General features: G+C 42.5%; 8 protein-coding genes and 1 pseudogene across 8 annotated transcripts; all 9 read right to left on the bottom strand.

Moving 5' to 3' along the window:
* Positions 1 to 2,417: 2,417 nt before the first annotated feature.
* Positions 2,418 to 5,994, bottom strand: LOC139756853 (pseudohemocyanin-2-like). Its single transcript, XM_071676680.1, has 3 exons — positions 5,811 to 5,994; positions 3,434 to 4,957; positions 2,418 to 3,242 (listed from the first exon to the last, which is right to left on the bottom strand). The coding sequence occupies exons 1-3, from the start codon at positions 5,977 to 5,979 to the stop codon at positions 2,806 to 2,808; spliced, it is 2,130 nt and encodes a 709-aa protein (XP_071532781.1). The 5' UTR covers positions 5,980 to 5,994; the 3' UTR covers positions 2,418 to 2,805.
* Positions 5,995 to 11,036: 5,042 nt separating this feature from the next.
* LOC139756852 (pseudohemocyanin-2-like) lies at positions 11,037 to 14,243 on the bottom strand. Its single transcript, XM_071676679.1, has 3 exons — positions 14,046 to 14,243; positions 12,126 to 13,649; positions 11,037 to 11,937 (listed from the first exon to the last, which is right to left on the bottom strand). The coding sequence occupies exons 1-3, from the start codon at positions 14,215 to 14,217 to the stop codon at positions 11,501 to 11,503; spliced, it is 2,133 nt and encodes a 710-aa protein (XP_071532780.1). The 5' UTR covers positions 14,218 to 14,243; the 3' UTR covers positions 11,037 to 11,500.
* Positions 14,244 to 19,224: 4,981 nt separating this feature from the next.
* On the bottom strand, positions 19,225 to 22,080 carry LOC139756851 (pseudohemocyanin-2-like). Its single transcript, XM_071676678.1, has 3 exons — positions 21,891 to 22,080; positions 19,971 to 21,494; positions 19,225 to 19,782 (listed from the first exon to the last, which is right to left on the bottom strand). Exons 1-3 carry the CDS (start codon positions 22,060 to 22,062, stop codon positions 19,346 to 19,348), a joined length of 2,133 nt encoding a protein of 710 aa, XP_071532779.1. The 5' UTR covers positions 22,063 to 22,080; the 3' UTR covers positions 19,225 to 19,345.
* A 3,272-nt stretch (positions 22,081 to 25,352) lies between these two features.
* LOC139756850 (pseudohemocyanin-2-like) lies at positions 25,353 to 28,219 on the bottom strand. Its single transcript, XM_071676677.1, has 3 exons — positions 28,012 to 28,219; positions 26,092 to 27,615; positions 25,353 to 25,910 (listed from the first exon to the last, which is right to left on the bottom strand). The coding sequence occupies exons 1-3, from the start codon at positions 28,181 to 28,183 to the stop codon at positions 25,474 to 25,476; spliced, it is 2,133 nt and encodes a 710-aa protein (XP_071532778.1). The 5' UTR covers positions 28,184 to 28,219; the 3' UTR covers positions 25,353 to 25,473.
* Positions 28,220 to 31,483: 3,264 nt separating this feature from the next.
* LOC139756849 (pseudohemocyanin-2-like) lies at positions 31,484 to 34,345 on the bottom strand. The gene is made up of 3 exons (XM_071676675.1): positions 34,150 to 34,345; positions 32,230 to 33,753; positions 31,484 to 32,041 (listed from the first exon to the last, which is right to left on the bottom strand). The coding sequence occupies exons 1-3, from the start codon at positions 34,319 to 34,321 to the stop codon at positions 31,605 to 31,607; spliced, it is 2,133 nt and encodes a 710-aa protein (XP_071532776.1). The 5' UTR covers positions 34,322 to 34,345; the 3' UTR covers positions 31,484 to 31,604.
* A 5,013-nt stretch (positions 34,346 to 39,358) lies between these two features.
* LOC139756848 (pseudohemocyanin-2-like) lies at positions 39,359 to 42,213 on the bottom strand. Its single transcript, XM_071676674.1, has 3 exons — positions 42,025 to 42,213; positions 40,105 to 41,628; positions 39,359 to 39,916 (listed from the first exon to the last, which is right to left on the bottom strand). The coding sequence occupies exons 1-3, from the start codon at positions 42,194 to 42,196 to the stop codon at positions 39,480 to 39,482; spliced, it is 2,133 nt and encodes a 710-aa protein (XP_071532775.1). The 5' UTR covers positions 42,197 to 42,213; the 3' UTR covers positions 39,359 to 39,479.
* A 2,712-nt stretch (positions 42,214 to 44,925) lies between these two features.
* On the bottom strand, positions 44,926 to 48,192 carry LOC139756847 (pseudohemocyanin-2-like). The gene is made up of 3 exons (XM_071676673.1): positions 48,060 to 48,192; positions 45,998 to 47,521; positions 44,926 to 45,810 (listed from the first exon to the last, which is right to left on the bottom strand). The coding sequence occupies exons 1-3, from the start codon at positions 48,157 to 48,159 to the stop codon at positions 45,374 to 45,376; spliced, it is 2,061 nt and encodes a 686-aa protein (XP_071532774.1). The 5' UTR covers positions 48,160 to 48,192; the 3' UTR covers positions 44,926 to 45,373.
* Positions 48,193 to 49,697: 1,505 nt separating this feature from the next.
* On the bottom strand, positions 49,698 to 52,869 carry LOC139756845 (pseudohemocyanin-2-like). Its single transcript, XM_071676672.1, has 3 exons — positions 52,716 to 52,869; positions 50,491 to 52,014; positions 49,698 to 50,301 (listed from the first exon to the last, which is right to left on the bottom strand). The coding sequence occupies exons 1-3, from the start codon at positions 52,834 to 52,836 to the stop codon at positions 49,865 to 49,867; spliced, it is 2,082 nt and encodes a 693-aa protein (XP_071532773.1). The 5' UTR covers positions 52,837 to 52,869; the 3' UTR covers positions 49,698 to 49,864.
* An 8,765-nt stretch (positions 52,870 to 61,634) lies between these two features.
* LOC139756844 (pseudohemocyanin-1-like) lies at positions 61,635 to 64,647 on the bottom strand (annotated as a pseudogene).
* Positions 64,648 to 69,208: the final 4,561 nt, after the last annotated feature.

Here is a 69,208-nt window from a genome sequence, read left to right as displayed (position 1 = left end):
GTGTTCAGGTGAAAAAAAAATGAAGAGAAAAATATGCTGTTTGCAGTTTCATATTTTTCTGAGTGTGTCAGGCGAGAGGAGGAGGGAGGAGGGTGGGCCACCTCCCCCTATTCTGTGTTGACAGTCAACGTTCATTAGGTTGTCGCTACGGTTTAAACGCAGCGTCAGCTGATTAAGTAAATAAACACCCGTTTGGCGAATTACAGTAGACGGATACGTATTGTCTCTCCTGTAGAACGCCAGGCTTCGTTAACTATATGTTCTAAAGGATCTTAAACTTTAAGAATCGGGAATAATTAGATTGAGTATTTCATTCTGACAGAGAAGAGACTGCAACCCAAAAAGAGGTAAGGCCAAGGAGAGAAAATCTAAGAAATACGAGATATAAAGGACTTACCTCAGGTAGCTGGCCAAGTCCACCGATCGGAGCCAGAGAATCATTTCGATCGGGAATGTTGAATTGTCTTGCTCACGTCAATCATGCTAACAGGACTTGTTTCTTGCATTAGACTAACATTTTCGTGAACACAATGAAGGGAAGTACACCAAAAACCATTTAATATCCAGGTCAGAAAACAGACAATATGAGATATAGGAACTTTATTGTAGTTAACATAAAAATCGTCAGTGATCCTGGCATTTCCTTTCCGAGTTTGTGATCCCTGTACATTCTTGCCAGCTTAATGATCCTACTACACTTGCCAGCTTGGTAATCACTTATCAGCTTGGTAATCGTAGTCATAACTTGAAAGCTTCAGTTACTCTTGTCATACCACTCGGTGCCTTGTTCCCTCCACAGCCATCCTTCCATGATCCTTGAGAGGGAATAATCCACCAGGCTTCGTGGATGTGTCTCAGAGCGCCTCCCGCTGTGGTCTATCTCCATGTCTGCTGCAGTCCTTTGATGCTGGTGTGTGTGTGTGTGTGTGTGTGTGTGTGTGTGTGTGTGAGCGGCTCCCAGTGCGGTGGATGTCCATGCCTGGTTTGGCCAGAGCATCGTGTTGGCATCTCTCGTCATATCTGTGTCCTCGGCCGCGTTTAAAAGATTTTTCTCTGAGTAGGACAATATTGACTTTTTTACTCCCTCAGAGCATATCGCCTCGTTCATGTTTACAGAGCTTCGTATCCTGAAAGAGAAGAGAGCGATTCTTGTATCTCCGCCGCCCATGTTGAATGACACGAGGAAAAATATCTGTGAGGCAAGCGTGTATATCTGTGAGGCAAGCGTGTATATCTGTGAGGCAAGCGTGTATATCTAGCATGATTTTGTAAGCGAAGGGGCGGAAGGCTTGGGAGACGGCTTGGCAGAGTGGGGGGAACATTGCTGTGAATGAGCCGTTTGTAAAATTGAAAACATGCCGGACGAACTCGCCCAGGTCTATTCTTGTCGAAGGATGGATGCCTCTCGAATTAAAGCATGCAAAAACCACAGATGATATCATTGCTACAGTTTACTACTATTGTTATCTCTTTTTTCTAGAATCCAGCCGCAGATGATGTCGAACTGATAAGGCACTTCTTCCACTTCATACTTATTCTTATAAAATTTTCATGGCTGAATATTTCCTCATCCTGGGTCTCCCATATTATCTGTCCTTCCCATCTACTCTCAATGGTGATCTATGGAAACAAGTGTGCGTTCTAAAATACCCTTTTTAAAAGGACCTTATCTGAAAAATCATGAAATCATTCTTCCAATTCATACTTATTCTTATAAAAATTTTCATGGCTGAATATTTCCTCATCCTAGGTCTCCTAAACTATCAGTCCTTCCCATGTACTCTAAATGGTGATCTATGGAAACAAGTGTGCGTTCTAAAATACCCTTTTTAAAAGGACCTTATCTGAAAAGTCATGGAATCATTCTTCTAAGGTTTTTTCTGGAGCCATTTTTGAACTTCAAAGAAATCTCTGTTTTCATGAAGTACCATATGAGAATGGTTGATAAATTCTTTCTCTGAGCGCACACTCGAACGTGCACAGCACAACAATACCATAACGATAACATTACTGAATAAAAAGAGACTCAAAAAGTAAACATATCTATCGAGGGGAAGGTCAGACAAAGCTTTCATAGGTAATATGGATATATGAGCAAAGTTTTTTTTTCCCTTGCTTTGTCAACGCCACAAGTGTAGAAGTGTTATAACAAGTGCATTAAAAAAGGTTGATACGATTCTTCGTCTTCATAAGTTGTATAAACAGCGGACATGTAAGATGAAAAGTTACCTCATTCCTCAAAAACTTTATCTTTTACTTTTTAAGCTTTGGATGTACACTCGAACTTCCAGTTCTACTCGCTTTTCTTCTTGTTTTCCAGACTGTAGTCTCCGAGCTTTTAGATATTCATATATAGCTTAGCCTATGTAATTTGAATTGTTATAGAAGGCGAGCAGATAGGACACCGACACATGAAATAAAAAATGTATTATCTCTTTATTGTAAAGATGGTAAACTCTAAGATAATACAATATCGTGACCATTCTTGGTTATGATTGTTAGAAATCTAGTCCTGAAAAGCAAAATATGAACTAAATGTTCTGTTACAGTCTGAACTTGAAGTACAAACGCAAATAGATCTCTGGTATTTAGTTCATAGGTTGCAACATCACGTTCAGGGCTACATATCCTACAAGTGCCTCAGAGATTGAAAGACCTTAGGGAATAATGTTAGCCTAAGATGACAGACTGATATTCTTTGCTTGCATTACTATTGATGTGCATCAAAGCAACACTTTGTTGTGCTTTCATCCAGGTTATCTGAGGCACTCTTCGTATATTACTGTAGGTGTTGTAATGTGTGGTCTAGGCAAGACGGATGTGTTCGCCATGGTTGAAGACCTTGACGATGGCTTCCCTGAAGTTGGGGATCTCGCGGAAGACACGTTCATCAGGGACGCGACGGTCCAGTGGGTAGCCGAGGGGCTTCCTGTCAGGGAGGACACCCTTGACGCCCAAGTGGTGGTACTTGGTCATGGTGGGAAGGCCTTCAATGGCTGCGTCAGCAGCACCGTCGGTCACAGCTACAACCAGCTTGAACTCCACACCAGCTGCGTTGCCCTTGGGTATGAGCAACCTGTTAGGCAGACCAGTGGCGCTCTCGAACTGTTCAAGATGGATTTCGGAGCCAGCGGCGAGGGCTTCATCGGTCAATGTCATCAAGGTCTTGGCGCTGGGTACGTCAGGCACCGTCACAGCGGATTCGCTGCTTTGGCGGACGACGATGTTCTCACCAGGGACCACTGTGCAACAAATCAAAAGCAAAATCGTGAGCAAAAACATAAAGATAATGAATGCATAAACTGGGAATAATGTTGCGCTAGCATACAAGATTTAAATCTAGTCATTTTAGTTTGTGAAAATATGTACAGACATTACAAATGCAATTCTACAGGGTGTCAACATTCGATATAAAAGTATGTCTTATACTCACGAGATCTCCAGAACTTGTCAAGTTCAATGGCGTGCCAACGTCCTTCTTCGAAAGAGAGCTCGACGCCGTTGCTATCACGGAGTGGCCAGGCCATGATGCGGATTGTGGCCATAACCTCTGCTTCGTTGTTGTTGATTATATCAATATTGTAGGAGAAATCCTTGTGTCTCAGACGTGGGACAAAAGTGCCGACTTCCACAGCGTCAACCTCAGCTTTATCCTCGATCGTGTTGAGAAGGCTGACTGGATAATCTTCAAGGTATGTCTCCAGTGGGCCCTCAATAGCTACACTGTTAATGGCCACACCAGGTAAGATGAGTTCCTCCTTAGTATAAGGTGGAAGACTGTCCTTGTGTTTCCTGAAAACGTTGTCGATGCGCTTGTGTAACTTATAGAAGCTGGGGTCGCGAACAGCACCCATGTAGTGTTCCATGACACTGGGAGGCATGCCGTACTTTCCGTGGGGGTCAGCCTGACGGGCAATCACCTTGTGAGCCATGTTGTTGAGAGAGCCGTAGAATTCAGGGTTGGGGCTGTAGAGAGAGGACTCGATCACATCACCTAACAATGCAATGCCGCGTTCATTCTTGATGTCTATGATGGATCCATCCTTGGCAGTGAGATATCCATGGTCAATGGCATCTAAGATGCGCTTCTCCTTGAGTTCCAGCTCACGGATCAAAGGAAGACCATCCACATCTACAAGCATGACGTCGTCGGGGCGGGATGGGAATGCCACACCATTCTTGTATGAAATCTGAGGAGCGTATCCCTCTTTGAGAGGCTTGTCCACGCGAATTGGTTCAGAAATGCCCAGGTGGTTGCAGATGCGCTCTGCGTCGAAGCGGTTAGTCAGCTGGTGATGTATCCAGAAGAAAATCTCACCCTTGCGGGCTAAGTGAGGGCCATAGGTGTCTCTCCACCAGAAGGGATATTCCATATGCCAGTTGAGGTAGTGGGTACTAAGACCAATGTCCTCAGTGAAGTATGCAACTCTCTGCTCAGGGTTCCTCTTGGTACCTGTGAAGCCCATTTTGATCATGGCTGGTGTGGCAGTCATCTTGGCTTTGATCGCCTCCATGACTACTCTATTGTCTGCGTAAAAGTGTGGGGCAATCTCATAAACAGGTGGCAGCACAAGGTGCTCTCCGAGTGGGGAGTGCTTGACAGCTGCGACCACAGCGTAAAGGAACTGTCCCTCGTTTGCCCGTTCACGGAAGTAAGCGGCGTTGCTGATGGCTGTCTCCCAGTTTATACAGTTCATGAGAACCTCAAAGAGCATGATTGCTTGCTCACGATCGCGAGTGGTAAGAGCAGTGACAATCTCTCTCTTCTTCTCAAGCCTCTTACCCTTGAGTTCTGCCATGAGCTTCTGAATGGCCACTCCGCCATCAGCATAAAGGGTAAGGTCAGCCTCGGGGTCAAAGGTTTCAGCGAGAGTCCTCAACCTTTCATCACGAAGAGGCTCGAACAACTTGTGGACCAGGTAGTTCAAGTCTCGCTGCCTCTGTACTGCGGGAACATCTAAGACACAGAGGAAAACATCATCATTAGAATTTGAATCAGATTTTAGATGAATGTTTATGTATCTGTAAAATACAGAATTTTCGTACAGTATCTGGAGACGCATGGGAGTAACATGTGATGAATCATTAAGACGAGGTAAGAAAAAAAATTGTTGAATACTTATAGATTATTTCAGTGTCTTGAAACTGTATATTGTTATGTAATTGTAGCACCAATTTCATCTTTGTATAAAGCACTCGAGTTTCAGGGATGATGAAAACCATTTCCATTAAAGTATCTTAATTGCCTCATCAGGTTGTTTGAGTTGGTTGGTCCTATTTACTGCTTGGGTCATCAAGGCCGTCAATTTCGAGCTACTGGATGCACCAACCGAAACATATCTATTACGTTCCTCATGTGTTCAATATAGATCTAAGACCACATGCACTCTATGTGTATAAGGCCCACGCCTCCATTGACGCATCTGCAGCAATACAAAATACAAAGTTCGAGATATTCGGTCGTCTCGGAGCTACACATCTGAACCATCATTGTTGGAAGTCTTCCGATGCCTGAACGTCTCACTCATCATACACAAATGAATCTTAAAGGTCTTTTATGACAGCTATACACCACGGCTTCATGAATGGAAATAACAACACCCTTAAAGCAATGGATATGAACTGATGTAGGTGTGGAAACGTCACAATACGACCCTGACAGTCTACCTCAAAGGTAAGAGCTGTATGTAAAGGAGTATACGAGTGCAAAGGACGATAGTGCCTGGATTATGCAGAAGAACGTAAGACTCTCATGGACCGTACTAACCATAACCATCACGCTATGGATTATATCAATGTAGTTTACTCACCTACAGTTATCACTGGTTTTGCAGGCTCCACGGGAGCTGCTGGCTCCTCAGGGGCAGGTTCGTCGGCCTGGAAGCCGTCGAAACTTGGCCAGGCGGCGGCCGCAGCCACCAGAGCGAACAACACCAAGACCTTCATGCTGATGGTGCCGGATGAGACCTCGCGTCGCATTATATACCCCAAGCTGGTCCTCGCCGCCGATGTGGGGTCGTCTAGGGTCACCAGCGATAAGATTCTTTGAGGCGATACTCTCTTTGGCCCTCCCTCTCTGATACACTGCCCGACACTGATGACCTCCCCTTATTTTGTGATGATGTGATGTTCAGAGGTGAGTCATCGGTTATCACTGGATGACCTTATTGACTGTCTGTGAAGAGACATGTTGATCGATTCTCTGTAATGAGCGCTGATGGTTTATACCTGCGACTATCTTTTTTTTTTCTTTTTTTTTCAAAAGAAGGAACAGAGGGGGCCAGGTGAGGATATTCCAAAAAAGGCCCAGTCCTCTGTTCTTAACGCTACCTCGCTAACGCGGGAAATGGCGAATAGTTTAAAAGAAAGAAAAGAATATATATATATATATATATATATATATATATATATATATATATATATATATATATATATATATATATTTTTTTTTTTTTTTTTTTTTTTTTATACTTTGTCGCTGTCTCCCGCGTTTGCGAGGTAGCGCAAGGAAACAGACGAAAGAAATGGCCCAACCCCCCCCCCCCCCATACACATGTACATACACACGTCCACACACGCAAATATACATACCTACACAGCTTTCCATGGTTTACCCCAGACGCTTCACATGCCTTGATTCAATCCACTGACAGCACGTCAACCCCTGTATACCACATCGCTCCAATTCACTCTATTCCTTGCCCTCCTTTCACCCTCCTGCATGTTCAGGCCCCGATCACACAAAATCTTTTTCACTCCATCTTTCCACCTCCAATTTGGTCTCCCTCTTCTCCTCGTTCCCTCCACCTCCGACACATATATCCTCTTGGTCAATCTTTCCTCACTCATTCTCTCCATATATATATATATGAATTACCCTAGGGCTCCTTTGATGGGATTTCCTACAGCTCTATGGCTGGGCTACAATCAGTAGCAGGGAAATGAATGACTCCTTTGAAGAAAAAAGTTTATTGACGAGATTGTACTTCTTTGTATATTGACACTGATTATCGTCAATGACATCTCGCCGTAAGTGACTTATTCGTTGTGTAACCCCATTTATGAGGCGAGATGCGATCAATGAGCTTAAAAAAGTTTCGAACGAGGTGAAATTGTGTGAGGAGACAAAGAGGACAAATGGGTACAAAATAGAGGAGAGGTGAGTGAGGGAAATTGCAGCTAAGAGGATACGTCAAAAAGAAAAAAGAAATAGGGTGAGACTGCGAAGGACACTTGAATACGTTGAATGACAGTGATCTGTACAGTGGATTGTTTGTGATGACGCAAGGGAGGTAGCGACAGTAATGTAATGACTTTAATGCATTAAGAACCAATGAGTGTTCAGTTGGGTTTCTCAAAAAGGAAAAAAAAAAGATAAATGGATGACTGTGTTGATGATGAGTTAGTAAGATTGAAGTATATATGTCCCGAGATAAGATGCTTGGGGACTGGTGCCGTGCATATACCTGTATAAAGGTAAGAGGGACGATGGCGAATGTGTGAATCATGAAGGTATATTTCTTTTGAGTATACCTGACGCAGTGCATGGGAGAGTGTTGACTGAATGAATGGAATAGTGCACAGGGCAGCTGACCGGGAAAGGAAGAATATGGTTTAAGGAGCGGCAGATGTAGGGGGTACGATTAGGTGTCTGCTTTGAGAAATGAGTGGAGGAAGAGAGTGACATTTTTGTGGCTTTTATTGACGTAGAGCAAGCGTATATAATGCTGAGAGAGATGTTTTATAAAAGGTGCAACGAAAATATGGGATAAACGCAAAGTTACTAAATGCAGTGAAGTGTGCTGATATGTCTCGGGCGTATGGAGGGGATGACCGAAGTGAGATTGACAGAAAGTATCATATGTGTCAGAATCTTTGAAATCAAGAGACTGAGAAATATAACGATGGTGTGAAGGAGGACTACGAGATGTAGATACCTGAACGTTCAAGAGGGTGAGAGGCGTGCATGGGATAGAATTCATTGGATGAATGTGGTATACGTGGGGCGACGTACTCTCAACGGTAGAGAATGGGTGTATACAAGTGAGGCAACTATCAGTTTGTTTCTGGTGCTGTTTCGATTTAGAGCATGTGTGTGTGTGTGTGTGTGTGTGTGTGTGTGTGTGTGTGTGTGTGTGGTTATACGTTTGTGCGTAACGTTTATCGATGCCTTTATACTTATTCGTGTGCATGTGATTATTCGTATTAACACTTCCATGCACTGGTTCACACAAACAGACACATTTACATAAGTTAGATCATTTCATCTGCAGAATTGAGATTATTCATTTATTCCCCCTCACCCCGGATCAACCGGCCACTCCTCTCCCGTATGATTTACATAAGTTCAACAGTGAAGTCGTGTTGATAACTCGTAAGTCGCGCCACCAGAGATTCGCCTGAAGATATGGAGAGGTCATCTGGTGACCTAGATCAGCATGGGTACAGCGGCCTACGCAAGTAGTATGTGCTTAGCAACTGTTACTGAGTGTGTGTGTGAGTGTGTGTGTGTGTGTGTGTGTGTGTGTGTGTGTGTGTGTGTGTGTGTGTGTGTGTGTGTGTTAAGAAGGAATTGATGACTTATAACAATAATAATCTGGGTGGGAAGAAATTTGTTACATTTCTATAATGGTGTAAAGATAATATCAATACTGAATATCCTTTACCTGTAACTGCTTATTATGAGTGAAACCAGTGTAGTCCAGGCGAAATGGAATAGCGTCTGTGCTACAGATTTACTGTGTCTCAAATTTGGCAAAGATTAATTCGAATACGAAGACATTACTCGTATATTCCATGTAATCAGGCGTTCAACCATTGTACTGAGGTTATCATAAGAAAACTAAAACACCTGGAGGGGCTGAAGTGGTTTATCTCATCATCAGTGTGAGGTGGATACTCGTATTCTTGCTTCTGTATTGCTTGTGGTTGCGTCATTTTCATCAAGCACCAGCAGGCATTGTTCGGTGCTAATCAGTATGAAGGAATATATGTTGACAGAGTTATCAAATACGTTTTCATTATGTCCTGTTGCATTTGGATCACACTTCAAGACTTCCCTCCTCGAGGAAATACTTTAGGAACATTTTTTTTTTGATCGTATATCTGGGAGATGTGGTGTGATGAACCTTCTCGCCATTCTCTTAATATCATCGATTCACAACATTGTGGGGGCAACTACTGTAAACCTAAGCCAAGGAGCATTTCATATAATAATATCTTATTCATTCTAACATCACTCGATTGTTTCCTTTATAGTGGTTCGTAAAGTGGTGCGTTCTCCTTCTGTTTCCACCTGGTTGGAAATGTAAGGCGTTAAACTAGAAATGAACCTATACGTGAGCCGGCCATTCTGAACCAGGCTTGTGATGGTAATATATTGTATAGCTACTCACCATTACAGACTGGAGTCATTGGTTAGTGTCCTGTCACTGTTAATAACAGTGTGTGTGTGTGTGTGTGTGTGTGTGTTCCGTTACTACAGCAAGACAGACGTTCAAAGATCGATGTCTTACAGTGAAATATTCCCATACTACATCACCAGCTGAGCATTCATCAAGACCTACGAGAAGAAATATGAAAATAAGATAAAGAAAAGAAAGTAGATCAAACCCACACTCGTCCAGCGGTGTCCTAGTAATGTCCCTCTTCATCTCATGTCTAGTAAATTTAAAGAATGGGAACTAAATCGTATGTGTGACGTCATGGCGGGTTATCGTCAAAGGAGAGAGAGAGAGAGAGAGAGAGAGAGAGAGAGAGAGAGAGAGAGAGAGAGAGAGAGAGAGAGAGAGAGAGAGAGAGAGAGAGAGAGAGAGAGAGAGAGAGATCTGAACCACATCATTACCCATGTCTCACAAAAAAAGGGAAGAAAAGATTCTCAGTTTTATTAAGAATCTTGCCCATAGTTTAAGTATTTTTCGTCAGCTGTAAATAGTCAACATTACGTATATCGTCTGGAAAGCTTTTCATCTATAGTGATAAGGAGTTTTCGTCGTGGAACCTAAAGGTCCTTCTTCCTTTTCTGTGTTGCAAACGTAGCCTGGTAGAGTCATAGGGTTCGCCGCTCTGTCTATCGTCCGAAATAAGAACTCACACTTGAACCTTGAACATAATCCTGGTCACAGTATGAAATACGAAATTAAATACTCATTAGTTTTATACCGTTGTTTTATCCAGCAACTACATGACTGAGTGGCAAGAAGAATCATACCCCTGGTTTGGATTTGGCATCAGTTATGCTCCTGATTAAAAGAAAGTTTAATCTGAAACTTAACCAACCACATAACGAAAAAGTTTCACTTTTTGACAATTTGAAATTGGCTCATATGTTTTGTCATGTTTTCCAAATAATATATTTTATTCTTTTTCATCCACTCATATCTCACTGTCACTAACGGTGACTCATGTGTTGTATGGAACACCTCGGTAGATGGTACAATAACTGCTTTTCGTTTTGAGATTATGACTTACAGGTAAAGTTATCTGCCACACTAACTCCTATCGTTACAACCTCTTTGACCTAGCCATCATACACATGACTTTTAACTCAATCCTTCAACCGCCTTTAACATTTTGGTTGTTGTGCTATAGTTAAGGGTTATTATACAATATATAGTAAAGTATAGTATAGTATAGTATAGTATAGTATAGTATAGTATAGTATAGTATAGTATAGTATAGTATAGCATAGTATAGTAGAATAGTATGATATAGTATAGTACAGTATAGCATAGTATAGCACAGTATAGTAGTCTGGTTGAGGAGTTTCTCACTCCTAAGGAGTCCATCATTTCCCTGCTTCTGATTGCAGTGTTTTCTTCAGTCCCATGTAAAAGGGTTTTATATATAAAAGTACTACTGAAGAACTTTAAGATTTTCCATTCTTCTGGGCTCATTTTATTTCGTAATATGGAATCTTAAAAAGATTAAGGAAAATCATTTTGCCCGAAATGTAATTGGAATGGTTCCGTGATCGCTGCTGAATATTTCCATTTATTTTCGAAGTCTCCAGAAGGAAGAAATTGATTGAAAGGACATTTGTATAAGTTTGTTAGCAATATTATTGGTTGTCATGTATGGATAAAACATTTTGATGATACAACAGCCTTAAGTAGGGTAATACAAACACTAATGATGACCTATGACCTAAGTTAAAACCAATGTACATCTTCAGTAGCCATTAAAACTAAAAAGAGTTTCATGAAAATCTTTTAAGTCTTATTCATAGATCATAGCTTGGCTATGACCACTTCACATGGTTTAGAGAGAATGGAAAAGACGTCAAATACGTCATGTTAAATGGTGCATGTCTCACGCGTTCTCCATAAACTAACTCCAAAAAACCCTTAAAGGCTCCGCAACAAGCATTATAAAGGCGCTAGGTAGAAACTAGATGTTACTGACTAAATTAGAATCCTAAACGGAAGATATACTTAGAAATCAAGTCATCCAAGGGTCACCTTAAACATAACAGAGTACGTAGAATAGTTGTATGTGTCTATTAGTTCAGGTGGATATGTTCACCATAGTTGTAGACCTTGACGATGGTTTCCCTGAAGTTGGGGATCTCGCGGAAGACGCGTTCATCAGGGACGCGACGGTCCAGTGGATAGCCGAGGGGCTTCCTGTCAGGGAGGACACCCTTGACGCCCAAGTGGTGGAACTTGGTCATTGTGGGAAGGCCTTCAATGGCTGCGTCGGCAGCACCGTCGGTTGCAGCCACAACCAGCATGAACTCTACACCAGCTGCGTTGCCCTTGGGTATGAGCAACCTGTTGGGCAGACCAGTGGCGCTCTCGAACTGTTCAAGATGCAGCTCAGTGCCAGCGGCGATGGCCTCCTCAGTCATAGTGAACAGGGTCTTAGCGCTGGGAACGTCAGGCACCGTCACTGAGGCTTCAGTGCTCTTACGGATGACGTGGTTCTCCCCAGGGACCACTGTGGATATATAAAAGTAGAATCATAATATGAAACATAGAGATGATAAATGTATAATCTATGAACAGTGTCTCAAAAATTTACAATGAATAGCATCAGTCATGTTTGTTTGTCGAAAAAGGAACAAATGCAACAAATAGAAAATCTAAAGAGCATTAACATATGATAAAAGTATGTCTTATACTCACGAGATCTCCAGAACTTGTCAAGTTCAATGGCGTGCCAACGTCCTTCTTCGAAAGAGAGCTCGACGCCGTTGCTGTCACGGAGTGGCCAGGCCATGATGCGGATTGTGGCCATAACCTCTGCTTCATTGTTGTTGATTATATCAAGATTGTAGGAGAATTCCTTGTGTCTCAGACGTGGGACATAAGTGTCGATTTCTGCAGCGTCAACCTCAGCTCTGTCGTCGAATGTGTTGAGAAGGCTGACTGGATAATCTTCAAGGTATGTCTCCAATGCACCATCGATGGCTACATTGTTAATGGCCACACCAGGTAAGATGAGTTCTTCCCTAGTATAAGGTGGAAGACTGTCCTTGTGTTTCCTGAAAACGTTGTCGATGCGCTTGTGTAACTTATAGAAGCTGGGGTCGCGAACAGCACCCATGTAGTGTTCCATGACACTGGGAGGAATGCCGAACTTTCCGTGGGGGTCAGCCTGACGGGCAATCACCTTGTGAGCCATGTTGTTGAGAGAGCCGTAGAATTCAGGGTTGGGGCTGTACAGAGAGGACTCGATCACATCACCTAACAATGCAATGCCGCGTTCATTCCTGATGTTTATGGCTGATCCATCCTTGGCAGTGAGATATCCATGGTCAATGGCGTCGAGGATGCGCTTCTCTTTGAGCTCCAACTCATGAATCGTAGGAAGACCATCCACATCTACAAGGACGAAGTCGTCGGGGCGGGATGGGAATGGGACACCATTCTTGTATGCGATCTGGGGAGCGAAGCCCTCTTTGAGAGGCTTGTCGACGGCAAGTGGCTCGGAAATGCCCAGGTGGTTGCAGATGCGCTCTGCGTCAAAGCGGTTATTAAGCTGGTGATGTATCCAGAAGAAAATCTCACCCTTGCGGGCTAAGTGAGGACCATAGGTGTCTCTCCACCAGAAGGGATACTCCATATGCCAGTTGAGGTAGTGGGTACTAAGACCAATGTCCTCAGTGAAGTAAGCAACTTTCTGCTCAGGGTTCCTCTTGGTACCTGTGAAGCCCATTTTGATCAAGGCTGGTGTAGCAGCCATTCTGGCTTTATACGCCTCTATGATTACTCTGGTGTCTGCGTAAAAGTGTGGGGCAATCTCATAAACAGGTGGCAGCACAAGGTGCTCTCCGAGTGGGGAGTGCTTGACGGCTGCGACCACAGCGTAAAGGAACTGTCCCTCGTTTGCCCGTTCACGGAAGTAAGCGGCGTTGCTGATGGCTGTCTCCCAGTTGATACAGTTCATGAGAACCTCAAAGAGAATGATTGCTTGTTCACGATCGTGAGTGGTAAGAGCGGTGACGATTCTTCCCTTCTTCTCAAGTCTGTCAGCCTTGAGTTCTGCCATGAGCTTTTGAATGGCCACTCCGCCATCAGCATAAAGGGTAAGGTCAGCCTCAGGGTCAAAGGTTTCAGCGAGGGTCCTCAACCTTTCATCATGAAGAGGGTCGAACAACTTGTGGAGCAGATGGTTCAAGTCTCGCTGCCTTTGTGCTGCAGGAACATCTGATACACGGAAGAAAATATCATCATTAAAATGGAAATCAGATTTTAAAAGAACATAGGTATATTTTTATGATGTTCCGGAAAGTTTTCGACATCCGAACGTCTAACTGATCAGAAAGAGAATCTTAAAGGCCTCCATGATAGATAATATACCACGGTTTCATGACTGGAAATTCTTACAGCTTTAAGGAACTGACAATGAAGTGATAGTTATAGGTATGGAAATAACAAAATGCGTCTCAGACCGTCTGCCTCAAAGATTAGAAGTAAACGTGATGGAGAATATGAGTCTAAAGTACGGTAAATGTTTTGTTTATGCAAAAGAATTTGAGTCTCTGTTGGACCGTGCTAACTTTAACCATCATGCTATGGACTGCATCAATAATGTTTACTTACCTACAATTATTGCTGGTTTTGCAGGCTGCTCAGGGGCTGCAGGCTCCGCAGGGGCTTCAGGCGCTGGAGGAGCAGCAGGTGCCTCAGGGGCAGGTTCGTCGGCCTGGAAGCCGTCGAAACTTGGCCAGGCGGCGGCCGCAGCCACCAATGCGAACAACACCAAGACCTTCATGCTGATGGTGCCGAAACAGCCGCCGCTCCTCCTTATATACCCCAGATGATCTTCTCGGCCTTAGGACCATTTGGCGTCATCAATGATAACAGTATCTAGGTTCATCCTATTAGAGGCCTCCGTGTCTCTTGAGTTCAGTGACCCGGCCACAGATGACCTCCTCACATTCTCTACACAACACATCTCCGGCGGTGGGGTTACATAGGCTATGATATGATAAAAACCTGATAATTGAATCAGTGTGTTGATGTAGACACCTCCGTCCATGTCCGAAGATCGGTGTTGATGGCCCGTACCTGCAGCGATCTATATATATATATATATCTATATATATATATATATATATATATATATATATATATATAGAAGTGGAGGAAGTGAAGTGTTTTAGATATCTGGGAGTGGATCTGTCAGCGGATGGAACCATGGAAGCGGAAGTGGATCATAGGGTGGGGGAGGGGGCGAAAATTTTGGGAGCCTTGAAAAATGTGTGGAAGTCAAGAACATTATCTCGGAAAGCAAAAATGGGTATGTTTGAAGGAATAGTGGTTCCAACAATGTTGTATGGTTGCGAGGCGTGGGCTATGGATAGAGTTGTGCGCAGGAGGATGGACGTGCTGGAAATGAGATGTTTGAGGAAAATGTGTGGTGTGAGGTGGTTTGATCGAGTAAGTAACGTAAGGGTAAGAGAGATGTGTGGAAATAAAAAGAGCGTGGTTGAGAGAGCAGAAGAGGGTGTTTTGAAATGGTTTGGGCACATGGAGAGAATGAGTGAGGAAAGATTGACCAAGAAGATATATGTGTCGGAGGTGGAGGGAACGAGGAGAAGAGGGAGACCAAATTGGAGGTGGAAAGATGGAGTGAAAAAGATTTTGTGTGATCGGGGCCTGAACATGCAGGAGGGTGAAAGGAGGGCAAGGAATAGAGTGAATTGGAGCGATGTGGTATACAGGGGTTGACGTGCTGTCAGTGGATTGAATCAAGGCATGTGAAGCGTCTGGGGTAAACCATGGAAAGCTGTGTAGGTATGTATGTTTGTGTGTGTGGACGTGTGTATGTACATGTGTATGGGGGGGGGGGGGCATTTCTTTCGTCTGTTTCCTTGCGCTACCTCGCAAACGCGGGAGACAGCGACAAAGTATAAAAAAAAAAAAAAAAATATATATATATATATATATGTGGGAGGCAAGTTGTTAGAAGCAGTGAAAAGTTTTTATCGAGGATGTAAGGCATGTGTACGTGTAGGAAGAGAGGAAAGTGATTGGTTCTCAGTGAATGTAGGTTTGCGGCAGGGGTGTGTGATGTCTCCATGGTTGTTTAATTTGTTTATGGATGGGGTTGTTAGGGAGGTAAATGCAAGAGTTTTGGAAAGAGGGGCAAGTATGAAGTCTGTTGGGGATGAGAGAGCTTGGGAAGTGAGTCAGTTGTTGTTCGCTGATGATACAGCGCTGGTGGCGGATTCATGTGAGAAACTGCAGAAGCTGGTGACGGAGTTTGGTAAAGTGTGTGGAAGAAGAAAGTTAAGAGTAAATGTCAATAAGAGCAAGGTTATTAGGTACAGTAGGGTTGAGGGTCAAGTCAATTGGGAGGTGAGTTTGAATGGTGAGAGGCTGGAGGAAGTGAAGTGTTTTAGATATCTGGGAGTGGATCTGTCAGCGGATGGAACCATGGAAGCGGAAGTGGATCATAGGGTGGGGGAGGGGGCGAAAATTTTGGGAGCCTTGAAAAATGTGTGGAAGTCGAGAACATTATCCCGGAAAGCAAAAATGGGTATGTTTGAAGGAATAGTAGTTCCAACAATGTTGTATGGTTGCGAGGCGTGGGCTGTGGATAGAGTTGTGCGCAGGAGGATGGATGTGCTGGAAATGAGATGTTTGAGGACAATGTGTGGTGTGAGGTGGTTTGATCGAGTAAGTAACGTAAGGGTAAGAGAGATGTGTGGAAATAAAAAGAGCGTGGTTGAGAGAGCAGAAGAGGGTGTTTTGAAATGGTTTGGGCACATGGAGAGAATGAGTGAGGAAAGATTGACCAAGAGGATATATGTGTCGGAGGTGGAGGGAACGAGGAGAAGAGGGAGACCAAATTGGAGGTGGAAAGATGGAGTGAAAAGGATTTTGTGTGATCGGGGCCTGAACATGCAGGAGGGTGAAAGGAGGGCAAGGAATAGAGTGAATTGGAGCGATGTGGTATACAGGGGTTGACGTGCTGTCAGTGGATTGAATCAAGGCATGTGAAGCGTCTGGGGTAAACCATGGAAAGCTGTATAGGTATGTATATTTGCGTGTGTGGACGTGTGTATGTACATGTGTATGGGGGGGTTGGGCCATTTCTTTCGTCTGTTTCCTTGCGCTACCTCGCAAACGCGGGAGACAGCGACAAAGTATAAAAAAAAAAAAAAAAAAAAAAAAAAAATATATATATATATATATATATATATATATATATATATATATATATATATATATATATATATATATATATATATATACATAGAGTGCTTGTCACCATCACGCGCTGTGGTGCCTGGTGACATCTGAAGGCCTTGGAGATGATACTCCAACAGTGGGCAGTAATGATCGGTTGAGTCTTGCTCGGTGCGTGCCACAATCAACAGAGGCATCAAGGAGTCAGAAAAATACCCGACATTGACAACTTTTGGAAGCAGCTTGAATTGGTGTTCGATGTCAATGAAATACTTAAAAACAGAATAAAACGCTGTCATAAGAAGACTAGAATAGGAGATATATAATATCGTATGTCTGATAGGGCACTGAGTATTGACATCAGACATGGGATGCTTGAGTTATTGTATTGAGATGTTCTACGTCTATCTGTTTATGAAAAGCTTTTTCCTTGCTTTGTGACTCTTCCATTGATATCATATGAGCGATGTGGCAAGAAATGTATATGATTTATAGTTATAGGTACATGAGTATTGGTAGTGATATTATCTTGGGTATTTAGTTGCATTCATGAACAGTCTGCACACACGGATAGTCTCCATCATTTCATGACACACGTCCCTCATCATCTGCTTCATTGGTTTACTTCATGTGTGAGCGGACGTGTCATTAGTCTCTCTCCGAGATATTAACTCATCACCAGCCTCTTGACTGAGCTGCCCCGACTACGACCATGATTATAAGACAGAAATTTCACTTGTAGGATAAAGATCAATAACTTCGTTGAAGTTTTTGTGATACATTCTATAGTTTGCATTTGAGGTTAGGTAGAATAGACAATTCTCAGAGAGATAATCGGATGAAGCTGTAGGATAGTGTGGTTGAAGTGATGCTGCCAGGGCGCTTCACATGGGGAAGATGGAGGCAGGCGTAACTGGCAGGAAATGCTATTAGGAGACAATGCAACTAAAGTTTAGGATGTGTAGAGTGGTTCTCTAAGCTCAAATGATATTTCTCATTGAAATAATTCTTGAACAGAAGGTATTATAAAGTGACAGGTTGGAAACTAGGAAATGTCACCCTTGTATATGAAAGAAATTGTTCTTCATTTTATACTTTTTAATTTGTTTCATATCATACATAAGTAAAATGACGGAAAGAGATGATTCTGAACCTACTAGGCTCCAGACAAATTCTTGACTCATTACAGGGAAAGAGAATTGTTTAATTTGATATAGACAGTATAAGCAGTATTTTCAATTCCCTTTCCTGTAGAAAATCATGGTGGTTTTTGCTTCAGCACCTCATAGTCTTGCTTTCATTCTTTAACATTTTAAGCCAGAGGAAGTACAGGATGGGGAAAGAACCTTCTCAGTGTACTTTCCAAATATCAACTTTCCACAACGAAAATATTTTTACTATTTCGACATAATCTAACAGTTAATCTCGTTCTAGGCCAATAGGCCTTCTGTTTTCTATTTTTCTTAATTACTCCCATGTCGAAGTTTTAATTATTCCCATGTGGAAGATTAATCAATGTCCATGGGGAAGGTTCCTTTACTCACATGTTGAAGGTTTAGATTCACACACACACACATTTCTGATAATTTGGCTGGTCCCGTCACGTGTGATTTACATAAGATTAATCGTAAAACATGTTGATGACTTTTAGTCGCGCCATCCGGAATTCACGTTGAGAGCAAAAGGGGGTCATGAGGTGACACAGTCCTTGTCAACACCGTTATCTGGGTAGTAACTAGGTTTAGGGATTATGTGTGTGTGTGTTGTGTGTGTGTGTGTGTGTGTGTGTGTGTGTGTGTGTGTGTGTATGGTGATCTATTCTTATTGTTCTGTGATGGATTTCCTCTTCATTCATGGGAACATTCATCTCTTGAGTTTTTTCTTATAGTATCTTCCAGTCTTTTAAACCTTTGTATTTTTTATATTTTCCGTCTCATTCTTCAGTTATACCTATAATCCATGACTCATACATGAAAAAAGAACTTTGAATTAATTTTTTGAAAGCTTTTCCTTTAATTTCATGTTATGGTCTCTGGTTGATCTATATCCGCAGACAATCTATCCATTCATCACTTTTGTATATAAGAATTCACTCTCTCTTGAAAAATCTAAGAAATTACTTGCACACGACCTTCTTTCCCTGAAACCGTATTCTTCCTTAATTATTTAGTTTTCCACATTACATGGTATGAGAAAACCCACTTTCTTGATTCTCAGGAAAGGACAGTAACTGGGTGAAAATATATATATAGAATATCTAAAAACATTAATTTCTGTAGCGCAAACTATATATAATATGCTTTGGAAATACAGCTTCTTGAAGGAGACTGATCTTAACACTTCTGACGAAAATTATGAATATTAAATCTGCTAGACTTTCAGCCGAAAATATCAGAAATAAGAGAATATCATAAAAGATCTTTGACATGTTATTCATAAATTATGTCTAAGCCAAGTCCACTTCGTATAGACTGGTGACTCCTGGAAGATCTTCAACCTCTTGTTGACCATTGCATGACCCAAACATGCTCCATAAACTCAGAAACACTAAAGACACTGTAGGAAACAAAATGAAAGTGTAAGGTAAGACATTGATGTTTATTGCTTGAAAGATCATCTTTTAATAGAAGATATAGTCATTCATTAGGTCAGTCGAGGGGGCACTTTTGAGATTATGTTGTGGGTAAAATTGTTGTATGTGTGTATTAGTTCAAGTGGATATGTTCGCCATAGTTGTAGACCTTGACGATGGTTTCCCTGAAGTTGGGGATCTCGCGGAAGACGCGTTCATCAGGGACGCGACGGTCCAGTGGATAGCCGAGGGGCTTCCTGTCAGGGAGGACACCCTTGACGCCCAAGTGGTGGAACTTGGTCATTGTGGGAAGGCCTTCAATGGCTGCGTCGGCAGCACCGTCGGTTGCAGCCACAACCAGCATGAACTCCACACCAGCTGCGTTGCCCTTGGGTATGAGCAACCTGTTGGGCAGACCAGTGGCGCTCTCGAACTGTTCAAGATGCAGCTCAGTGCCAGCGGCGATGGCCTCCTCAGTCATAGTGAACAGGGTCTTAGCGCTGGGAACGTCAGGCACTGTCACTGAGGCTTCAGTGCTCTTACGGATGACGTGGTTCTCCCCAGGGACCACTGTGGATATATAAAAGTAGAATCATAATATGAAACATAGAGATGATTAATGTATAATCTATGAACAGTGTCTCAAAAATTTACAATGAATAGCATCAGTCATGTTTGTTTGTCGAAAAAGGAACAAATGCAACAAATAGAAAATCTAAAGAGCATTAACATATGATAAAAGTATGTCTTATACTCACGAGATCTCCAGAACTTGTCAAGTTCAATGGCGTGCCAACGTCCTTCTTCGAAAGAGAGCTCGACGCCGTTGCTGTCACGGAGTGGCCAGGCCATGATGCGGATTGTGGCCATAACCTCTGCTTCATTGTTGTTGATTATATCAATATTGTAGGAGAATTCCTTGTGTCTCAGACGTGGGACATAAGTGTCGATTTCTACAGCGTCAACCTCAGCTCTGTCGTCGAATGTGTTGAGAAGGCTGACTGGATAATCTTCAAGGTATGTCTCCAATGCACCATCGATGGCTACATTGTTAATGGCCACACCAGGTAAGATGAGTTCTTCCCTAGTATAAGGTGGAAGACTGTCCTTGTGTTTCCTGAAAACGTTGTCGATGCGCTTGTGTAACTTATAGAAGCTGGGGTCGCGAACAGCACCCATGTAGTGTTCCATGACACTGGGAGGAATGCCGAACTTTCCGTGGGGGTCAGCCTGACGGGCAATCACCTTGTGAGCCATGTTGTTGAGAGAGCCGTAGAATTCAGGGTTGGGGCTGTACAGAGAGGACTCGATCACATCACCTAACAATGCAATGCCGCGTTCATTCCTGATGTTTATGGCTGATCCATCCTTGGCAGTGAGATATCCATGGTCAATGGCGTCGAGGATGCGCTTCTCTTTGAGCTCCAACTCATGAATCGTAGGAAGACCATCCACATCTACAAGGACGAAGTCGTCGGGGCGGGTTGGGAATGGGACACCATTCTTGTATGCGATCTGGGGAGCGAAGCCCTCTTTGAGAGGCTTGTCGACGGCAAGTGGCTCGGAAATGCCCAGGTGGTTGCAGATGCGCTCTGCGTCGAAGCGGTTATTAAGCTGGTGATGTATCCAGAAGAAAATCTCACCCTTGCGGGCTAAGTGAGGACCATAGGTGTCTCTCCACCAGAAGGGATATTCCATATGCCAGTTGAGGTAGTGGGTACTAAGACCAATGTCCTCAGTGAAGTAAGCAACTTTCTGCTCAGGGTTCCTCTTGGTACCTGTGAAGCCCATTTTGATCAAGGCTGGTGTAGCAGCCATTCTGGCTTTATACGCCTCTATGATTACTCTGGTGTCTGCGTAAAAGTGTGGGGCAATCTCATAAACAGGTGGCAGCACAAGGTGCTCTCCGAGTGGGGAGTGCTTGACGGCTGCGACCACAGCGTAAAGGAACTGTCCCTCGTTTGCCCGTTCACGGAAGTAAGCGGCGTTGCTGATGGCTGTCTCCCAGTTGATACAGTTCATGAGAACCTCAAAGAGAATGATTGCTTGTTCACGATCGTGAGTGGTAAGAGCGGTGACGATTCTTCCCTTCTTCTCAAGTCTGTCAGCCTTGAGTTCTGCCATGAGCTTTTGAATGGCCACTCCGCCATCAGCATAAAGGGTAAGGTCAGCCTCAGGGTCAAAGGTTTCAGCGAGGGTCCTCAACCTTTCATCATGAAGAGGGTCGAACAACTTGTGGAGCAGATGGTTCAAGTCTCGCTGCCTTTGTGCTGCAGGAACATCTGATACACGGAAGAAAATATCATCATTAAAATGGAAATCAGATTTTAAAAGAACATAGGTATATTTTTATGATGCTCCGGAAAGTTTTCGACATCCGAACGTCTAACTGATCAGAAAGAGAATCTTAAAGGCCTCCATGATAGATAATATACCACGGTTTCATGACTGGAAATTCTTACAGCTTTAAGGAACTGACAATGAAGTGATAGTTATAGGTATGGAAATAACAAAATGCGTCTCAGACCGTCTGCCTCAAAGATTAGAAGTAAACGTGATGGAGAATATGAGTCTAAAGTACGTTAAATGTCTTGTTTATGCAAAAGAATTTGAGTCTCTGTTGGACCGTGCTAACTTTAACCATCATGCTATGGACTGCATCAATACTGTTTACTTACCTACAATTATTGCTGGTTTTGCAGGCTGCTCAGGGGCTGCAGGCTCCGCAGGGGCTTCAGGCGCTGGAGGAGCAGCAGGTGCCTCAGGGGCAGGTTCGTCGGCCTGGAAGCCGTCGAAACTTGGCCAGGCGGCGGCCGCAGCCACCAATGCGAACAACACCAAGACCTTCATGCTGATGGTGCCGAAACAGCCGCCGCTCCTCCTTATATACCCCAGATGATCTTCTCGGCCTTAGGACCATTTGGCGTCATCAATGATAACAGTATCTAGGTTCATCCTATTAGAGGCCTCCGTGTCTCTTGAGTTCAGTGACCCGGCCACAGATGACCTCCTCACATTCTGTACACAACACATCTCCGGCGGTGGGGTTACATAGGCTATCATATGATAAAAACCTGATAATTGAATCAGTGTGTTGATGTAGACACCTCCGTCCATGTCCGAAGATCGGTGTTGATGGCCCGTACCTGCAGCGATCTATATATATATATATATATATATATATATATATATATATATATATATATATATATATTTTTTTTTTTTTTTTTTTTTCATACTATTCGCTATTTCCCGCGATGGCGAGGTAGCGTTAAGAACAGAGGACTGGGCCTTTGAGGGAATATCCTCACCTGGCCCTCTTCTCTGTGCCTTCTTTTGGAAAATTAAAAAAAAAAAAAAAAAAAAAGAGAGGGGAGGATTTCCAGCCCCCCGCTCCCTTCCTTTTTAGTCGCCTTCTACGACACGCAGGGAATACGTGGGAAGTATTCTTTCTCCCCTATCCCCAGGGAATATATATATATATATATATATATATATATATATATATATATATATATATATATATATATATATATATATATATATATATATATATATATATATATATATATATATATATATATATATATATATACATAGAGTGCTTGTCACCATCACGCGCTGTGGTGCCTGGTGACATCTGAAGGCCTTGGAGATGATACTCCAACAGTGGGCAGTAATGATCGGTTGAGTCTTGCTCGGTGCGTGCCACAATCAACAGAGTCACCAAGGAGTCAGAAAAATACCCGACACTGACAAGTTTTGGAAGCAGCTTGAATTGGTGTTCGATGTCAATGAAATACTTAAAAACAATAAAACGCTGTCATAAGAAGACTAGAATAGGAGATATATAATATCGTATGTCTGATAGGGCACTGAGTATTGACATCAGACATGGGATGCTTGAGTTATTGTATTGAGATGTTCTACGTCTGTCTGTTTATGAAAAGCTTTTTCCTTGCTTTGTGACTCTTCCATTGATATCATATGAGCGATGTGGCAAGAAATGTATATGATTTCTAATTATAGGTACATGAGTATTGGTAGTGATATTATCTTGGGTATTTAGTTGCATTCATGAATAGTCTGCACACACGGATAGTCTCCATCATTTCATGACACACGTCCCTCATCATCTGCTTCCTTGGTTTACTTCATGTGTGAGCGGACGTGTCATTAGTCTCTCTCCGAGATATTAACTCATCACCAGCCTCTTGACTGAGCTGCCCCGACTACGACCATGATTATACGACCAAAATTTCTCTTGTAGGATAAAGATTAATAATTTCGTTGAAGTTTTTGTGATATATTCTAGAGTTTGCATTTGAGGTTAGGTAGAATAGACAATTCTCAGAGAGATAATCGGATGAAGCTGTAGGATAGTGTGGTTGAAGTGATGCTGCCAGGGCGCTTCACATGGGGAAGAGGGAGGCAGGCGTAACTGGCAGGAAATGCTATTAGGAGAAAATGCAACTAAAGTTTAGGATGTGTAGAGTGGTTCTCTAAGCTCAAATGATATTTCTCATTGAAATAATTCTTGAACAGAAGGTATTATAAAGTGACAGGTTGGAAACTAGGAAATGTCACCCTTGTATATGAAAGAAATTGTGCTTCATTTTATACTGTTCAATTTGTTTCATATCATACATAAGTAAAATGACGGAAAGAGATGATTCTGAACCTACTAGGCTCCAGACAAATTCTGGACTCATTACAGGGAAAGAGAATTGTTTAATTTGATATAGACAGTATAAGCAGTATTTTCAATTCCCTTTCCTGTAGAAAATCATGGTGGTTTTTGCTTCAGCACCTCATAGTCTTGCTTTCATTCTTTAACATTTTAAGCCAGAGGAAGTACAGGATGGGGAAAGAACCTTCTTAGTGTACTTTCCAAATCTCATCTTTCCACAACGAAAATATTTTTACTATTTCGACATAATCTAACAGTTAATCTCGTTCTAGGCCAATAGGCCTTCTGTTTTCTATTTTTCTTAATTACTCCCATGTCGAAGTTTTAATTATTCCCATGTGGAAGATTAATCAATGTCCATGGGGAAGGTTCCTTTACTCACATGTTGAAGGTTTAGATTCACACACATACACATTTCTGATAATTTGGCTGGTCCCGTCACGTGTGATTTACATAAGATTAATCGTAAAACATGTTGATGACTTTTAGTCGCGCCATCCGGAATTCACGTTGAGAGCAAAAGGGGGTCATGAGGTGACACAGTCCTTGTCAACACCGTTATCTGGGTAGTAACTAGGTTTAGGGATTATGTGTGTGTGTGTGTGTGTGTGTGTGTGTGTGTGTGTGTGTGTGTGTGTGTGTGTGTGTGTGTGTGTGTGTGTGTGTGTGTATGGTGATCTATTCTTATTGTTCTGTGATGGATTTCCTCTTCATTCATAGGAACATTCATCTCTTGAGCTTTTTTCTTATAGTATCTTCCAGTCTTTTAAACCTTTGTATGTTTTTATAATTTCCGTCTCATTCCTCAGTTATACCTATAATCCACGACTCATACATGAAAAAAGAACTTTGCATTAATTTTTTGAAAGCTTTTCTTTTAATTTCATGTCATGGTCTCTGGATGTTCTATATCCGCAGACAATCTATCCATTCATCGCTTTTGTATATAAGAATTCACTCTCTCTTGAAGAATCTAAGAAACTACTTGCACACGACCTTCTTTCCCTGAAACCGTATTCTTCCTCAATCATTTAGTTTTCCACATTACATGGTATGAGAAAACCCACTTTCTTGATTCTCAGGAAAGGACAGTAACTGGGTGAAAATATATATATAGATATATCTAAAAACATTAATTTCTGTAGCGCAAACTATATATAATATGTTTTGGAAATACAGCTTCTTGAAGGAGACTGATACTAACACTTCTGACGAAAATTATGAATATTAAATCTGCTAGACTTCCAGCGAAAAATATCAGAAATAAGAGAATATCATAAAAGATCTTTGACATGTTATTCATAAATTATGGGTAAGCCAAGTCCATTTCGTATAGACTGGTGACTCCTGGAAGATCTTCAACCTCATATTGACCATTGCATGTCCCAAACATGCTTCATGAACTCAGAAACACTAAAGACACTGTAGGAAATAAAATGAAAGTGTAAGGTAAGACATTGATGTTTATTGCTTGAAAGATCATCTTCTAATGGAAGATATAGTCATTCATTAGGTCAGTCGAGGGGGCACTTTTGAGATTATTTTGTGGTTAAAATTGTTGTATGTGTGTATTAGTTCAGGTGGATATGTTCACCATAGTTGTAGACCTTGACGATGGTTTCCCTGAAGTTGGGGATCTCGCGGAAGACGCGTTCATCAGGGACGCGACGGTCCAGTGGATAGCCGAGGGGCTTCCTGTCAGGGAGGACACCCTTGACGCCCAAGTGGTGGTACTTGGTCATTGTGGGAAGGCCTTCAATGGCTGCGTCAGCAGCACCGTCGGTTGCAGCCACAACCAGCATGAACTCCACACCAGCTGCGTTGCCCTTGGGTATGAGCAACCTGTTGGGCAGACCAGTGGCGCTCTCGAACTGTTCAAGATGCAGCTCAGTGCCAGCGGCGATGGCCTCCTCAGTCATAGTGAACAGGGTCTTAGCGCTGGGAACGTCAGGCACTGTCACTGAGGCTTCAGTGCTCTTACGGATGACGTGGTTCTCCCCAGGGACCACTGTGGATATATAAAAGTAGAATCATAATATGAAACATAGAGATGATTAATGTATAATCTATGAACAGTGTCTCAAAAATTTACAACATCAGTCATGTTTGTTTGTCGAAAAAGGAACAAATGCAACAAATAGAAAATCTAAAGAGCATTAACATATGATAAAAGTATGTCTTATACTCACGAGATCTCCAGAACTTGTCAAGTTCAATGGCGTGCCAACGTCCTTCTTCGAAAGAGAGCTCGACGCCGTTGCTGTCACGGAGTGGCCAGGCCATGATGCGGATTGTGGCCATAACCTCTGCTTCATTGTTGTTGATTATATCAATATTGTAGGAGAATTCCTTGTGTCTCAGACGTGGGACATAAGTGTCGATTTCTGCAGCGTCAACCTCAGCTCTGTCGTCGAATGTGTTGAGAAGGCTGACTGGATAATCCTCAAGGTATGTCTCCAATGCACCATCGATGGCTACATTGTTAATAGCCACACCAGGTAAGATGAGTTCTTCCCTAGTATAAGGTGGAAGACTGTCCTTGTGTTTCCTGAAAACGTTGTCGATGCGCTTGTGTAACTTATAGAAGCTGGGGTCGCGAACAGCACCCATGTAGTGTTCCATGACACTGGGAGGAATGCCGAACTTTCCGTGGGGGTCAGCCTGACGGGCAATCACCTTGTGAGCCATGTTGTTGAGAGAGCCGTAGAATTCAGGGTTGGGGCTGTACAGAGAGGACTCGATCACATCACCTAACAATGCAATGCCGCGTTCATTCCTGATGTTTATGGCTGATCCATCCTTGGCAGTGAGATATCCATGGTCAATGGCGTCGAGGATGCGCTTCTCTTTGAGCTCCAACTCATGAATCGTAGGAAGACCATCCACATCTACAAGGACGAAGTCGTCGGGGCGGGATGGGAATGGGACACCATTCTTGTATGCGATCTGGGGAGCGAAGCCCTCTTTGAGAGGCTTGTCGACGGCAAGTGGCTCGGAAATGCCCAGGTGGTTGCAGATGCGCTCTGCGTCGAAGCGGTTATTAAGCTGGTGATGTATCCAGAAGAAAATCTCACCCTTGCGGGCTAAGTGAGGACCATAGGTGTCTCTCCACCAGAAGGGATATTCCATATGCCAGTTGAGGTAATGGGTACTAAGACCAATGTCCTCAGTGAAGTAAGCAACTTTCTGCTCAGGGTTCCTCTTGGTACCTGTGAAGCCCATTTTGATCATGGCTGGTGTAGCAGCCATTCTGGCTTTATACGCCTCTATGATTACTCTGGTGTCTGCGTAAAAGTGTGGGGCAATCTCATAAACAGGTGGCAGCACAAGGTGCTCTCCGAGTGGGGAGTGCTTGACGGCTGCGACCACAGCGTAAAGGAACTGTCCCTCGTTTGCCCGTTCACGGAAGTAAGCGGCGTTGCTGATGGCTGTCTCCCAGTTGATACAGTTCATGAGAACCTCAAAGAGAATGATTGCTTGTTCACGATCGTGAGTGGTAAGAGCGGTGACGATTCTTCCCTTCTTCTCAAGCCTGTCAGCCTTGAGTTCTGCCATGAGCTTTTGAATGGCCACTCCGCCATCAGCATAAAGGGTAAGGTCAGCCTCAGGGTCAAAGGTTTCAGCGAGGGTCCTCAACCTTTCATCATGAAGAGGGTCGAACAACTTGTGGAGCAGATGGTTCAAGTCTCGCTGCCTTTGTGCTGCAGGAACATCTGATACAGAGAAGAAAATATCATCATTAAAATGGAAATCAGATTTTAAAAGAACATAGGTATATTTTTATGATGCTCCGGAAAGTTTTCGACATCCGAACGTCTAACTGATCAGAAAGAGAATCTTAAAGGCCTCCATGATAGATAATATACCACGGTTTCATGACTGGAAATTCTTACAGCTTTAAGGAACTGACAATGAAGTGATAGTTATAGGTATGGAAATAACAAAATGCGTCTCAGACCGTCTGCCTCAAAGATTAGAAGTAAACGTGATGGAGAATATGAGTCTAAAGTACGTTAAATGTCTTGTTTATGCAAAAGAATTTGAGTCTCTGTTGGACCGAGCTAACTTTAACCATCATGCTATGGACTGCATCAATATTGTTTACTTACCTACAATTATTGCTGGTTTTGCAGGCTGCTCAGGGGCTGCAGGCTCCGCAGGGGCTTCAGGCGCTGGAGGAGCAGCAGGTGCCTCAGGGGCAGGTTCGTCGGCCTGGAAGCCGTCGAAACTTGGCCAGGCGGCGGCCGCAGCCACCAATGCGAACAACACCAAGACCTTCATGATGATGGTGCCGAAACAGCCGCCGCTCCTCCTTATATACCCCAGATGATCTTCTCGGCCTTAGGACCATTTGGCGTCATCAATGATAACAGTATCTAGGTTCATCCTATTAGAGGCCTCCCTCTCTCTTGAGTTCAGTGACCCGGCCACAGATGACCTCCTCACATTCTCTACACAACACATCTCCGGCGGTGGGGTTACATAGGCTATCATATGATAAAAACCTGATAATTCAATCAGTGTGTTGATGTAGACACCTCCGTCCATGTCCGAAGATCGGTGTTGATGGCCCGTACCTGCAGCGTTCTATATATATATATATATATATATATATATATATATATATATATATATATATATATATATATATATTTTTTTTTTTTTTTTTTTTCATACTATTCGCTATTTCCCGCGATAGCGAGGTAGCGTTAAGAACAGAGGACTGGGCCTTTGAGGGAATATCCTCACCTGGCCCTCTTCTCTGTTCCTTCTTTTGGAAAATTAAAAAAAAGAAAAAAAAAAAACGAGAGGGGAGGATTTCCAGCCCCCCGCTCCCTTCCCTTTTAGTCGCCTTCTACGACACGCAGGGAATACGTGGGAAGTATTCTTTCTCCCCTATCCCCAGGGAAATATATATATATATATATATATATATATATATATATATATATATATATATATATATATATATATATATATATATATATATATATATATATATATATATATATATATACATAGAGTGCTTGTCACCATCACGCGCTGTGGTGCCTGGTGACATCTGAAGGCCTTGGAGATGATACTCCAACAGTGGGCAGTAATGATCGGTTGAGTCTTGCTCGGTGCGTGCCACAATCAACAGAGTCACCAAGGAGTCAGAAAAATACCCGACATTGACAAGTTTTGGAAGCAGCTTGAATTGGTGTTCGATGTCAATGAAATACTTAAAAACAGAATAAAACGCTGTCATAAGAAGACTAGAATAGGAGATATATAATATCGTATGTCTGATAGGGCACTGAGTATTGACATCAGACATGGGATGCTTGAGTTATTGTATTGAGATGTTCTACGTCTGTCTGTTTATGAAAAGCCTTTTCCTTGCTTTGTGACTCTTCCATTGATATCATATGAACGATGTGGCTAGAAATGTATATGATTTATAATCATAGGTACATGAGTATTGGTAGTGATATTATCTTGGGTATTTAGTTGCATTCATGAATAGTCTGCACACACGGATAGTCTCCATCATTTCATGACACACGTCCCTCATCATCTGCTTCCTTGGTTTACTTCATGTGTGAGCGGACGTGTCATTAGTCTCTCTCCGAGATATTAACTCATCACCAGCCTCTTGACTGAGCTGCCCCGACTACGACCATGATTATAAGACAGAAATTTCACTTGTAGGATAAAGATCAATAATTTCGTTGAAGTTTTTGTGATACATTCTATAGTTTGCATTTGAGGTTAGGTAGAATAGACAATTCTCAGAAAGATAATCGGATGAAGCTGTAGGATAGTGTGGTTGAAGTGATGCTGCCAGGGCGCTTCACATGGGGAAGATGGAGGCAGGCGTAACTGGCAGGAAATGCTATTAGGAGACAATGCAACTAAAGTTTAGGATGTGTAGAGTGGTTCTCTAAGCTCAAATGATATTTCTCATTGAAATAATTCTTGAACAGAAGGTATTATAAAGTGACAGGTTGGAAACTAGGAAATGTCACCCTTGTATATGAAAGAAATTGTTCTTCATTTTATACTTTTTAATTTGTTTCATATCATACATAAGTAAAATGACGGAAAGAGATGATTCTGAACCTACTAGGCTCCAGACAAATTCTGGACTCATTACAGGGAAAGAGAATTGTTTAATTTGATATAGACAGTATAAGCAGTATTTTCAATTCCCTTTCCTGTAGAAAATCATGGTGGTTTTTGCTTCAGCACCTCATAGTCTTGCTTTCATTCTTTAACATTTTAAGCCAGAGGAAGTACAGGATGGGGAAAGAACCTTCTTAGTGTACTTTCCAAATCTCAACTTTCCACAACGAAAATATTTTTACTATTTCGACATAATCTAACAGTTAATCTCGTTCTAGGCCAATAGGCCTTCTGTTTTCTATTTTTCTTAATTACTCCCATGTCGAAGTTTTAATTATTCCCATGTGGAAGATTAATCAATGTCCATGGGGAAGGTTCCTTTACTCACATGTTGAAGGTTTAGATTCACACACACACACATTTCTGATAATTTGGCTGGTCCCGTCACGTGTGATTTACATAAGATTAATCGTAAAACATGTTGATGACTTTTAGTCGCGCCATCCGGAATTCACGTTGAGAGCAAAAGGGGTCATGAGGTGACACAGTCCTTGTCAACACCGTTATCTGGGTAGTCACTAGGTTTAGGGATTATGTGTGTGTGTTGTGTGTGTGTGTGTGTGTGTGTGTGTGTGTGTGTGTGTGTGTGTGTGTGTGTGTGTGTGTGTGTGTGTGTGTGTGTGTGTGTGTGTATTATGATGTATCTATATTGTTCTGTGATGGATTTCCTCTTCATTCATGGGAACATTCATCTCTTGAGGTTTTTTCTGATAGTATCTTCCAGTCATTTAAACCTTTGTATGTTTTTTATAATTTCCGTCTCATTCTTCAGTTATACCTATAATCCACGACTCATATATGAAAAAAGAACTTCGCATTAATTTTTTGAAAGCTTTTCTTTTAATTTCATGTCATGGTCTCTGGATGTTCTATATCCGCAGACAATCTATCCATTCATCGCTTTTGTATATAAGAATTCACTCTCTCTTGAAGAATCTAAGAAACTACTTGCACACAACCTTCTTTCCCTAAAATCGTATTATTTCTCAATTATTTAGTTTTCCACATTACATGGTATGAGAAAACCCACTTTCTTGATTCTCAGGAAAGGACAGTAACTGGGTGAAAATATATATATAGATATATCTAAAAACATTGATTTCTGTTGCGCAAAATATATATAATATGTTTTGGTAATACAACTTCTTGAAGGAGACTGATCTTAACACTTCAGACGAAAATTATGAATATTAAATCTGATAGACTTCCAGCGAAAAATATCAGAAATAAGAGAATATCATAAAAGATCTTTGACATGTTATTCATAAATTATGTCTAAGCCAAGTCCACTTCGTATAGACTGGTGACTCCTGGAAGATCTTCAACCTCATGTTGACCATTGCATGTCCCAAACATGCTCCATAAACTCAGAAACACTAAAGACACTGTAGGAAATAAAATGAAAGTGTAAGGTAAGAGATAGATGTTTATTGCTTGAAAGATCATCTTCTAATGGAAGATATAGTCATTCATTAGGTCAATCGAGGGGGCACTTTTGAGATTATGTTGTGGGTAAAATTGTTGTATGTGTGTATTAGTTCAAGTGGATATGTTCGCCATAGTTGTAGACCTTGACGATGGTCTCCCTGAAGTTGGGGATCTCGCGGAAGACGCGTTCATCAGGGACGCGACGGTCCAGTGGGTAGCCGAGGGGCTTCCTGTCAGGTAGGACACCCTTGACGCCCAAGTGGTGGAACTTGGTCATTGTGGGAAGGCCTTCAATGGCTGCGTCGGCAGCACCGTCGGTTGCAGCCACAACCAGCATGAACTCCACACCAGCTGCGTTGCCCTTGGGTATGAGCAACCTGTTGGGCAGACCAGTGGCACTCTCGAACTGTTCAAGATGCAGCTCAGTGCCAGCGGCGATGGCCTCCTCAGTCATAGTGAACAGGGTCTTAGCGCTGGGAACGTCAGGCACTGTCACTGAGGCTTCAGTGCTCTTACGGATGACGTGGTTCTCCCCAGGGACCACTGTGGATATATAAAAGTAGAATCATAATATGAAACATAGAGATGATTAATGTATAATCTATGAACAATGTCTCAGAAATGTACAATGCTTAACATCAGTCATGTTTGTTTGTCGAAAAAGGAACAAATGCAACAAATAGAAAATCTAAAGGGCATTAACATATGATAAAAGTATGTCTTATACTCACGAGATCTCCAGAACTTGTCAAGTTCAATGGCGTGCCAACGTCCTTCTTCGAAAGAGAGCTCGACGCCGTTGCTGTCACGGAGTGGCCAGGCCATGATGCGGATTGTGGCCATAACCTCTGCTTCATTGTTGTTGATTATATCAATATTGTAGGAGAATTCCTTGTGTCTCAGACGTGGGACATAAGTGTCGATTTCTGCAGCGTCAACCTCAGCTCTGTCGTCGAATGTGTTGAGAAGGCTGACTGGATAATCCTCAAGGTATGTCTCCAATGCACCATCGATGGCTACATTGTTAATGGCCACACCAGGTAAGATGAGTTCTTCCCTAGTATAAGGTGGAAGACTGTCCTTGTGTTTCCTGAAAACGTTGTCGATGCGCTTGTGTAACTTATAGAAGCTGGGGTCGCGAACAGCACCCATGTAGTGTTCCATGACACTGGGAGGAATGCCGAACTTTCCGTGGGGGTCAGCCTGACGGGCAATCACCTTGTGAGCCATGTTGTTGAGAGAGCCGTAGAATTCAGGGTTGGGGCTGTACAGAGAGGACTCGATCACATCACCTAACAATGCAATGCCGCGTTCATTCCTGATGTTTATGGCTGATCCATCCTTGGCAGTGAGATATCCATGGTCAATGGCGTCGAGGATGCGCTTCTCTTTGAGCTCCAACTCATGAATCGTAGGAAGACCATCCACATCTACAAGGACGAAGTCGTCGGGGCGGGATGGGAATGGGACACCATTCTTGTATGCGATCTGGGGAGCGAAGCCCTCTTTGAGAGGCTTGTCGACGGCAAGTGGCTCGGAAATGCCCAGGTGGTTGCAGATGCGCTCTGCGTCAAAGCGGTTATTAAGCTGGTGATGTATCCAGAAGAAAATCTCACCCTTGCGGGCTAAGTGAGGACCATAGGTGTCTCTCCACCAGAAGGGATATTCCATATGCCAGTTGAGGTAGTGGGTACTAAGACCAATGTCCTCAGTGAAGTAAGCAACTTTCTGCTCAGGGTTCCTCTTGGTACCTGTGAAGCCCATTTTGATCAAGGCTGGTGTAGCAGCCATTCTGGCTTTATACGCCTCTATGATTACTCTGGTGTCTGCGTAAAAGTGTGGGGCAATCTCATAAACAGGTGGCAGCACAAGGTGCTCTCCGAGTGGGGAGTGCTTGACGGCTGCGACCACAGCGTAAAGGAACTGTCCCTCGTTTGCCCGTTCACGGAAGTAAGCGGCGTTGCTGATGGCTGTCTCCCAGTTGATACAGTTCATGAGAACCTCAAAGAGAATGATTGCTTGTTCACGATCGTGAGTGGTAAGAGCGGTGACGATTCTTCCCTTCTTCTCAAGTCTGTCAGCCTTGAGTTCTGCCATGAGCTTTTGAATGGCCACTCCGCCATCAGCATAAAGGGTAAGGTCAGCCTCAGGGTCAAAGGTTTCAGCGAGGGTCCTCAACCTTTCATCATGAAGAGGGTCGAACAACTTGTGGAGCAGATGGTTCAAGTCTCGCTGCCTTTGTGCTGCAGGAACATCTGATACACGGAAGAAAATATCATCATTAAAATGGAAATCAGATTTTAAAAGAACATAGGTATATTTTTATGATGTTCCGGAAAGTTTTCGACATCCGAACGTCTAACTGATCAGAAAGAGAATCTTAAAGGCCTCCATGATAGATAATATACCACGGTTTCATGACTGGAAATTCTTACAGCTTTAAGGAACTGACAATGAAGTGATAGTTATAGGTATGGAAATAACAAAATGCGTCTCAGACCGTCTGCCTCAAAGATTAGAAGTAAACGTGATGGAGAATATGAGTCTAAAGTACGTTAAATGTCTTGTTTATGCAAAAGAATTTGAGTCTCTGTTGGACCGTGCTAACTTTAACCATCATGCTATGGACTGCATCAATAATGTTTACTTACCTACAATTATTGCTGGTTTTGCAGGCTGCTCAGGGGCTGCAGGCTCCGCAGGGGCTTCAGGCGCTGGAGGAGCAGCAGGTGCCTCAGGGGCAGGTTCGTCGGCCTGGAAGCCGTCGAAACTTGGCCAGGCGGCGGCCGCAGCCACCAATGCGAACAACACCAAGACCTTCATGCTGATGGTGCCGAAACAGCCGCCGCTCCTCCTTATATACCCCAGATGATCTTCTCGGCCTTAGGACCATTTGGCGTCATCAATGATAACAGTATCTAGGTTCATCCTATTAGAGGCCTCCGTGTCTCTTGAGTTCAGTGACCCGGCCACAGATGACCTCCTCACATTCTCTACACAACACATCTCCGGCGGTGGGGTTACATAGGCTATGATATGATAAAAACCTGATAATTGAATCAGTGTGTTGATGTAGACACCTCCGTCCATGTCCGAAGATCGGTGTTGATGGCCCGTACCTGCAGCGATCTATATATATATATATATCTATATATATATATATATATATATATATATATATATATAGAAGTGGAGGAAGTGAAGTGTTTTAGATATCTGGGAGTGGATCTGTCAGCGGATGGAACCATGGAAGCGGAAGTGGATCATAGGGTGGGGGAGGGGGCGAAAATTTTGGGAGCCTTGAAAAATGTGTGGAAGTCAAGAACATTATCTCGGAAAGCAAAAATGGGTATGTTTGAAGGAATAGTGGTTCCAACAATGTTGTATGGTTGCGAGGCGTGGGCTATGGATAGAGTTGTGCGCAGGAGGATGGACGTGCTGGAAATGAGATGTTTGAGGAAAATGTGTGGTGTGAGGTGGTTTGATCGAGTAAGTAACGTAAGGGTAAGAGAGATGTGTGGAAATAAAAAGAGCGTGGTTGAGAGAGCAGAAGAGGGTGTTTTGAAATGGTTTGGGCACATGGAGAGAATGAGTGAGGAAAGATTGACCAAGAAGATATATGTGTCGGAGGTGGAGGGAACGAGGAGAAGAGGGAGACCAAATTGGAGGTGGAAAGATGGAGTGAAAAAGATTTTGTGTGATCGGGGCCTGAACATGCAGGAGGGTGAAAGGAGGGCAAGGAATAGAGTGAATTGGAGCGATGTGGTATACAGGGGTTGACGTGCTGTCAGTGGATTGAATCAAGGCATGTGAAGCGTCTGGGGTAAACCATGGAAAGCTGTGTAGGTATGTATGTTTGTGTGTGTGGACGTGTGTATGTACATGTGTATGGGGGGGGGGGGCATTTCTTTCGTCTGTTTCCTTGCGCTACCTCGCAAACGCGGGAGACAGCGACAAAGTATAAAAAAAAAAAAAAAATATATATATATATATATATGTGGGAGGCAAGTTGTTAGAAGCAGTGAAAAGTTTTTATCGAGGATGTAAGGCATGTGTACGTGTAGGAAGAGAGGAAAGTGATTGGTTCTCAGTGAATGTAGGTTTGCGGCAGGGGTGTGTGATGTCTCCATGGTTGTTTAATTTGTTTATGGATGGGGTTGTTAGGGAGGTAAATGCAAGAGTTTTGGAAAGAGGGGCAAGTATGAAGTCTGTTGGGGATGAGAGAGCTTGGGAAGTGAGTCAGTTGTTGTTCGCTGATGATACAGCGCTGGTGGCGGATTCATGTGAGAAACTGCAGAAGCTGGTGACGGAGTTTGGTAAAGTGTGTGGAAGAAGAAAGTTAAGAGTAAATGTCAATAAGAGCAAGGTTATTAGGTACAGTAGGGTTGAGGGTCAAGTCAATTGGGAGGTGAGTTTGAATGGTGAGAGGCTGGAGGAAGTGAAGTGTTTTAGATATCTGGGAGTGGATCTGTCAGCGGATGGAACCATGGAAGCGGAAGTGGATCATAGGGTGGGGGAGGGGGCGAAAATTTTGGGAGCCTTGAAAAATGTGTGGAAGTCGAGAACATTATCCCGGAAAGCAAAAATGGGTATGTTTGAAGGAATAGTAGTTCCAACAATGTTGTATGGTTGCGAGGCGTGGGCTGTGGATAGAGTTGTGCGCAGGAGGATGGATGTGCTGGAAATGAGATGTTTGAGGACAATGTGTGGTGTGAGGTGGTTTGATCGAGTAAGTAACGTAAGGGTAAGAGAGATGTGTGGAAATAAAAAGAGCGTGGTTGAGAGAGCAGAAGAGGGTGTTTTGAAATGGTTTGGGCACATGGAGAGAATGAGTGAGGAAAGATTGACCAAGAGGATATATGTGTCGGAGGTGGAGGGAACGAGGAGAAGAGGGAGACCAAATTGGAGGTGGAAAGATGGAGTGAAAAGGATTTTGTGTGATCGGGGCCTGAACATGCAGGAGGGTGAAAGGAGGGCAAGGAATAGAGTGAATTGGAGCGATGTGGTATACAGGGGTTGACGTGCTGTCAGTGGATTGAATCAAGGCATGTGAAGCGTCTGGGGTAAACCATGGAAAGCTGTATAGGTATGTATATTTGCGTGTGTGGACGTGTGTATGTACATGTGTATGGGGGGGTTGGGCCATTTCTTTCGTCTGTTTCCTTGCGCTACCTCGCAAACGCGGGAGACAGCGACAAAGTATAAAAAAAAAAAAAAAAAAAAAAAAAATATATATATATATATATATATATATATATATATATATATATATATATATATATATATATATATATATATATATATACATAGAGTGCTTGTCACCATCACGCGCTGTGGTGCCTGGTGACATCTGAAGGCCTTGGAGATGATACTCCAACAGTGGGCAGTAATGATCGGTTGAGTCTTGCTCGGTGCGTGCCACAATCAACAGAGGCATCAAGGAGTCAGAAAAATACCCGACATTGACAACTTTTGGAAGCAGCTTGAAATGGTGTTCGATGTCAATGAAATACTTAAAAACAGAATAAAACGCTGTCATAAGAAGACTAGAATAGGAGATATATAATATCGTATGTCTGATAGGGCACTGAGTATTGACATCAGACATGGGATGCTTGAGTTATTGTATTGAGATGTTCTACGTCTATCTGTTTATGAAAAGCTTTTTCCTTGCTTTGTGACTCTTCCATTGATATCATATGAACGATGTGGCTAGAAATGTATATGATTTATAATCATAGGTACATGAGTATTGGTAGTGATATTATCTTGGGCATTTAGTTGCATTCATGAATAGTCTGCACACACGGATAGTCTCCATCATTTCATGACACACGTCCCTCATCATCTGCTTCCTTGGTTTACTTCATGTGTGAGCGGACGTGTCATTAGTCTCTCTCCGAGATATTAACTCATCACCAGCCTCTTGACTGAGCTGCCCCGACTACGACCATGATTATACGACCAAAATTTCACTTGTAGGGTAAAGATCAATAATTTTGTTGAAGTTTTTGTGATACATTCTAGAGTTTGCATTTGAGGTTAGTTAGAATAGACAATTCTCAGAGAGATAATCGGATGAAGCTGTAGGATAGTGTGGTTGAAGTGATGCTGCCAGGGCGCTTCACATGGGGAAGATGGAGGCAGGCGTAACTGGCAGGAAATGCTATTAGGAGACAATGCAACTAAAGTTTAGGATGTGTAGAGTGGTTCTCTAAGCTCAAATGATATTTCTCATTGAAATAATTCTTGAACAGAAGGTATTATAAAGTGACAGGTTGGAAACTAGGAAATGTCACCCTTGTATATGAAAGAAATTGTTCTTCATTTTATACTTTTTAATTTGTTTCATATCATACATAAGTATAATGACGGAAAGAGATGATTCTGAACCTACTAGGCTCCAGACAAATTCTTGACTCATTACAGGGAAAGAGAATTGTTTAATTTGATATAGACAGTATAAGCAGTATTTTCAATTCCCTTTCCTGTAGAAAATCATGGTGGTTTTTGCTTCAGCACCTCATAGTCTTTATTTCATTCTTTAACATTTTAAGCCAGAGGAAGTACAGGATGGGGAAAGAACCTTCTTAGTGTACTTTCCAAATCTCAACTTTCCACAACGAAAATATTTTTACTATTTCGACATAATCTAACAGTTAATCTCGTTCTAGGCCAATAGGCCTTCTGTTTTCTATTTTTCTTAATTACTCCCATGTCGAAGTTTTAATTATTCCCATGTGGAAGATTAATCAATGTCCATGGGGAAGGTTCCTTTACTCACATGTTGAAGGTTTAGATTCACACACACACACATTTCTGATAATTTGGCTGGTCCCGTCACGTGTGATTTACATAAGATTAATCGTAAAACGTGTTGACGACTTTTAGTCGCGCCATCCGGAACTCACGTTGAGAGCAAAAGGGGGTCATGAGGTGACACAGTCCTTGTCAACACCGTTATCTGGGTAGTAACTAGGTTTAGGGATTATGTGTGTGTGTGTGTGTGTGTGTGTGTGTGTGTGTGTGTGTGTGTGTGTGTGTGTGTGTGTGTGTGTGTGTGTGTGTGTGTGTGTGTTTATGGTGATCTATTCTTATTGTTCTGTGATGGATTTCCTCTTCATTTATGGGAACATTCACATCTCGAGCTTTTTTCTTATAGTATCTTCCAGTCTTTTAAACCTTTGTATGTTTTTATAATTTCCGTCTCATTCCTCAGTTATACCTATAATCCACGACTCATATATGAAAAAAGAACTTTGCATTAATTTTTTGAAAGCTTTTCTTTTAATTTCATGTTATGGTCTTTGGATGTTCTATATCCGCAGACAATCTATCCATTCATCGCTTTTGTATATATGAATTCACTCTCTCTTAAATAATCTAAGAAACTACTTCCACACGACCTTCTTTCCCTGAAACCGTATTCTCTCTCAATTATTTAGTTTTCCACATTACATGGTATGAGAAAACCCACTTTCTTGATTCTCAGGAAAGGACAGTAACTGGGTGAAAATATATATATAGATATATCTAAAAACATTAATTTCTGTAGCGCAAACTATATATAATATGTTTTGGTAATACAACTTCTAGAAGGAGACTGATATTAACACTTCTGACGAAAATTATGAATATTAAATCTGCTAGACTTTCAGCGAAAAATATCAGAAATAAGAGAATATCATGAAAGATCTTTGACATGTTATTCATAAATTATGTCTAAGCCAAGTCCACTTCGTATAGGCTGGTGACTCCTGGAAGATCTTCAACCTCTTGTTGACCATTGCATGTCCCAAACATGCTCCATAAACTCAGAAACACTAAAGACACTGTAGGAAATAAAATGAAAGTGTAAGGTAAGACATTGATGTTTATTGCTTGAAAGATCATCTTTTAATAGAAGATATAGTCATTCATTAGGTCAGTCGAGGGGGCACTTTTGAGATTATGTTGTGGGTAAAATTGTTGTATGTGTGTATTAGTTCAAGTGGATATGTTCGCCATAGTTGTAGACCTTGACGATGGTTTCCCTGAAGTTGGGGATCTCTCGGAAGACGCGTTCATCAGGGACGCGACGGTCCAGTGGATAGCCGAGGGGCTTCCTGTCAGGGAGGACACCCTTGACGCCCAAGTGGTGGAACTTGGTCATTGTGGGAAGGCCTTCAATGGCTGCGTCGGCAGCACCGTCGGTTGCAGCCACAACCAGCATGAACTCCACACCAGCTGCGTTGCCCTTGGGTAGGAGCAACCTGTTGGGCAGACCAGTGGCACTCTCGAACTGTTGAAGATGCAGCTCAGTGCCAGCGGCGATGGCCTCCTCAGTCATAGTGAACAGGGTCTTAGCGCTGGGAACGTCAGGCACTGTCACTGAGGCTTCAGTGCTCTTACGGATGACGTGGTTCTCCCCAGGGACCACTGTGGATATATAAAAGTAGAATCATAATATGAAACATAGAGATGATTAATGTATAATCTATGAACAATGTCTCAGAAATGTACAATGCTTAACATCAGTCATGTTTGTTTGTCGAAAAAGGAACAAATGCAACAAATAGAAAATCTAAAGAGCATTAGCATATGATGAAAGTATGTCTTATACTCACGAGATCTCCAGAACTTGTCAAGTTCAATGGCGTGCCAACGTCCTTCTTCGAAAGAGAGCTCGACGCCGTTGCTGTCACGGAGTGGCCAGGCCATGATGCGGATTGTGGCCATAACCTCTGCTTCATTGCTGTTGATTATATCAAGATTGTAGGAGAATTCCTTGTGTCTCAGACGTGGGACATAAGTGTCGATTTCTGCAGCGTCAACCTCAGCTCTGTCGTCGAATGTGTTGAGAAGGCTGACTGGATAATCCTCAAGGTATGTCTCCAATGCACCATCGATGGCTACATTGTTAATGGCCACACCAGGTAAGATGAGTTCTTCCCTAGTATAAGGTGGAAGACTGTCCTTGTGTTTCCTGAAAACGTTGTCGATGCGCTTGTGTAACTTATAGAAGCTGGGGTCGCGAACAGCACCCATGTAGTGTTCCATGACACTGGGAGGAATGCCGAACTTTCCGTGGGGGTCAGCCTGACGGGCAATCACCTTGTGAGCCATGTTGTTGAGAGAGCCGTAGAATTCAGGGTTGGGGCTGTACAGAGAGGACTCGATCACATCACCTAACAATGCAATGCCGCGTTCATTCCTGATGTTTATGGCTGATCCATCCTTGGCAGTGAGATATCCATGGTCAATGGCGTCGAGGATGCGCTTCTCTTTGAGCTCCAACTCATGAATCGTAGGAAGACCATCCACATCTACAAGGACGAAGTCGTCGGGGCGGGATGGGAATGGGACACCATTCTTGTATGCGATCTGGGGAGCGAAGCCCTCTTTGAGAGGCTTGTCGACGGCAAGTGGCTCGGAAATGCCCAGGTGGTTGCAGATGCGCTCTGCGTCGAAGCGGTTATTAAGCTGGTGATGTATCCAGAAGAAAATCTCACCCTTGCGGGCTAAGTGAGGACCATAGGTGTCTCTCCACCAGAAGGGATACTCCATATGCCAGTTGAGGTAGTGGGTACTAAGACCAATGTCCTCAGTGAAGTAAGCAACTTTCTGCTCAGGGTTCCTCTTGGTACCTGTGAAGCCCATTTTGATCAAGGCTGGTGTAGCAGCCATTCTGGCTTTATACGCCTCTATGATTACTCTGGTGTCTGCGTAAAAGTGTGGGGCAATCTCATAAACAGGTGGCAGCACAAGGTGCTCTCCGAGTGGGGAGTGCTTGACGGCTGCGACCACAGCGTAAAGGAACTGTCCCTCGTTTGCCCGTTCACGGAAGTAAGCGGCGTTGCTGATGGCTGTCTCCCAGTTGATACAGTTCATGAGAACCTCAAAGAGAATGATTGCTTGTTCACGATCGTGAGTGGTAAGAGCGGTGACTATTCTTCCTTTCTTCTCAAGCCTGTCAGCCTTGAGTTCTGCCATGAGCTTTTGAATGGCCACTCCGCCATCAGCATAAAGGGTAAGGTCAGCCTCAGGGTCAAAGGTTTCAGCGAGGGTCCTCAACCTTTCATCATGAAGAGGGTCGAACAACTTGTGGAGCAGATGGTTCAAGTCTCGCTGCCTTTGTGCTGCAGGAACATCTGATACACGGAAGAAAATATCATCATTAAAATGGAAATCAGATTTTAAAGGAACATAGGTATATTTTTATGATGCTCCGGAAAGTTTTCGACATCCGAACGTCTAACTGATCAGAAAGAGAATCTTAAAGGCCTCCATGATAGATAATATACCACGGTTTCATGACTGGAAATTCTTACAGCTTTAAGGAACTGACAATGAAGTGATAGTTATAGGTATGGAAATAACAAAATGCGTCTCAGACCGTCTACCTCAAAGATTAGAAGTAAACGTGATGGAGAATATGAGTCTAAAGTACGGTAAATGTCTTGTTTATGCAAAAGAACTTGAGTCTCTGTTGGACCGTGCTAACTATAACCATCATGCTAAGGACTGCATCAATATTGTTTACTTACCTACAATTATTGCTGGCTTTGCAGGCTGCTCAGGGGCTGCAGGCTCCGCAGGGGCTTCAGGCGCTGCAGGAGCAGCAGGTGCCTCAGGGGCAGGTTCGTCGGCCTGGAAGCCGTCGAAACTTGGCCAGGCGGCGGCCGCAGCCACCAATGCGAACAACACCAAGACCTTCATGTTGATGGTGCCGAAACAGCCGCCGCTCCTCCTTATATACCCCAGATGATCTTCTCGGCCTTAGGACCATTTGGCGTCATCAATGATAACAGTATCTAGGTTCATACTATTAGAGGCCTCCGTGTCTCTTGAGTTCAGTGACCCGGCCACAGATGACCTCCCCACATTCTCTACACAACACATCTCCGGCGGTGGGGTTACATAGGCTATCATATGATAAAAACCTGATAATTGAATCAGTGTGTTGAAGTAGACACCTCCGTCCATGTCCGAAAAATTGGTGTTCATGGCTCGTACCTGCAGCGATTTATATATATATATATATATATATATATATATATATATATATATATATATATATATATATATATATATATATGTGTGTGTGTGTGTGTGTGTGTGTGTGTGTGTGTGTGTGTGTGTGTGTGTGTCACCTCTTTATATAAAAGAAATTGTGCTTTATTTTATACTGTTCAATTTGTTTCATATCATATTTGAGTAAATGATTTTAAATATTACAGACTTCAGACAAATTCTGGACTCATTACAGGGAAATAGACTGGCTTTATTAAATATAAGCAGTATTTTCCATTCCCGTAGAAAATCATGGTAGTTTTTGCCTCAGCACGTTATGTCTTGCTTTCATTCTTTAACACTTTTAGCCAGAGGGAGTACAGGATAGGGAGAGAGCTTTCTTGGTATACTTTCCAAATTTCATCTATACAGAACGAGAAATATTGTTTCTATTTGGATACAATGTAACAGTTAACATCGTCCTAGGCCAATAGGTCTGATATATTCTGCTTTTCTTAATTTCTCCCGTGTGGAAGGTTTAATTATCCCCATGTAGAATGTTTAATCATTCCCATGTGGAAGGCTTGATTACATCCATGTGGAAGGTGGAGATAACTTGCCGGTTGACACATACATACATACGCATTTCTGATAATTTGTCTGGTTCCGTCACGTGTGATTTACATAAGATTAACCCAAAAAATATGCTGATAACTTATAATCGCGCCATCCTGGATTCACGTCAAGATACGAGGTGGCCCAGTCCCTATCAACACCATTATCTGCATAGCAACTGTTGCTAAGTATAGGAATTATGTGTGTGTGTGTGTGTGTGTGTGTGTGTGTGTGTGTGTGTGTGTGTGTGTGTGTGTGTGTGTGTGTGTGTGTGTGTGTGTGATAATCTATTTGTATTGTTTGGTGAGGGAGTTCTTCATTCATGAAGACCTTCATCTCTTGAGTTTTTTTTCTTCTTATGGTATCTTGCAATCTTTTAAACTTTTGTGTGTTGTTTATATTATCCGTCTCATACTTCACTTATACCCATAAACCACAGCTCATATATATATATATATATATATATATATATATATGTATATATATATATATATATATATATATATATATGTATATATATATATATATATATGAAGTCTGTTGGGGATGGGAGAGCTTGGGAAGTGAGTCAATTGTTGTTCGCTGATGATACAGCGCTGGTGGCTGATTCATGTGAGAAACTGCAGAAGCTGGTGACTGAGTTTGGTAAAGTGTGTGGAAGAAGAAAGTTGAGAGTAAATGTGAATAAGAGCAAGGTTATTAGGTACAGTAGGGGTGAGGGTCAAGTCAATTGGGAGGTGAGTTTGAATGGAGAAAAACTGGAGGAAGTGAAGTGTTTTAGATATCTGGGAGTGGATCTGTCAGCGGATGGAACCATGGAAGCGGAAGTGGATCATAGGGTGGGGGAGGGGGCGAAAATTTTGGGAGCCTTGAAAAATGTGTGGAAGTCGAGAACATTATCTCGGAAAGCAAAAATGGGTATGTTTGAGGGAATAGTGGTTCCAACAATGCTGTATGGTTGCGAGGCGTGGGCTATGGATAGAGATGTGCGCAGGAGGATGGATGTGCTGGAAATGAGATGTTTGAGGACAATGTGTGGTGTGAGGTGGTTTGATCGAGTAAGTAACGTAAGGGTAAGAGAGATGTGTGGAAATAAAACGAGCGTGGTCGAGAGAGCAGAAGAGGGTGTTTTGAAATGGTTTGGGCACATGGAGAGAATGAGTGAGGAGAGATTGACCAAGAGGATATATGTGTCGGAGGTGGAGGGAACGAGGAGAAGAGGGAGACCAAATTGGAGGTGGAAAGATGGAGTGAAAAAGATTTTGTGTGATCGGGGCCTGAACATGCAGGAGGGTGAAAGGAGGGCAAGAAATAGAGTGAATTGGAGTCATGTGGTATACAGGGGTTGACGTGCTGTCAGTGGATTGAATCAAGGCATGTGAAGCGTCTGGGGTAAACCATGGAAAGCTGTGTAGGTATGTATATTTGCGTGTCTGGATGTGTGTATGTGCATGTGTATGGGGGGGGGGGGGTTGGGCCATTTCTTTCGTCTGTTTCCTTGCGCTACCTCGCAAACGCGGGAGACAGCGACAAAGTATAAAAAAAAAAAAAAAAAAAAAAATATATATATATATATATATATATATATATATATATAAAGGCGACTAAAAGGGGAGGGAGCTGGGGGCTGGAAATCCTCCCCTCTCTTTTTTTTTTTTCACTTTCTTGTGAAAAATCTAACAAGCTGCTTGCACACAACCTTCTTTCCCTGAATTCGTATTGTTTCTCAATTATTCAGTTTTCCACATTACAAGGTATGAGAAAACCCACTTTCTGGATTCTCAGGAAAGGATACCGATTGGATAAGAGAAATATATAGATAGATTTAGAAACATTAATTGTTGTGGCTCAAAATATACATAATATGTTTTGGTCATACAACTTCTTGAAGGAGACTGACATTAACACTTCTTATGACCAAATTATGAATATCAAATCTACTAGACTTTCAGCCGAAAAAATCAGAAATAAGAAAATATCATAAAAAGATCTTTGACATATTTATTATTCATAGAATATGTCTAAGCCAAGTCCACTTCGTATAGTCTGGTGATTCCTGGAAGATCTTCAACCTCTTGTTGAACATTGCATGTACCAAACATACTCCACTAAAGATACTGTTGGAACCGAAGTGAAAGCGTAAGGTAAGAGACTGATGCTTGTTGCTTTAATGATCATTTTATAATGGAGTATAATCATACATTAGACCGGTCACTCGAGGGGGCACTTTTGAGATTATGTTGTGGGTAAAATTGTTGTATGTGTGTGTTAGTTCAAGTGGATATGTTCGCCATGGTTGTAGACCTTGACGATGGTCTCCCTGAAGTTGGGGATCTCGCGGAAGACGCGTTCATCAGGGACGCGACGGTCCAGTGGGTAGCCGAGGGGCTTCCTGTCAGGTAGGACACCCTTGACGCCCAAATGGTGGAACTTGGTCATTGTGGGAAGGCCTTCAATGGCTGCGTCGGCAGCACCGTCGGTTGCAGCCACAACCAGCATGAACTCCACACCAGCTGCGTTGCCCTTGGGTATGAGCAACCTGTTGGGCAGACCAGTGGCGCTCTCGAACTGTTCAAGATGCAGCTCAGTGCCAGCGGCGATGGCCTCCTCAGTCATAGTGAACAGGGTCTTAGCGCTGGGAACGTCAGGCACTGTCACTGAGGCTTCAGTGCTCTTACGGATGACGTGGTTCTCCCCAGGGACCACTGTGGATATATAAAAGTAGAATCATAATATGAAACATAGAGATGATTAATGTATAATCTATGAACAATGTCTCAGAAATGTACAATGCTTAACATCAGTCATGTTTGTTTGTCGAAAAGGAACAAATGCAACAAATAGAAAATCTAAAGAGCATTAGCATATGATGAAAGTATGTCTTATACTCACGAGATCTCCAGAACTTGTCAAGTTCAATGGCGTGCCAACGTCCTTCTTCGAAAGAGAGCTCGACGCCGTTGCTGTCACGGAGTGGCCAGGCCATGATGCGGATTGTGGCCATAACCTCTGCTTCATTGCTGTTGATTATATCAATTTTGTAGGAGAATTCCTTGTGTCTCAGACGTGGGACATAAGTGTCGATTTCCACAGCGTCAACCTCAGCTTTGTCCTCGATCGTGTTGAGAAGGCTGACTGGATAATCTTCAAGGTATGTCTCCAGAGGGCCCTCAATAGCTACATTGTTAATGGCTACACCAGGTAAGATGAGTTCCTCCTTAGTATAAGGTGGAAGACTGTCCTTGTGTTTCTTGAAAACGTTATCGATACGCTTGTGTAACTTATAGAAGCTGGGGTCGCGAACAGCACCCATATAGTGTTCCATGACACTGGGAGGCATGCCGTACTTTCCGTGGGGATCAGCCTGACGCGCAATCACCTTGTGAGCCATGTTGTTGAGAGAGCCATAAAATTCAAGGTTGGGACTGTACAGAGAGGACTCGATCACATCACCCAACATAGCAATACCACGTTCATTCTTGATGTCTATGATGGATCCATCCTTGGCAGTGATGTATCCATGGTCAATGGCATCCCAGATGCGCTTCTCCTTGAGTTCCAGCTCACGAATCATAGGAAGACCATCCACATCTACAAGGACGAAGTCGTCGGGGCGGGATGGGAATGGGACACCATTCTTGTATGCAATTTGGGGAGCGAAGCCCTCTTTGAGAGGCTTGTCCACTCGAAATGGCTCGGAAATCTCCAGGTGGTTGCAGATGCGCTCTGCGTCGAAGCGGTTAGTTAGCTGGTGATGTATCCAGAAGAAGACCTCACCCTTGCGCTCAATGTGACGGCCGTAAGTGTCTCTCCACCAGAAGGGATATTCCATATGCCAGTTCACGTAGTGGGTACTAAGACCAATGTCCTCAGTGAAGTAAGCAACTTTCTGCTCAGGGTTCCTCTTGGTACCTGTGAAGCCCATTTTGATCAAGGCTGGTGTGGCAGTCATCTTGGCTTTATATGCCTCCATGATTACTCTGGTGTCTGCGTAAAAGTGTGGGGTAATTTCATAAAGAGGTGGCAGCACAAGGTGCTCACCGAGCGGGGAGTGCTTGGCAGCTGCAAACACGGCGTAAATGAACTGTAACTCGTTCATTCGTTCTCGGAAATATGCGGCATTGCTAACCAGTGTATGCCAGTCCATGCACTGCATGAAAGCCTCAAAGAGCATTATTGCTTGCTCAAGATCACGTGGGGTTAGAGCTGTGACTATACGCTTTTTCTTTTCCAGCCTCTCAGCCCTTAGCTCTCCCATAAGTCTTAGAATAGCAACTCCACCGTCAGCACAATGAGACGGATCAGCATCTGGTTGGAAAGTGTCAGCGAGGGTCTTCAACCTCTCATCCCGTAAGGGCTCGTATACTTTATGTAGCAGGTGGTTGATGTCGCGCTGCTTCTGTGCAAGTGACACGCCTGAAACACAAGGGTAAATATTATTATCAGACTGATGAAGATTATCTGTATATCATTTTCATTGTTGTGAAGATGGATCTTAACTGAAATGAAAAGACGATCGAAGCGTGATTTAAAAGTGTCAATACAAGTATCGATGGCATAGTTTTGCCAACAACTTAGATACTCCTTCCATATGTACCGTACTGTTACATGTTAACCCACTTCTTTGTAATCCTGGACACTGTACACTCATTTCATTCGAATGTAAGCTAAACATTGAGAACGATTATAGTTAGGAGGTTTTCAACGACTGAACATTTCTCGCCCACTACAAACGGAAGGGTCCGGTTGGTTTTACACAACAGTTACTCGAGTCTATCAGTCAATTACAGATGACTGACGCTTTGGAAAAGTTTTGTCTTTTTAAAGCCGGCAAAGGAATGAGAGTCATACATAGATCGCCATGATAGGTTCCTGACTGTCCCGTATGCTATATGTGCTCGGCAGGGTCAGCAATGGTGTTCCTCACATGGCTTGTGTCATCGAATGTACTCACTCACAGGTTCGTCCCCTTGGAAGCTCGTGACTTCGTCGCCTCCTAGTTCTGGCCAGGCGGCGGCCGCAGCCACCAGAGCGAACAACACCAAGACCTTCATGCTGATGGCGTAGGAGGAGCTCTTGCAAGGCTCTAATATACACCGCCAGTCCTCGCCTCCGGTGGATTGAGTGTACCTAATGTTACGACAGCAGTTTCTGGGACGATGCTACTGTTGTCTGCTCGCGTCTAGTCCTCGCGGCTAACCTCCTGATGACCTCTCCATATCATTATCATCAGCGATCACCTGTGGGGTGACACTCTATCATCTGAGATGTACCTTACTAATCTTTACTGTTTTTACGAAACACCAATAAAGGTCTCAAGGGAAATTCTTAAATGCCTTTACGTTGGTGAATCTTTGTGTCTTACTATATGATTTTAGCCAACTATCTGAACATAAGTATATAAGTTATATGAATTCACCTTACCAAACACATATGATAACATTATCAAAGTTATCATACGACTGTTGATTTGACATTAGGTTTTTAACCCTTTTAGCATTATATGGAACTTCTTGTAAAACAAGGACAAGATCCCATTGCCCATAAGTTCAACATGATTACTGTAAAGTTCTGGACTCCACAAGTTTTGAATATAACTATATGACATGTGTATTTCTAGAAAGTTTATATGTCTAGAGAAAACCTTAGGTATATGATTAAATACAATTCTAATGATATCAATTTGTTAAGATAGTCTCTTCGTCATTCACATTCTTGTACTGTTAAGTCAGTCACCCCAAGAACCGAATCCTCGTTTTTTCTCACGTTCTGTTTCGTTCACAGTATTTAAGAGGAGAGTTATTATAGAAGGTCAGTTTTGTTAGAATTGGATACTTTGTGACTGAAATTCATTTAGTGCCATATAAAGTCATATTTCAAGTTTGAGTTCTCTCTCTGTTTATGACAAGAAACTATAACTGTATTCTCCTTTAGATGAATAATTTACTATATATGTTCTAGTTTAATAGTTTGTCTACCCAAGCGTAGTTTATTTCTAAAATTCTCTAGTTTGATGCATTTGTACATTGCACTTTACTAGGTTCCTAATGATTCAAGCACAATGATTGCAGCTTACTGGATTAAGAAGGCTTTGATATTGTGGAAGAAGTGTTGCCTAACATACATTCATCAGAGATTTGCCTCGTACTTTCACAGGAAATTACGAAAATGTACAAAATATCTTTTCTTCAAGGCTTTTAGGATGATGTATTGACACTGACAGATATCACCATCTTGCTCTTATTTCTTAATGGATGAATGTGGTAAGATGAAAACACATATAAGTGGATAAATGATATTCATTTTAATGTAAAGATGAGTTTTGAGATAGGGAGATGCTAGACACCGTTCTGGAATTATGCTAATGCTTCGAGTTCAAGTCTTGGAAGTATAAACTGATGTAATGCATCCAAGAATCTCAGAACAGCGTCTGACATCCCACTCGTCAATTGAAGCTTATCCCAGATATTCCAGTACTTAGTGCTGTTATGTGGCTGGAGATGATTAACTTCATCTTCAACACTATACCTTCAAAAAGCGTATCATACACAAGAATGAAAGAATTTGGGAATTCTATAACAAAACAAAGTAAGAAAATCGTATGAGGGTGATGTTTATTGTCATAAGACAAAGGTATATACCAACAGTATCCTTCGTCTTTAAGTCGATGTTTATAATGGAAATGGGTTTTGAATATATGGTGAGTTTAAGATCATTATTTTTTTTTTCTGCAGTGAGAAACATTATTGTACGTTTCAATTAGTAGTGGCGGATATATTCGTCGTAATTGTAGACCTTGACGATGGTCTCCTTGAAATTGGATATCTCGTGGAGGACGCGTTCGTCAGGAATGCGACGGTCTAGTGGGTAGCCGAGGGGCTTCTTGTCAGGAAACACTCCCCTGACGCCGTAGTGGTGGAACTTGGTCATTGTGGGAAGGCCTTCAATGGCTGCGTCAGCAGCACCGTCGGTCACAGCAACTGCCAGTACGAACTCCACACCAGCTTCGTTGCCTTTGGGTAGGAGTAACCTGTTGGGCAAGCCAGTAGCGCTTTCAAACCGTTCAAGATGCAGGTCGGTGCCGGTGGCGAGGGCCTCATCGGTCATATTGATCAAAATCTTTGTGCTGGGTACGTCAGGCACCGTCACCGAGGCCTCATTGCTCTTGCGGACGATGTGGTTCTCACCAGGGGTCACTGTGAGTAAATAAAAACATTATCACCTCATACAATTTTGAGATAACCTTCTAATATCATCCGTAAAGTGTATTACCAAAATGTGTTCATGTAAGTCAAACGCTAAAAGTGTAAGTGAATTGTTATCAGTACCCATTACAAGTGGAAGAGCAAGTTTATCATCATACGATCAAAAGGAAATGTACTTACATTGTCTCCAGAACTTGTCCAGTTCAATAGCGCGCCAACAACCTTCGGCGTGTGGGATTTCGACGCCGTTAGCGTCATGGAGAGGCCAGGCGAAGATGCGGATTGTGGCCATAACTTCTGCGTCATTATTGTTAAGTATGTCAATATTGTAAGAGAAATCCTTATGCCTAAGGCGTGGTCTGTAGGTGCCAATATCTACAATGTCTACCACGGTTTTATCATCGATTGTATTAAGGAGGCTGTGTTCATAATCTTCAAGGTATGTTTCCAGAGGACCATCAATCGCCACACTGTTGATGGCGATGCCAGGGAATATAAGTTCTTCCTTAGTATAAGGTGGAAGACTATCTTTATGCTTTCTGAAGAGGTTGTCGATGCGTTTGTGTAACTTAAAGAAACTAGGATCGCGGATGGCACCCATGTAGTGTTCCATGACACTTGGAGGCATGCCGTACTTTCCGTGGGGATCAGCCTGACGGGCAATCACCTTGTGAGCCATGTTGTTCAGAGAGCCGTAGTATTCAGGGTTGGGGCTGTACAGAGAGGACTCAATCACATCACCCAAGATAGCAATACCGCGTTCATTCCTGATATCTATGATGGATCCCTCCCTGCCAATGATGTAACCATGGTCAATGGCATCGCGGATGCGGTTCTCAAGCTGCACCAACTCACGAATCATGGGTAGACCAACTACATCCACAAGCATGACGTCGTCGGGACGGGATGGGAATGGGACACCATTCTTGTATGAAATTTGAGGAGCGTATCCCTCTCTGAGAGGCTTGTCCTCCCTAATTGGTTCGGTAAGCTCCAGGTGGTTGGAGATGCGTTCGGCGTCGAAGCGGTTAGTTAGCTGGTGATGTATCCAGAAGAAGATCTCACCCTTACGCTCAATGTGAGGGCCGTAAGTGTCTTTCCACCAGAAGGGATATTCCATATGCCAGTTGACATAGTAGGTGTTGAGACCAATGTCTTCGGTGAAGTAAGCAACTCGTTGCTCAGGGTTCCTCTTGGTGCCTGTGAAGCCCATTTTGATCATGGCTGGTGTGGCAGCCATCTTGGCCCTATATGCTTGCAAGACCACTCTACTGTCTGTGAAAAAGTGAGGGAAGATCTCATAAAGAGGTGGCAGCACAATTTGCTCACCGAGATGGGAGTGCTTGACGGCTGCGTGAGTTGCATAAACAAACTCTCCCTCGTTCATTCGTTCACGGAAGAAGGCTGCGACCGCAATGGCAGTATCCCAGTCCCGGCATTGCATGAGGACTTCAAAGAGCATGAGTGCTTCCACACGGTCGCGGGTGGTGAGAGCTGTCACGATACGTCCCTTCTGCTCAAGCCTCCCAGCTCTCACTTCCTCCATGAGTCTATGAACGGCATCTCCACCGTCAGCGTAAAGGGAAGGGTCAGCCTCTGGGTCAAAGGTGTCAGCGAGGGTCTTCAACCTCTCATCATGAAGGGGTTCGTACACCTTATGCAGAAGGTGGTTGATGTCGCGCTGCCTCTGTGCCACAGAAACGCCTGAGACATGCACAAAAATTTAATCAAAACCAATTTAGACAATTAATAAATCTTTCTAAAACGTAAGTTATTGACTTAACTGTCAGGAAAGTATAATACCATCGAAGTTTTATCTAAGATAATCAGTTTTATCTATGTATCCGTAAACTATCTCAGATTTTTCAGGACACCATAGTGTGTTCTAATGAACTAAAACGAAATCTTATTGTGCATTAAGATGATAATCATCAGAGGAGATAGAGGCCTTATAGCTAGCAGGTGAATCCTCAAGATTCGACATATAGTGGCTGTATATCTAGGGATATTGACGGTGTCTTTGCTGAGATTACTATGAGAAAATTCAAAAGGCATTCTCCAAGACGTAAAAGGAGATATCCCAACTACATTATTTGAAGCTTGGGGATCACAAAATCCGAGACTGAAACAGATCCATCTCGAAGCTTCACAGTTGACACGTCGTTACCATGAGTATCATCTTACACCCGGACTTACACAACTCGCTGGAAATGGTTCACAGTTATACAGCAGAAAAACGGAAACACCTGTTGGTGTGTCATCTGATATGGATTCATGAGTGGGGAAATCTATGTTCTTATACAGTGATAACCTTTAATCTGAGCATCGCTGAGGGCGGTACAATACAATCTATGAATCATTCGCCATAAATGATATGTTATGGACCATACTGTTCATATACTCACCTACAGTAACTACAGGAGCAGCAGGTGCCTCAGGGGCAGGTTCGTCTGCCTGGAAGCCGTCGAGACTTGGCCAGGCGGCCACAGCAGCCACCAGAGCGAACAACAACACCAAGACCTTCATGATGATGGTGCCGGAGGTGGATCTCCGGGTTCTTTATATACCCCGTAGGTCCTCATATGGTGTCGCCAGCGATATGGGTAAGGTGAGGGGTTAGGGGTCCATAGGCCAACCCTCTTCAGAGCCTCTTTTTCTCACTCTATCTACTGAGATATGGCAGTAAAAGGGAAACCCATATCCATTTGTTTATCTTTTGGTCTTATTAACCATTGAGGTGTGAAATGGTTGATGTCGTTACAATAATTGTAGAGACTCCTCTTCTTTTTTTTCTCTTAGGTGTTCAGTTGCTTCTGAGTAAACTCGTTTCATGATGGTGTGAGACATGTGAGATCGAGACCATCTTTATTTCTGTCATTCTGAGAAGTTAGATTTAACATCTGAGCTTTCTGTACTGTGGTGGACGAGACCTGACGGATTGCCCATTACTTCTGTGTCCGTAAGATACCTTAAGATACAGGTGGCTAATTCTGTTACTCATCTCCCTATCTTATTTCGAGGACCTCTCCTTCGAAAAGAGACCCTCGAAAGACCCATATAACTCAAGATGAAACATTTCTTTTTAATTACAGGAAGACATCTTGAGTTTGTACCTGATGGATGGGATATGTAGAACAGATCACATACTAGACATCATCGTAAGCTGTATTGAAAATACTGTAAACCTCAGCAGTCTAATGGACTTTGGCTATGATATGAAGAGTAGATTACGTGCTAGACATCATCGTGAGCTGAGTTGCAAATACTGTAAACCTCAGCAGTCTAAGGACCACAGTTCAGGTGAGGCCTTAGCGACGGTAATACCGACAGCTCCCAAGGTGTTCCAGACTAATATTTTTTTTTCGAGTTTTTGGTCACAAAATGGAATCTAAGGATCTTTTTCAGTAAATGAATCGAATCAAGACTGATTTCTCAACTGCCCGCAAGGTGTCATTACAGAAGAAAAACCTTGGGGTAAATTGAAAAATGATCTAACCTTACTTGCAGACAAGGGAATACAAAGGAACTCAAACAACGACAGACCACTGGGTCCTTTCAGGGCTGTTTTTGATAGAGGAAGAGTTCAGAAACTCACAGATTAGCTTGGTAAAGACAGAAAGACATACACATGATCCAAAGAGAAATCCTGTAAGCTGTGGGTGTAACTAAGGACTTGAAGGGAAATGCTCTTAAAAGTACCTATAGTTGTGCTTTCAACGACTGTAATTGGTAATTCATCCCATTAGTTAACAACCCTGTTGAAGAAAGAAGCCTTTGACTCATTCGCGTTAAAAAAAACATTGGCCTACGAGTTTGTATCCATTACTATGGGTGACATCAGACGAGATCACAGATTAATCTTGTCTTTCGTAATCTATAAAGATTCACGTTGTTTAGTAGGCAAATGTTGGATTTAGTTTTAATCCGGGAATCATCTTGGTAGCTCGATGGTGTTTTCTAGATTGTCTGTGTTTTTTTTCCTTTTTTTTCAAGTAGGGTGACCTAAACTGACCAAAGTATTTAAGATAGGGAACACCCCCAATGAACTATAAAGAATGAGTATGATTTCTCCAGATATGAATTCAAAAGCCACTACCCATGAATCTGAGATTTTTGTTCACTTTTTCTTCTGCTACTGTGCACTGCTCACTTAATAACAGGCCACCAGAGATTCTCACGCCGAAGTCTTTTTTCCTATTTTACCCTTTTGTTGTTCAGGAGAGTTCATACTGTATCTCTCCTTCTCGTTTTTACTATCGACATGCAAAACTTTATGCTTATCAATGTGGAAGTTCATTTTCCACTTATGAAGCCCAGACCATCACTTTGTCTATGTCAATTTGTAGCTGCAGATGTCAAAATCTCCGATGACGATTTGCATCCAACAGTTTAGTATCATCCGCGAATTTCTACATCATACAGTGCGGCCTGGTACCAATACCATTGACATACTGCGTCTCCCGGTAAACTGACGTCGACTGAGCGCAGGGTACGCCCCTGCGAAGGCTCGGCATGGATACAGCAGCGCCTCGCCAGACAACACTCCTGCCGGCTAGTCAAGAGAGCCGTCCTCAGTGTCTGGTCTGGGTGACCTCCGCACGACTTTGCTGATGTCACACTCCTCTCACGTATCTTAACGAGACAGACGATACGATATCTGTGTTGGTGTCGGTGGCAAATCATCATCGTCTAGGTGTTGGCGATCGGTTGCTGTATAGGTGGTGGTGATCGGTGCTTATGTAGGTGCCTGTGATCTGTTCCTGCGTAGGTGAGGGTGGTCGTTGCCTGTGTAGGGGAGGGTGATCGGTTCTTGTGTAAGTGAGGGTGATCGGTGTCTGTGTAAGTGAGAGTGATCGGTTACTGCGTAGGTGGTGGTGATCGGCTTCTGTGTAGGCACCTGTGATAGGTCACTGTGAAGGTGTATCCAGTGTATATGTGGCTAAAGGTTTCTAATCTATCTAGTTAAATGTTAGCTCTAATCAAAGAGGTTTACACTTGAGTATTTTTTGTGTACGTGCCCACGCGCATGTGTCTAATGTTTATATATTTCTCAGCTGTTACCTTGTGTTCATCTTTGTATGTTTTCCCTATGTCTGTCATACGAATTCATTCCTGTATTCACAAATGTCTGTTTATTTGTATGTGTGTGTGTGTGTGGGCACATGTAAGTTTTCATTCGTTATGTGTGTATTTCTTCTGATGACAGCATCATGCGTGTGTCTGATCTTATCTGTGTGTGTATGCATGCGGTCGTATGGCGTGTATGGCTATGTGTAGTGATCATCATGTGACAGCGTTTGTCTGAGATGAAGCGCGAGTACCCAACATACTCTGTGGGCTACTGAGAGCGTGCGCTGCCTTAACATATGTATGTAAGCGAGGGTCTAGCATCGTCGATATGGGAGTGTGTGCGTTTGTAAGGGTGTGTGAGGGAATGACGATGATCTATGTGTATCAGAGTGTAAGCGTGCGACGTGTATTGGCGAAAAACAGTTCCATGAGAATCGTCAAGGTTCCGAGAAGACGATGTGGAGGAATATGGAATACAAAAGAGGATAAACGATTTAAAACTCACGTTCACATATCCAAGAACATCATCGAGAACAAGATGAATATACGACAGAACAGCAAATGTAATATTATACATAGTGCTTGAGCGTGTGTGAGGGGATCATATCATATTCTCACTAAGAACAAGTAAGGAAATCAGGGAAATCCTTCGCTGTATCATCTTCATTATGCAGGTCATATACAAGTAATAGTATCTAGATAAGTGTTTAATAACAGCGTTTTATTTCGTGTTTCTAATTACTTTAACATAATTTGCTCATGTAATGTAATAATGTAAACCAAGACAGTAGTAATCAGGCCAGACCATCACGCTTGAATCTTGGGTCTGTGTATCTATGTAATTCTATGTAACTCTGTCTGTCTGTCTGTCTGTCTGTCTCTCTCTCTCTCTCTCTCTCTCTCTCTCTCTCTCTCTCTCTCTCTCTCTCTCTCTCTCTCTCTCTCTCTCTCTCTCTCTCCAAACCTTACCTAACCTAGCCTCATACAATGCACAACTTTCTTGGCAAATAAACCTCATATTATGTATAACTTTCTGGGAAAATAAACCTAATATTATGTATACGTAGCTTTCTGGGCAAGAAAACCTTATATTATGTATAACTTTCTGGGCAAATAAACCTTATATTATGTATAACTTTCTGGGCAAATAAACCTTATATTATGTATAACTTTCTGGGCAAATAAACCTTATATCATGTATAACTTTCTTGACAAATAAACTTTATAGCACGTACAACATACTTGGCCAATAAACCTTACACGAAACATAACATTCTTGGCCAATAAACCTTCTGTAATTATCATCATTAGTTATCATTATCATTATCATTATTACTAGTGAAAGGGACACGAATAACGTAGTAACCCAGTTCCTCCCTATAGTTGCTAAGGTGATGACTGTGACTGGGTTCCTGTGGATGAGTCTTCTACCGGCCTCCTTGAGACCTGCTTCTTATCTTATTTTGACAAAAGCCTTAACGATGGCGCGACAACTGATAACAGTAAGGGGGTTGTTTATCTTATGTAAGACAATGCGTGTGTGTGTGTGTGAGTGTGTGTGTGTGTGGGACGCTAAGTATGAGACTGGTTGAGTTGATCGCGTCTCCTATATGGGCGGGAAGAAAACCCTCAGCGGTCTGGTCTGGTGGGGATGTGGTTGACATGGGATGGGTTATGTCTGTACGTGTTGTGGTGACGAGCGATAGGATGCGAGTTGGAGATAATGATGACTTACTCTCTCTCGTGGATGATCATAGGTGGTAAAGAGATCCAATGGAACCAGGTATTTACACACACACACACACGACATATGACCATGGGCGCTACAGTTGGCCCACAGTCAATCCCAGCAGTGCATCCTTCCCTCAGGGTTCGTCGAAGAATGGGTACCAGGCTTTGTGTGTGTGCGTGTGTGTGTGTTCCAAGGCCCACCTTTTTTGAGGGGGTTTCTGCAGCCTAGAAGCTGCGCTCCACGCACGAGCAGGGAAGTAAGGGACTCCTCTGGAGGAGAAGTCATTGTACGAGACGACAGATTTTCGTCCACTGATGATGACGTAGCTTCATCAAAGGATGACCTCCTCCTCCTCCTCCTCCGCGGTGGAACCTCTTAAAGGCAGCGACCGGTAACGCTTCTGTTTGTACTGACCGTTGTGAATCTCTCGAACAGATACGCTCTTTTTTATGTGTCATTGAGAGGGCACGCGCAGCTGAACACCTTAATCAAGGCCATCTAATCTACACACACACACACACACACATACGCATATATATATATATATATATACTCGACATCCTAAGTCAATCACTTAATTCATCGATCATCCCCGTGGAAAGGATGAAAAGCTGGTGCTGGACTGTGGACCAGGACTCGAACCTATGCCCAGTGGACCTCAGGCAACGCGTGATTGCTTCCCAGTCAGCAACGATAACCACTAGGCCACAACATCTCCTCCTGTGTTATGACTGTCTCCGGATAGCAAGTCTACAAACTCCTGCAGAACCCTGAGCAATTCTTACCTTTTGTTTACTCTCAATTTCTTCCTTTTATCATATATATATATATATATAAATATATATATATATATATATATATATATATATATATATATATATATATATATATATATATATATATATATAAATGATATATATATATAAATGATATGTATATATATATATATATATATATATATATATATATATATATATATATATATATATATATATATATAATCACCATGATCATTGCTGGCATAGGGTTCAGCCCAAACTATCTCTAACCTACCCACTGTTGCTAGGCAGATAATGATGTACGCCTCATCTCTGGTTTGACTAAGATCAACTCCTTACGAACTGTTCTTATCTTGTTTTGACATAGTTGTTTGTTTCAGTGCGTCCCTGGTTATCGCCCAGAAGTTATTTTACGTAACGATTTTAAGCAGCGTTTGTGAAGGGATAACCTGAAAACTACGCGTTTTATAGGGTTAATGGGTTTTGTCGTGCTCTGTGACCCTTGTTACTGACTGTGGCTCCGGAGTAAGTTTGAAATAGAAGTAGACTTTGAGTTAATTTGATAAAGAGTTGTGCGTGTTTCCAGACACAGACAGACAGGCACACACACATACATTTATACCTATCATTCTTTTCCACATTATTGTTACTAGATGTATAAAATGTTTTCCTGGCTTTCCAGTAAGCCTTGTTCACAAGCCACTTACGATAACATAACTGCCTAAAGGTACGTCTTATATGACTACATTCATCTACCAGACTTATGGAATCACATATCTGTGATGCTCTTAAAGACATGGACATAACTATAGATATCTATACGGAAGGATCCTATACTAAAGAAATATAATGAATGTAACTCTCAGAGTTAGTAGACTTCCTGTAGATCTTAAAGGATAAAGTGACCAGATTCCCTAGATATGAACACATTAAGAAACAGCAGTTTACCTTCTTTTCAATCTTGAATTTGATGGTGGGGTGATTGTTGTTCAATTCATCAAACAAAACATCACGATCTCGGGAAGATAACCAGGGAGACCACACATCATCAACGTATCTAAGCCAGATTTTTGGGTGATTACTGACTGAAGTCGTAAAGTTATTCATGAATAAATTGCTGAAAATGGGACTAAGGGGATTTTCCCATGGCAAGACTAAATTTCTATCTATAGAGATTATCTATACCATTTTTATGATCTTTATCACTGCAAATACAAAGATCTGTTAAGTCAATGAAAATTTTTGTGGGCAGGGGTAAGGCAAGACTAAAATTAGGCATGTTTCTCTTTAGGTACGTGTTGGTTTCTTCAATGCAGACTTAAGTAGACAGGGAATTCACATCAAAACTGTTGAGTTTATGTTCTGGCAAATCAATGTTTCTATCCTTGTTTACATAATCTAAGCCATTCATAACATGCGATGGAAAGATTTTTCCTTGAACATGGCTAAGGTATTGAGCTAACCATTTGGAGAATCTATAACCAGAAGAATTAACAAAAGAGAAAATTAGTCTGAGGGGACATCCATCATTGTGAGTTTCAGGGACAGAGGGATTAACAATCCTTACTGACTTCATAATGTCCTGGTGCATATTTAACAATGTGGTCGCGTCCAGGGTTAAAGGTCTTTACTTATCAGTAAGGGGTTCGGATGTTAATTTTTTCTAAGTCTCAATATCATTTAAAGATCCTGACGTTTTCATCTATAGTCCACTGTACTTAGAATTACTAACTGACTATTTTTATCTCATTTTGCAATACGAATATCTTTATTTTTCCTGAAATTTTCAATGGCGCTTTGGAACGTATATGGCACTACACACGGAAATGCTATCACAGGCCAAGGCAGTTAGAACTGAACCAGATAAATAAGACTCTAGGTTGGCGTTATTAGCGGATTTTGCTGTAGGTACTAGATGTTTCACACTAAAAGCATCAATGGATTTAAAAGAGTCTAAATCCTAGAGTAAGTTTTTCATCCTGGGTTAAGGACTAAGGCGAACGATCAATGATGTTCTTATCATCTGGGTCTGATCCTTTCGTCCATAAACTATCGTAATAGATCTTGTCAATCTTCCATCTAAGATTATTCTTCTTTCTGATGATCTGCTTATTTGCTCGTATCTTTGCTTCACTCATACGGTTTGACAGCAACGATTGGGTCAGCAAAGGCAGAGGAGAGTTCTCCTCTTGCATTTTTAAGGTTGTACAACGCCTTCGTGGGAGTCAGTCTCCTGCATTGTCTATGTGCTGTAGAAGAATTTGATGCTCTAGTCTCCCACATGGAGTTTGTTCCTTCTAATGGAAGGGGACACTTGGAATTCGGGTGCGTGGTACTATTTTGTGCCTGAGGCATTCTTATAAGACGCTCTGTTGTCACTTCTTGGTGTGAGTGGAGAGGGAGGCTCTGCGATACGTACTGATAAGTCTGGTGGGTGTTGGGAAGTCCTGTGTGTTGTCAGGTGGGAACTCCATCGCGATCCTACAACGCTGATATGATGATCACACTTGTCCGTGATGATTGTTATGAAGGTGAAATCGCAATTCCCGAAGTTCAAATAATTTCATGTGATATGTAATTTTTTACTATATGCTGCACCACATGTTGCACAGGGACGATCCGCCCTCATTGGGTGCAAACAATTCATAAAGTTTTCAAATCACAACACCAATACATAGATTCCGTCTTGGTAGCGTCATTGCGAGGTATACACTGGCCTGACTGTTAAAGGGAGAGTGGGGAAGTGCCTTGTGGTTAAGGGGGGTTGTGTGGGGGAGGTTGGCCTAGGTAACAAGATGTGTTTTCAACTACTTTTCATATGTCATCGTTCCTTGATGATTCATTCATAATGATTTGGTTGATAATAAAATGTGCTTTAAAGTTGCCTGGGGACAAATTAAAGTTCTTAAAGCAGTTAAGACAGATTCAGTGGCGCAACGGAGAGCATGATCAGATGAGGGGGTTACAGTGTGACTGGGTTGTTAAGGGTCTACAAAGTGATCGTTTTCTTGTCAGTGTTTAGCGCCATGGAACGAACAAGGCGGAATCAGTGTGGTGGTGTTGGGATTTAAAAAAGAAAATCACACGTTGTTTTCATCTGATGAGGCGGATGGATGGAAAAGATGGACTCTTGTGGAGTCATACTAATTAATTCTGATGAGTTCTCACATTCATCAAACAGGGAAAGAGTAGGTAAGATTAGAGTCAGAATCGATCAATATACTACTGCTTTACTAATATTAAAACCTCTCTTGACCACCACACAGATTGGGGAAACGCTTCCACCACTGAAATTGCAAAGTTCGTTCTTGCAAGCAATAGTATGGAATCCTGTTTATTCTTAGGGTCCACCGGGATTAAAACCTTAATTCAAGCTTTGGTCGTTTTAATGTTATAAGTAAATGACGGATCTCATCTGTGAGAGGTTTCTCTCAGGGTGACCTCGAGATGCGAGGCTCAGGACTAGAGTGTGGTCTCATAATCAAGGGCTGCCTCATATCACCTCAGGATAATCTCCGTATATATATATATATATATATATATATATATATATATATATATATATATATATATATATATATATATATATATATATGCACTGCAATATATCTGATGGTTCTCACCAGAGGGCCTCACCGTTAAGAATCTAAGGCAAAATCATGTCTCCTTTTTCACATTCACATCAAATTATGCTAAACTTTATTTCTAATCATTTTTCCTAGGTGAAGAGATAAAACACAGTATTAGAGTTTTGGCTATTTATTGACATAATGTGTATGTAAAAGACGAATGTTCATTCTGAAGGAAGGCTGGAACACGTACAAGAGATGTCTTTTTGGGCATCGATCACTGAAGTCTCGACTACAGAGTCGATAGCTAACCAACCCTCTTAAAGCTGTTGATGATCATATACAGGAATTCCATCTGTTCATATTTCCTACGAGATGATTCAATTCTTACCTTGGAGAAAATGCTTCATTAGAAAATAGCATATTTTCATCTTTTTCCGCTATGCGATCAGTGATCCTCATGAACATATGGATACTCTTTGTAATATCTAAGATTTTTTCTTTTATTTCGTTTTAGCTAATCATCAAATATTTCTTAGTGATGGTGAATATGTTCACCGTAGTTGTAGACCTTGACGATGGCCTCCTTGAAGTTGGGGATCTCGCGGAAGACACGTTCGTCAGGGACGCGACGGTCCAGTGGATAGCCGAGGGGCTTCCTGTCAGGGGACACTCCCTTCACGCCCAAGTGGTGGTACTTGGTCATTGTGGGAAGGCCTTCAATGGCTGCGTCAGCTGCACCGTCGGTCACAGCCACCACCAGCATGAACTCCACACCAGCTGCGTTGCCCTTGGGTAGGAGCAACCTGTTAGGCAGACCAGTGGCGCTCTCGAACTGTTCAAGATGCAGTTCAGTGCCACCAGCAAGGGCCTCCTCAGTCATAGCCATCAGAGTCTTCATGCTTGGCACGTCAGGCACCGTCACTGAGGCCTCAGTGCACTTGCGGACGATGTGGTTCTCGCCAGGGGCCACTGTTAGTAAATGAAAAGAGAAATTCTGTTATGCTACGAAAACAAGCCATACCTGTTACCCTATCATCATAAAATACCATGGGAAATGTAGCTCAACCTTTGATTTCTTTATAGACTTTCATTTTCTATTTCTCATGTAATCCCACACAGTATATTTACAAAAGCAGACATTTTGTACAATATTATCATGAAGAATCTTTTATACTTACGTGTTTTCCAGGACTTGTCTAGTTCGATAGCATGCCAACGACCCTCATCGAATGAAAGCTCAACACCGTTAGCGTCACGAAGTGGCCAGGCCATGATGCGCACTGTGGCCAAGACTTCTGCCTCATTGTTGTTGACAATATCAATATTGACGGAGAAATCTTTGTGCCTCAGACGTGGCATCATTGCGCTAATTTCTACTTCTGCTTCCGCTCTATCCTCGAAAAGATTGGGAAGGATGATTTCATAGTCCTCCAAGTAGGTCTCCAATGGACCATCAATGGCTACATTGCCAATGGCCACACCAGGGAGCACAAGTTCTTCTTTAGTATAAGGTGGAAGACTATCTTTATGCTTTCTGAAGAGGTTGTCGATGCGCTTGTGCAGTTTATAGAAGCTGGGGTCCCTAGTAGCACCCATGTAGTGCTCCATGACATTGGGAGGCATGCCGTACTTTCCGTGGGGATCAGCCTGACGGGCAATCACCTTGTGAGCCATATTGTTCAGAGAGCCGTAGTATTCAGGGTTGGGGCTGTAAGAGAGGACTCAATCACATCACCCAAGATAGCAACACCGCGTTCATTCCTGATATCTATGATGGATCCCTCCCTGCCAACGATGTAACCATGGTCAATGGCATCGCGGATGCGGCTCTCAAGCTGCACCAACTCACGAATCATGGGAAGACCATCTACATCCACAAGCATGACGTCGTCGGGACGGGATGGGAATGCCACACCATTCTTGTATGAAATCTGAGGAGCGTATCCCTCTTTCAGTGGTTTATCCTCCCGTATTGGCTCGGAAATTTTCAGGTGGTTGGAAATGCGCTCTGCGTCGAAGCGGTTTGCAAGCTGGTGATGTATCCAGAAGAAGATCTCACCCTTGCGCTCAATGTGACGGCCGTAGGTGTCTTTCCACCAGAAGGGATATTCCATATGCCAGTTCACGTAGTGGGTACTGAGACCAATATCTTCTGTGAAGTAAGCAACTTTCCGTTCAGGGTTCCTCTTGGTGCCTGTGAAGCCCATTTTGATCATGGCTGGCGTGGCAGTCATCTTGGCTTTATATGCTTCCATCATGACTCTAGAATCAATGAAAAAGTGTGGCACGATCTCATAGACGGGTGGCAGCACAAGGCGCTCACCAAGCGGAGAGTGCTTGACAGCTGCGTACCCAGCATAAATAAACTCCCCCTCGTTCATTCTCTCACGGAAATAGGCAGCAGTAGCAACAGCAGTATCCCAATCCTGGCACTGCATGAAAACCTCAAAGAGCATGAGTGCTTCCTCACGGTCGCGGGTGGTGAGAGCTGTCACAACACGTCCTTTCTTCTGAAGCCTCTCAGCCCTCAATTCTCCCATCAGTTTATGAACGGCGGCTCCACCGTCAGCGTAGCGGGAAACATCAGCCTCTGGGTCAAAGGTGTCTGCCAATGTCTTCAACCTCTCATCCCGCAGAGGCTCGAACACCTTGTAGAGTAGATAATTGACGTCGCGCTGCCTCTGGGCTAAAGCCACGCCTGAGACACAGTCAAAGATAACCATTAAAGGGAATATTCTACTACTTTACAAATACATGAAAAAATTAGAAGTAATCATAGCAAAGAATCGGTAATTTATGCATGCAAAATCATTCAAAATTTAACAACAATCTCTGCATAGAATTTGTGTTGGTGACTGATTACAACTGTCCTTACATCAATCTATCAAGATCATTGACTTGACACAATCACTGACCACTTTTGGTCTTAGTAATTTCATTCATTATTGCTGTATTACAATATTTTTTCTTTGTCCTAAGTGTACTGTCTAGTTAACATAAGTCAGTGAATGTTACTAAGATACTCACCAGCCGCTGCAGCTTCATCTCCCTGGTAACCAGCGAGATCATTCAAGCCGAGTTCGGGCAAGGCAGCGGCCGCAGCCACCAGAGCGAACAACACCAAGACCTTCATGCTGATGGTGCCGGAGGAAGGTTCACACCTCCTTATATACCCCGGCTGGTCCTCACCGCTGCAAGATCGTCTGGGGTTACTCCTGATAACAGTAGTTATGTCACCTCTTTCTGCCGCCTTGGTTCATCCACTGATGACCTCTCCTTAACCTGTTTTACAATCTTTAAGTGTCGAGTGACATAGGTTATCATTAGAGAAGGGTACGTTACTAACCCTATCTTTTGTTTATAACAAGAAAATGTCTTATATGCTTATAACAATTAATATGACTGAATAGATGTTCTGTGCGAAAAGCTGAATATACACATTTCAACATTCCAGCTAAAAGCTTTTGAGGTAGACCAAATAGTGTAGTAGGTGATTTTGAATGCTTCAGGGTTTGTGGAATAATTATTATAAGATCCGTGCACGTTTTTTAAGCGTTATGAGCGACCTCGTAAGTGATACTTATTTTCTCTCAGATGCTGCATTAGGTAGAAATTTAGCGTCTATCTACGTTAACGTCAACAATGCTTAACATATATGCGTCGTTTTCTTCGGCTTCAAATCCCGTAAAGTTAAAGGTGCTTGGCTGGAACCATGTTGTCGACGGCAAATTTTTTGAGCTAACGCTTTCAGATCACCGTTAAGTCGCTTCCAATATAATCACCTGTTGTTTGACATGTCTACAGGGCAATGTCTAAGTTTAAGGACGGATCTAGACGGCTAATTCTAACTGGAAAATGCATTGGTCTATGTGGCAGTGTACTCAACTCTGTAATACACTAGATGTGTATATATCTTTAACCTTTCTATGCCGAGCGAGATCATATTCCATGAGGAACCTGTGATGCAAATGGATATCTATTCATGCCGACTTGCGCTTAATGGAGGGAGGAAAGATAATACTGGCAACAGCTCATTAGTGCACCAGAAATATCGTCAGTGGTTTAGCATCCGCTTCTCGTCCCCTGTACGACGTGCATGCCCAGAGAACAGGGTTACGCTGCGTTGTCATCACCATCGCGAATATAAATTGTTGACCGGGATGATGAGTGTGACTTTAGGGTGTGTTAACTATATCACATCTTTGATCTTTAGCTTCGGGCACGAAGCCACTTCTTAATCTCGTTGGAACTGAGCAGCATTAAATCGTAAAGCAACTTTTATTTCTCTCCGTCAGTCGGAAGTTCGTCTTTTGTCCAAACACACACCGGTCGGTTGCTTTTCAGGTGAAATTTAGTAGCTTTCTATGTGGCAAAACCAACCCTTGCCTCACGAGCGCGCGTCCAATAAGTTACACTAGCAAAAGGAAGGTGTGTTCCCAGAGCTTTCTACATATAGATGACATTCCGAGGCAAAGTAGCTCTCACTCACTTTCTCTATCTAAACATTTTATCGTTTCAGCTTGGGATCAATCCTAGTAATCAGCCTGCTGGTGTAAACCTATTGTCTCAGACGATCTTGAAATGTGCAGATATTTCTTGTTGACACCTCTAAGCAAACTTTCCCTAAGGACTTATTAGTCGTTTAAGGATGAGAAGAAGAGATTCAAATAGATTTTAATTGATGAATCTTGAATCTTTTATACTTTATGCGAAAGTTTTGTATATATATATATATATATATATATATATATATATATATATATATATATATATATATATATATATATATATATATATATATATATATATATATATATATATATATATATATATGAATTAATTTGGATCTGCTCTTATCCAGCTGACTGATGGTAAGAATGTTAGTAGAGGATTATTTAGTTTAGACAACGTCATCCTGCATTTACTTCACAGTGACTTGTGCAAGAAGGTTGATGACCTGACACACCTGTAGATATCAACAAAAGTAGCTGACACTGTGTCACGACACATCCTCACACTATAGATCATTGACACCCACCCATTCCGACAACAAACGTCCGCTCACATCAAAGGCTCTTAGTGGATAATGATCTCGCCCGGCGTTTAGATATCAAAGATTAATGGACAACCGATGTACTCCGACATGGAGTGGACTACTGAAAGACCAGCGTTTTGTTCAGTTAGAGCAAACGCATCAGTTGATCTTATTGGACGCGTCTGCACGGCCCTCTGGAAACTCTAAATGAAAGGGTACATATATAGTCTACTGATCGGTTCTAAACACCTTTGCAGTTTCATCTTGAAGAAAACAACACTTATACATTAACCCGATTTGACGATGAAATATGACAAACTTTGCATTTCTGCCCGACACAATATCTGATCTAAAAGAAATGGCCTTTATAGGGTCATCTATAACACATCCACAGGGCTTGTCTAGATATAGGAAAGGATTAGTAACATACCTTTGTCTAATAATAACTTATTCCACCTGACACGTCATTGATTTTATAAAACAAAGCGAAAAAAAGAAAAGCCGTGAAAAGGTCTTCAGTTTTTAAACAAGGCGACAGAAAGAAGTGACATAACCACTGTTATCAAAGGTTACCCCAGGCGACCAGACGGCGATGAGGACCAGCGGGGTATATAAGGCGGCGCGGGAGCTTCTCCGGCACTATCAGCATGAAATTCTTGGGGTTGTGTGCTCTGGTGGCTGTGGCTATCTTGCCCGATCTCGTTTGGAAAGATCTCGCTGGTTACCAGGCACTTCATGATCTATACAGACGATGAATATCCATACCAAAGCAATCAGTAACACAGTTACCCCTATTTCTTAATAAATTCAACTACATTACCATAGACTCCCGCCACCTTGCCGCATTTCATCTTCCGCAAGGTTTTCGCCATCTCATCTCTCTTCATCAAACTACTCTCTATGACTCTCACATGGCGTACCATTCAAATCAAAGCACTCTATATCTGCCATTATAACATCAAACACATTTGAAAATACTTCTATGCAATCACCCCGTCTCCTCCTGACTCAATTACTACCTGTTATCACTTTCCCCCTTCACCGATGTTCCCATTTGTTCCCTTGTCTTTCGCACTTTATTTACCTCTTTTCATTCCCCCTAAAATTCACTGATTCTCTCCCACCCAAACTCTCATTTGCCCTCTTTATCAACCAGTGCACCTTCCTCTGAACTCCCTGTCGCTTTCTCTATTATCCAGTGATTTGCACTGCTTCCATGTAAGTTCCGTTCAAATGCCTCTCTTTCACTAGCAACTTTACTTCTTCATCCCACCACTCAGTACCCTTTCTAATCTGCCCACCTCACGCTCTTCGCAAGCGACATATATCTTTTGCACATGCCCTCACTACTTCCCTAAATACCTCCCATTTATCACCCATTCCCTCGAACTCATTTGCTCTCACCCTTTTGCCATTCTACACTCCATCTCTCCTGGTATTTCTTCTCACAAGTCTCCTTTTCAGGGTCACTTACTATCAGCACTCTCTTTTTCAGGACATTTTTCGAAAAAGATTTCAAACTTGCCTCAACAAGATAGTGGTTAGACGTTCCACCGATAGCCTCTCTCAGCACTTTTGCATCCAAAGGTCTCTCCTTTACACGCCTATCAATAAATATGCAATGTGCTAATGCCCGTTGACCATATCTCCTACTCATATACCAGGTATTCCCAGTCACCAGTTTTGGTATAAATGTACACACACACACACACACACACACACACACACACACACACACACACACACACACACACACACACACACTATATACTTAGAAAAGCAAATGGATTTGTATGTAGCATTTATGGATCTGGAGAAGGCATATGATAGAGTTGATAGAGATGCTCTGTGGAAGGTATTAAGAATATATGGTGTGGGAGGCAAGTTGTTAGAAGCAGTGAAAAGTTTTTATCGAGGATGTAAGGCATGTGTACGTGTAGGAAGAGAGGAAAGTGATTGGTTCTCAGTGAATGTAGGTTTGCGGCAGGGGTGTGTGATGTCTCCATGGTTGTTTAATTTGTTTATGGATGGGGTTGTTAGGGAGGTGAATGCAAGAGTTTTGGAAAGAGGGGCAAGTATGAAGTCTGTTGGGGATGAGAGAGCTTGGGAAGTGAGTCAGTTGTTGTTCGCTGATGATACAGCGCTGGTGGCTGATTCATGTGAGAAACTGCAGAAGCTGGTGACTGAGTTTGGTAAAGTGTGTGAAAGAAGAAAGTTAAGAGTAAATGTGAATAAGAGCAAGGTTATTAGGTACAGTAGGGTTGAGGGTCAAGTCAATTAGGAGGTGAGTTTGAATGGAGAAAAACTGGAGGAAGTGAAGTGTTTTAGATATCTGGGAGTGGATCTGGCAGCGGATGGAACCATGGAAGCGGAAGTGGATCATAGGGTGGGGGAGGGGGCGAAAATTCTGGGAGCCTTGAAGAATGTGTGGAAGTCGAGAACATTATCTCGGAAAGCAAAAATGGGGATGTTTGAAGGAATAGTGGTTCCAACAATGTTGTATGGTTGCGAGGCGTGGGCTATGGATAGAGTTGTGCGCAGGAGGATGGATGTGCTGGAAATGAGATGTTTGAGGACAATGTGTGGTGTGAGGTGGTTTGATCGAGTAAGTAACGTACGGGTAAGAGAGATGTGTGGAATTAAAAAGAGCGTGGTTGAGAGAGCAGAAGAGGGTGTTTTGAAATGGTTTGGGCACATGGTGAGAATGAGT

Source organism: Panulirus ornatus, chromosome 23 (assembly GCF_036320965.1).
Source record: "Panulirus ornatus isolate Po-2019 chromosome 23, ASM3632096v1, whole genome shotgun sequence".
NCBI lineage: Eukaryota > Metazoa > Arthropoda > Malacostraca > Decapoda > Palinuridae > Panulirus > Panulirus ornatus.
Note: the sequence above shows the minus strand (reverse complement) of the source record. Positions and strands in the feature narration are given on the sequence as shown.

Bases quoted from the DNA above. Each gene is read 5' to 3' on its own strand.
- LOC139756853 (XM_071676680.1), bottom strand. From the start codon at position 5,979: ATGCGACGCGAGGTCTCATCCGGCACCATCAGCATGAAGGTCTTGGTG. The intron at 4,958-5,810 runs GTGAGTAAACTA...TCTGTGTCTTAG, and splicing joins AAAACCAGTGATAACTGTAG to ATGTTCCCGCAGTACAGAGG. The intron at 3,243-3,433 runs GTGAGTATAAGA...TTTGTTGCACAG, and splicing joins TGACAAGTTCTGGAGATCTC to TGGTCCCTGGTGAGAACATC.
- LOC139756852 (XM_071676679.1), bottom strand. From the start codon at position 14,217: ATGAAGGTCTTGGTGTTGTTCGCATTGGTGGCTGCGGCCGCCGCCTGG. The intron at 13,650-14,045 runs GTAAGTAAACAT...TCCGTGTATCAG, and splicing joins AAAACCAGCAATAATTGTAG to ATGTTCCTGCAGCACAAAGG. The intron at 11,938-12,125 runs GTGAGTATAAGA...ATATATCCACAG, and splicing joins TGACAAGTTCTGGAGATCTC to TGGTCCCTGGGGAGAACCAC.
- LOC139756851 (XM_071676678.1), bottom strand. From the start codon at position 22,062: ATGAAGGTCTTGGTGTTGTTCGCATTGGTGGCTGCGGCCGCCGCCTGG. The intron at 21,495-21,890 runs GTAAGTAAACAG...TCCGTGTATCAG, and splicing joins AAAACCAGCAATAATTGTAG to ATGTTCCTGCAGCACAAAGG. The intron at 19,783-19,970 runs GTGAGTATAAGA...ATATATCCACAG, and splicing joins TGACAAGTTCTGGAGATCTC to TGGTCCCTGGGGAGAACCAC.
- LOC139756850 (XM_071676677.1), bottom strand. From the start codon at position 28,183: ATGAAGGTCTTGGTGTTGTTCGCATTGGTGGCTGCGGCCGCCGCCTGG. The intron at 27,616-28,011 runs GTAAGTAAACAA...TCTCTGTATCAG, and splicing joins AAAACCAGCAATAATTGTAG to ATGTTCCTGCAGCACAAAGG. The intron at 25,911-26,091 runs GTGAGTATAAGA...ATATATCCACAG, and splicing joins TGACAAGTTCTGGAGATCTC to TGGTCCCTGGGGAGAACCAC.
- LOC139756849 (XM_071676675.1), bottom strand. From the start codon at position 34,321: ATGAAGGTCTTGGTGTTGTTCGCATTGGTGGCTGCGGCCGCCGCCTGG. The intron at 33,754-34,149 runs GTAAGTAAACAT...TCCGTGTATCAG, and splicing joins AAAACCAGCAATAATTGTAG to ATGTTCCTGCAGCACAAAGG. The intron at 32,042-32,229 runs GTGAGTATAAGA...ATATATCCACAG, and splicing joins TGACAAGTTCTGGAGATCTC to TGGTCCCTGGGGAGAACCAC.
- LOC139756848 (XM_071676674.1), bottom strand. From the start codon at position 42,196: ATGAAGGTCTTGGTGTTGTTCGCATTGGTGGCTGCGGCCGCCGCCTGG. The intron at 41,629-42,024 runs GTAAGTAAACAA...TCCGTGTATCAG, and splicing joins AAAGCCAGCAATAATTGTAG to ATGTTCCTGCAGCACAAAGG. The intron at 39,917-40,104 runs GTGAGTATAAGA...ATATATCCACAG, and splicing joins TGACAAGTTCTGGAGATCTC to TGGTCCCTGGGGAGAACCAC.
- LOC139756847 (XM_071676673.1), bottom strand. From the start codon at position 48,159: ATGAAGGTCTTGGTGTTGTTCGCTCTGGTGGCTGCGGCCGCCGCCTGG. The intron at 47,522-48,059 runs GTGAGTACATTC...CTTGTGTTTCAG, and splicing joins CCAAGGGGACGAACCTGTGA to GCGTGTCACTTGCACAGAAG. The intron at 45,811-45,997 runs GTGAGTATAAGA...ATATATCCACAG, and splicing joins TGACAAGTTCTGGAGATCTC to TGGTCCCTGGGGAGAACCAC.
- LOC139756845 (XM_071676672.1), bottom strand. From the start codon at position 52,836: ATGAAGGTCTTGGTGTTGTTGTTCGCTCTGGTGGCTGCTGTGGCCGCC. The intron at 52,015-52,715 runs GTGAGTATATGA...TGCATGTCTCAG, and splicing joins TGCTCCTGTAGTTACTGTAG to GCGTTTCTGTGGCACAGAGG. The intron at 50,302-50,490 runs GTAAGTACATTT...ATTTACTCACAG, and splicing joins GGACAAGTTCTGGAGACAAT to TGACCCCTGGTGAGAACCAC.